Genomic DNA, 56,292 nt, shown 5'->3' with positions numbered 1-56,292 from the left:
TTTTGTATTTTATTATATTTTTTATATATATATATATATATATATATATATATATATATATATATATATATATTGTGATTATAGTTTTTTTTAAGGGTGAATAGGGTGATTATAGTTATTATTAGAGTATCTTGATTAATACTATTGATAAATCGACTATTATTATTTTCTCATAATCACATTGAAGAATGAGCATTACAACGAAAATATTCCATTTATATATCAATCATCATTGTCAATAATCGATTAATAAAATGGTATTAAATTTAAAATTCAAATAAAGCTTATTTATTCATGGAGCATATTTATAATAAATACACTATATTTATATTTTTTTGGGGTACATTGACAGCTTTCTTCAAGATTTTAAATTTTATGAGGTGTTTACCTTGTCCTAGCTATACGAATGAGTGTTAACTCAACACACATGGAAGCCAAAGACAAAATTGAATATAAGATTTTTTATAATCTTTACTAAATTTTATATAAAAAATTATTTTTTAGACACTTTAGAATATATGATTTATTAAACTAATATATTCCATTTCTTATAATATTATTTTTTCAATTAATAATAAAGTTAATTGATTTAATATTTTTTTAAACAATATTACTTTTATATAATATTTTATTAGTTTTAGTTTTGAGAGTATAAAAATATGAGGCATTTTAACCCATTAAGTAATTTTTTGAGGTTTTTTTTTATTAAATAATCTTTTTGAATGGCCTAAAGTGATTGTTTTGGTGGTATTATCCTTGGGTAAGTCCTACCTAGTATGAACCTAAGAGGTTGATCACCAGAGTTGGTTATGTGAACTCTAAATTTGATGTTTGAATCTTTTCTCCATAGTTGAGACTCATCATTTCTCCTAATGTGTTTCTTCTTTAATTAGGGGTGTAGCTACAAAGACACTTTGATGCCCCAAAGTAAGGTTGCATACAAACACATAATAAGTGAGTGATTTTATGAATGAACATATATGGGGGATAACTCATATTTATAGTGCTTTACCATGTGTCCGATTTGTTGCTATTTCTCCTCGTGTGATTGTTGAGGAAACTCAAATTGTTGGTTGTGTGCCCGTGTATCTGAAGGTCGAGATAAGTGGGATTGCATGCTAGATTCAAATGAGTTTCCTAGAATTCACAATGGTAGAAAATCATTGGCCCTATAGAATCTTTATTTATAAGTACAATTTTCCATTCATATGACGTCAACCTAGCCCTAAGGCCACACTATCCACTTTGACCGATGTATGAACATCGGGTTAATACTTTATTGGACATGTCTTGTATTTTTAATGTGGACTTTTGTGGTGTTCTTTTTTATAGTAATTAGGGTTGGGCCATTTGGGCCCATGCTAATATAGAAGCCCCCTATTTTAAGAAGTAATAGGTCTAAGATTCTTGAAATCTGAATATCTGGAAGAAAAAAATTTGAAAAAAGAAAATTGTCAATTTCCCGAAACAGTGATTCGTACCAAAATGGTATGAAATGATATTTCTTGCCCATTAGACTGATAGCTCAGGTTTGAGGTGGAAATCTAGAAGTCTTCTTGAAAAAGTTAATTGTTTTTGCATGTTCTCGTGATTTGCACGTTGAAACGTGTCTTTGTTGCTTTGTATACATAACGTTGGTGATGTGATAGTTTATTTTCTGCATTCCATCAAGACCATTTGATTAATTAATTATACACGATGTTGTTTGATAGTAATAATATATGTTTGTACGTTCTCAATCGTTGATCTTATCATTTGTAATCTTACTAACTTTTGTCATTTATGTCTTTGTTTCGCTTGTTTCCTCCTTTGCATTGAGTTTAAACCTATTTGGGTTTTGTATTCTTGTTCCTCCATTTTGATTCTTCTTCGTGTTTGTTCTAATATATTCTTTGTGTTGTATTTTCCAAGTTAAAATGGTAGGTTCAAACATTGTTGAGATCAACGATTCTGAAGAGACCCTTAGTGTTATAAATGTGTCTATTAACTCATTATTTAAGGATGATTGGCCATAGGTCTCTATGCCTTCTAATATTTATGATACCGATTTGGGACTATGTGCCATTTTCTACATGCCACATAGAAAATTAAAAAAATAAAGACCTTTTAGGATATGATTGTTTTGAAGAAAGTATTAGGGATTCACATTCTATTTTATTGATTGACCCAAGTCAAAACCATTGTTTCTTGTACGCATGTGCTAAATAATTATCTCCATTACTCCAACTTTCACTTTTTTTGCGTGTAGAAGTAAATAAAGTGTGTTTTGCAAAAGGTAAAAATAACTGGCTAAATTTATTTTATGTCCACTAGTATTTTTTCACTAGAATTCGTCTTCATATTCGATATAGTGATTTTGAATGTAAGGTGATGCAATGATTTAATGTTGCTCATTCTAAACTTCACCCAAATAGCAGGAACGTGTTTCAAGTTGTGATGCACTCATTGGAAAGTTCATTTTGATGTTATAATCTTATTTTGTTTTTACACTTTTAGAGTGATAGGGCAGGTCCATATGTTTTTGTTGAGTGGACACTAGAACCAATGTATTTTTTTTATAACTTTTTTGAATATATTTTTCAAAACTTTCAAATTATTTTCTCCCCCTAATGTTTCAAGTATCCATAGTGAACCCTTTATTACTTACAATGATGAGGGTGAACCCAAATTCCTTTTCAATAGAAACCCGAACCTCGCGGTCATAGAAGATGGTGATGAAAGTCCATTTATGTGCACAGTTTGATGTGTCGTCGAGTTCTAAATTTTCTTACTTTCATAAGCTCCAATTAGTTCTTGATTCTAATCCTCAAGAATTGAAGAAATATTTTAGTAAGTGTTGGTTTAAATTCTATACATTATTAAGTATTGTTTTGGTGCATTTTCTAACATTAAGTATTGTTTTGGTGCATTTTCTAATATTTGCTGTTTTTTTGAAGACAAAATGGATCCTAGGGTGTTGAGGAAGATATTGACTAACTAGTTAATAGGGGCTAAGGCGTTAGAGGAGATACTTACTAACACCAGACAGTGGGTGAATGATCAGCCTTTGCAACTCCCACTCACGAGGAGAAGAAAAGGAAAAAGATGTTGAATAGTCATCTCAACGAGCGGATGCGACCATTGACACTAAGACACGTCACATTACTTCCACCATCACAATCACTACAATTCTTCCCGATCTTTTTATCGTGGAACCAACCGTTGACACCGATTTCACCAAGACATGGTGTTTTTACCAAGTTGGGGGTGTAAGTGAATTTACCTTATTTAGATTGGTGGTACAAGTTTCTTTCAGAATTCTCTTCAATGAGTGGAGCTATGTCAAAGTCATAATGGAACATGTCCAATGAATGGTTTTTCAAAGTTGGCCAACAATTTAAATTAGAGAAAAGATGAGTAGAATATGATGGCAACTGAGGATCGTGGTTTATGTGTCATTGTCATGTCATATAATATTTTAAGTTGCAATTGTGGCTCTAAAGCTGCCAAGGAACATATACACTAAAGAGTATGAAATATTGAGAGCCATTAAGCAAAAAAGATAATTTGAAGATAAGGCTTGAGGGTTTGGATGGTGCATAAAAAAATGAAGGGCTTGTCTTATAAGGTTGAAAGCTTGAAAAGGAAAATATTATTGTTGTTAATGCGAACATAAGTCTAAAGCAGCAGGTGAAGGATGTTAACAAGACAATGAAGGACTAAGTTGAAAAAAAAATGAAGGATTTGAATTCCAAAGTTGAAGAGTCTAAGGTTGGTAGACGAAGGTTAAAAAAAGACATTGAGATCATTTTCCTTAAACATAAGGTTAAAAAATTGTTGATTGATAACCTCAAATTGGAAATAAGCTTAATGATGAACCGATCGCTCAAGTGAAGCTAGTTGCGTTAATGCTAATATATATATAAGGTCACCTACTTGAAGGTGATCCAAGATGGTGTGCTCATTGAAGAGGAAGACGAAAAAGTCAAACATTTTTAGGACATTGAGGTTGTGGAAGAGAATGAAGAGAAGGACACTTGATATTGGAAGTTTATGTGGTCCCCCTCTTTTGCATCTGTAATTTATAATTTGTGTTGACTTACTTTGGTTGGTGCCTTTGACCACTTGGATGGTACACCTTACTCGGTAACTTGCAATAATTAATCTTTCGTTATAACCTATGTTTTTCATTGCACTATAAATATGTTTAATCTTATATTTGTTAAGTTGTTCATCTTGTTTCTTCTTTTCACATACTTGTGACATTCCAAGTAAGTTTCACCATTTCTTAAATTGAGTTTTTGTGTTCAAGGTACATATGACTTTGGCTTTTTCTGTTGTTGGTTAGTCATATTGTTCTTAACATAATTTGATGATGTGAATCTAAAAATAACATGTTAATCAACAACAAATGCTTGTGTTGAAATAAGATCAATATTATTGACCAAAAGTGAATTTATTTGGTGTAGTTTTTATGAAGAAATTAGAAGTTGGGTTGGTGTTGTGTTGGAAATTCTTACCTAAATTGCTGAATTTTCCACACATTTACCATCGTAAAGAATCCTCTCCTTTACATTAATCATATTCCATTGTACCTCTAGAAGGACCTATGACTTTTGGTGTTGTTTATGTTTGATGTAACATCCATGTGTGATAGGAATAGTAATGTACTAATTGTATACTTTAAATTTTACTTTATCTCTTGATGTAAATATCTCAAGTTGTAATGTTATTGAAGTGAATAGAAGAATCAATTGGATATTGATTATTTAATTTTTTAACTTACATTGTTGAATAATGAATCGACCCTATGATTGATTGTCATTCTAGGGTGTCGACTAATGGCATCAGGCTAATGTAATCCCGCTAATGGAATGTCAAACCAGGGTGCTTGATGCAAGACATGAAGGTTGTGTAGTTTCATTGATGGATTGCTACGTTTGGATGTTAACGTGGAACATTGAACTTATCTAATCATGCTGACGAATTGTCATGTCAAGATGCCGATGTGACAAATCAAGCTTAGGCAATGGACTTTTGAGATAAACGTATTATGTTGGTAGGGGATAAGGTCCAGTGATGCCTAAATTCCAAGTGTTGATAGGTCATGATGTCCCATTTGATATAACATCTTTAGGGACTTGGGTGGCTAGTTGGCAAACTTTTGGAACTTGACATATTTTTGCACGATTGTTGTACAATTTGCTTTCATTGTGGGCATGTAAAATCATGATCTCAATATTTTTGAAGTTAGTGTTCTGGATACACAATGGTTCCCAAGTATACCTTCATGGATTTACTGCATCACATACATAGTAAGAGAAGTCGAGAAAACCTCTAATAAAGCTTATTTGCAATATAATATATAGTGAATGACATCCTTTTTTTTTTCCGCACTTCTTCTCTTGGTCTGGAAATTTCTCATTTAAAAGATAGTATTTAGTATCCTTCATTCATGTTTGATTGGTAGTGATGACATACACATCTAATTTAGAGATGTTGGTGTTTGTAAGGTCTGAAAAACCGTCGTTTTGTGATGAATGGATACTTACATGATGACAAGCTTTGTGAGTTTGTCAACCTATGTGTTCTCAACTCGGGGTATCTTGCTGACTTGAACCTATTTGAAATTCTCCATGAATGTCTTGACTTTATTCAAGTACCTAATCAAAGTCTATATATTGGTATGATATTCTCTTTTGACTTGGTTCATAACTAGCTAAGAATCATTGTAACTCGGGAATCTGACACTACCATTTCCCAAGCCAGATGTAGACCTACTATGAAGGCTTTGTAATATGCTTGATTGTTACTGTTGTTAAAGTTAAATTTCAACGATTGATGTGAATTAAGGTATCCACGTCATTCAAGGATAACTCATACTCCAATTCCACCAAAATTGGATGATCCATCCACAAACAAAGTCCACACATTACTTTGTGGTGAATGTGTCGTTTTTTCAACAAAATCTGTCAAGACTTGTGATTTGAAAGCTTCAATTGGTTCCAAATGAACTTGAAATTTTGATAGTTCAACAGACCACATTATCATCCTACCAAAGCATTATGATTTTTGAAGGATCTTTCTGATAGGAAAAATATCCTTTAGTTTATGATACATCACTTATACTCCTTCTAATACTTTGTTGCCAAATAGAATTGAGTATTGAATATCTTTCTTTTCTAACACTAATGTCGAGCTAATTACATCATTTACTGCTGCTAAATAAAGGGTCAATTTTGCTTCAAGTGTGGGTCGAGTTAGACCTAAAGGTGACAATAAACACTTTTTTTATATCGTTGAAGGCTTGTTTGCATTGAGGGGTCCATTGTAACCACTCTGGTGTTTTCAAAACTTGATAGAATGGTAATGAGTGATCTGTCTAGTTAGATAAAATCGTGATATATATATTATCTAGCCTATTGGGAGTTGTACTTCCTTGATTAACGTCGGACTATGTGTCTCCAATATCACTTTGCATTTGTTAGGATTTGCTTTGATTCCCCTTAGAGTAATCATATATCCAATGAAATTTCTTCCTTGTGCATCAAAAGTACATTTCTCGGGGTTTAGTTGTTTATCATACCACGTAACTTGCTCAAATATTGCATTTAAATCTTCAAATTAAGACTATGTGCTTCATGTCTTTTATTTAAATCCTTTGTCCACACGCCTTTGATAGATATCTCTTACGTTCTTCAATATGAAGGGCATGATTTGGTAGTAATAATTAGCTCTATCATCCTTGGATATGTAGTATTCATTTGTTTCATCAACATTTGATTGTGCCACGAGTAGGCGTCCAAAAAAACTTAAAGTTTTGCAGTCTGACGTTCCATCTACCAACATGCCTATGTTGGACAATTGTTAGGTCTTCGGGGCACACTTTGTTTAAGTTTATGTAATTTGTATACACCTGCCACTTTTTGTCACTCTTCTTCACCATCACGATGTTGAATAGCCACGTTGGATATGTTATTTCCTCAATGAAACCTACCTTAACCGACTTATGCATTTCTTCTCTAACCGCAATCTTCTTTTCCCCTACTAACCTTCACTTCTTCTAAACTATTGGTCGAATAATGTGCTAAATTACTAATTGATGTGAAACTACCATTGTGAAGGGGAGGTATGAGGATTTCTCATTACACTTAAAATAAATTTTGAAATTCAATTGTGGCAAAGTCATTTTTGAAGTCGATACTAAAAAAATTTGTGGATAATATTTTCCAATCAAAAGAGAATGTTTATTATTTAGAGACATAATTATTGAGTATATGAGTATACTCCACTCTAAAGATACCTTTAGTTTATTTATTTGATGACAAACTAATATAAATGTTCAGTTGTTGGCAAAGACAACCATAATTTTTGACTAGTTGTGATGTTTTGAATTATATTCTTTTTCATGCATTGAGTTTTTACTAATAAAAAAATAGTTATAACCATTCACACTCCCTCTCCCATTAAAACACAAGACATATTCACTCAAAATAAAAGAAGTAATTGGTTCAACTTTACGTACCTTATAAACTATTAATATGGTGACAACAAACTATTCAAACAACTTTTTAAACTCAAAGCCCATGAATTATTTTTGTCAAAATGATGTGAAAATGGAAACTATTGTAGCAGAAAAAAAACAAAAAAAAAAATTATAAAATAAAATAACTAGATTTACATGTATTTTTAGTCCTCCTATTTTGTTTAAATTGAATTTTTTGTCCACTCATTTTTAAAATCGGTTTTTTGGTTCCACTATTACATATTCTTGAAATTTTTTAGTCTTCCACTATTTTTTATGATGTGACACTCTCATTAACTTATTTTTATTATTAATTTCATTTATATATTAAAAACAATTATATATATATTATATCAAAATTATTAGAATTAATTTTTTAAACATGTTTAAAGTTTATTTATCTTATTTAACTTTTTTTAGTAACTGAAAATTTTAAAATATTTATATATAATAGTTAAATTTTATTTAAAATATTTTAATATTATATTTCGTATTTAAATTTATGAAAATTTTAATATTATTTAATATTTATTTTATTTATATACTAAAAATAATTTTTTTTATAAAATTAAAATTAAAATATTTAGAAATAATTTATTTATCCAACAATAATTTAAAATATTTAAATAAATATTTAAAATTTTATTTATTTTAAAATTTATTATTTATTTTACTTTTAATATTCAAGTATCATAAAAAAATATTAAATAATATTAAAATTTTAATAAATTTAAATATAAAATTTAATATGAATTTATTTAAAATAAAATTTTAATTACTTTATATAAAGATTTTAACATCTTAAATTATTAAAAAAAGTTGAACAAAATAAAAAAATTTAAAAAAATTTCATTTATATTTTAAATATTTTAATATACATAAAGAATATAAATTGATTTTTAATCTAGAAGTAGTTAATAACAAAATTAAGTTAATAAGAGTTCGACATAATAAAAAAAAAGTGGGGGACCAAAAAATTCTAACAATTAGGTAATAGAGAACCAAAAAACTAATTTTAAAAATAAGGGGACTAAAAGTTCGTTTTATGCAAATTAAAAGACTACAAATATATTTAAACTAAATAATTAAAAGAAGAAGAACTTAAAAAAAAAGTATTTTGTAACTATATTATCAAAATAGAGGTGTTATTTTTTTTTGTTATACGAGAAAAGGAAATAAAAAATAAGGAAAAAGAAAGTAATAAAAAAACAAGAACAAGAAAATTAAGTTCTTATAAATGATACATCCATAGTATCAGGTAACAAAGCTAAAGACAAATTAGAAGGAGATATATGACCCATAACGAAATAGGTTCAGCCACTAGATTTTATTTTTTCAGAGTATTTACACTAACATTCCCTTCCTTAGAGAAAGTGATGGAGAGATATAATAAGCCAATCATCATTCAAGAAATATGTGTTGATTCCTAGCTAATTTGCAAACTGGTGATAATGTCACGTCCCAGATGTGACTGATTAGACCACATGTAATGAATTAGAGAAGAAAATGAGAGAAAAACAATTATAAAATACAAAATTATGTTCAAATACGATGTTGATTGTCTAATTTTATGTCCGAGTGCTTTTCTATTATCAAAATGATTTTCATATTAAAGAGACCAAGCTTATGCTCTTATCAAAATTATCAACCACAATTAGGGTTGGACAAACGAGATGGGCCCGTCCTATACCGCCTAGCCCACAACGGGTGAAGTGTAATGGGTCGGTTGGATCGGACCCAACGAGTCACACGGGTAGAATTGAAGGGTTTAATAGGGTAGACTCGGGCGGGTTCGGGTCATAGATTTTGGACCGGCGGTGACCGATCCGCCCGATAACAGTTTATAATATTTATTATTAAGTGTTGGATTGGGTCTACCAAGCCCAATTTAATTTGGCCCACTAATATAACTCAACCCTAATTTCAATCAGAGTCTCACAATCTTACCCACAACCTAATTTCACTCTCTCATCATCATCATCATCCTCTCACAAACCCTAGTTCTTCACACCAACAAACCCTTATTCCTTCAAGCCTCAACGGCGGCCAACGACGGTCTCTGGCGGCCACGTCCACTCCAGGTTACCACTTTATCTCTTATTTCTCAACTCTCTAACTTTTCGTTCTAAACTTTTTAATCTCGTTTTTAAAAACTGTCTTTTTTCGTCTTTGTTGTTTTAAATATGTTAGTTTCGTCTTTGCTAGTTTCGTTTATGTTAGTTTCGTCGTAGTTTCGTTTTTGATTGTTAGTTTCGTCTTTGTTGTTCTAAACATTTTCCTCTTTGTTGTTCTATACATTTTTCTCTTTGTTAGCATTTTCAATCTCGTGTTTAAAAATAGTATTATTCATCTCTATTGTTTTAAACATGTTAATATTTTTCTAATCTATTTTGCATTGTGTTAGGGTTTTTATTTCTTTTTATTATGATTAGGTTTTTGATTTAACTATTGTTTCTGTTTTTGGATTTTCTGGAGTTTGATTTTGTTTTCTTTTGTTTTTGCATATTGTTTTATATATTAGAATTTTGATTTAGTTTTTTATTTTTCCATGATTAGGGTTAGATTTTCAACTTTTTTTTTTCATCTTTGTTATAAATCTTTTTATTCAGTTTGATGGTTTAGTTTTTTTGTTAAACAATTTATATTTATTTACTTTTTTTATCTACTGATTTTTTTATATGTAATGATGATTTTTATTGTATTGACGATTTCTATAATTTAGGCTAAATTACATCCGCGGTCCCTTAACTTTATTTCAAGTAACGTTTTAGTCCTTTATATTTTTTTTCTCGAGTTGGTCTTTTATTTTAATTTTAAGTGACAATTTAATATTTTATGTTTTAAAATTTCAATAATGTTGTCCTTTTTTTTTTACAAAAATTCAAAAAAATCATCAAATTTTTCAAACAAAACCCATAAAATTCATTATCATCTTCAATAAAATACAAATTTAATCAAATTCATAATTTAAATCTTGAAATAAACTCATATTTTCATTCTTTATTTGATGTTGTTGGAGATGAAAATATGAGTGTATTGAATATTTGAGTTATGGATTTGATAAATTTTGCATTATATTGAAGATAATTATTAATTTTATGGGTTTTGGTTGAAAATTTTGATGATTTTTATGAATTTTTGTATAAAAAATGATAACATTGTTGAAATTTTAAAACATAAAATATCAAATTATCACTTAAAATTGAAATAAAGGACCAACTCGGAAAAAAAAAGGACTAAAACGTTACCTGAAATTAAGTTAAGGGACCACGAATGTAATTTAACCTATAATTTATTGACTTCTTCTCAATTGTATGTATCTTTATTTTTTGTTACTGCCGATCACGATGATGATGTATTTATTTTTATTTTTATTGTATTTTTATTTTTATTTTATTCTTCATTTGTTTTGTTGTTTTATTAGCTTCTGGTTCGCTATTAGTTTTGACACTGCTGTGTTTTTCTCTGTATTGAAGAATAAAATTTGAGTTTTTTTTTATTTGTTGGATTTGTTGGGTTTCTTAGGAAAAAAAAACATTAATGAAATGTGGTCCAAGAATGTCAGGGGAGCATCGTGAGAGTTGAAAATCTTTGGTCACTATTCTTCTTTTTATGCTGGTGTTAGTGATGTTGCAGTTGATCAAATGTGGTCCAAGAATGATATGTTTTTATTTGGTCCCACACCATTATCTATACAACTTTCATTCTTTATTGAAACAATTATTTGCATCATCATGTGATTGATTTTCTGTTTTTGCATAGCAACTTATGATTATTTTACATTCTGTCAAAATGTTTGAACACCCCTGTGAATCATTATCAAACAGGAATGTTCTTGTATTATTGGAGTTTGGTTGAAATTTCCTATAGCTAATTAAATATTGTTTTCAACTATTAGTTCTTGTCTACTCGTGATGTTTTTTCTCCTTTCGTTTCATTATAATTCAATTTTTTTTAACTATAATATGTTATTATGTAGTAATCCGCCTCACCTTAACATGCAATTTGTCATGTTCTTAACTCTTATTTGCCCTACTAATTGTTTGTCCTTATCTTAAATTGTTTGTCCTCATCTTAAATTGTTTGTTTTTGTTGTTATGAATATGTTAGGTGAGTTGGTTGTGGTTTGTCCAATTTTCCACATTAATCCTTACTTTTTAACTTTCTATTATGTTCTTAATATTGTTGCTGTCTTCAATCTTCATCATGATAACAAATTTTTTAAGTATACTATTTTGTTTTACATCTTGTTGAGTGGTTCCTTTCTTTCTTCTTCTTTCTCGGACTCGAGTTGGAGGAGTCTTCATTTGGACTCGGGATGAAGGAGCCTTAAGTAGTTTATTGTATTGCATTAAGACTCACTTTGTTATATGGAGGAGGCAGATACATGTTGATATAAGACACAAGTTTACATCCAATCACATATATTTTCTTTAAACTGTTACGAGTGTTTATCTATTAGTATCGTGGTTGTTTTTGCTTCGTAGCACATTATATGACAGGGTTAGGTTTTGAAAATGACATTACTTTTTGCATTGTTAGCAAATAGATTAATCAATTAAGAAAAATCTATTTTCCTTTAAGATTCTAAGCTCTAAATGGGTGTTGTTAAATTGTATCAGACTATTTGTATTCTTTTTTTGAATTGAAGAATGTGTCATGTGCATTTTCTTAGCTATTTTATTGTATGCTAACCGTGATTAGAAAGTAAACATTTTCTGTTAGTGGAAACTTTCTGTTTCGATCACTACCTTTAGACATATCTTATTTTTAGTATCACTACCTTTAGACATACTCTAGAAAACTCTAATAAATATTCATATCTAGAAAACTCTAATATGCATATTTTGATATTTGAATATTCTGATATGAATTCAAACTCTGATGTTTAGATATGAATATTATGATTTTTTCCCAAATACTTTCTAGAGTTTGATTTTTTGTTTTTTTGCATATTCTAGAAAAAAACATACTTGATGTTCTTGGCTTGTGGCCGGAAAAGATGGATCAACGAGCCAATAACAGTAGCAAACAAGGGGTGATTGTAGAGCAAGAGCACTGTAAGTTTGTGCTTCTATTTTTTTCGTCTTCAGTTTGATGCTTATATTTTTTCTATTTCGTGTTTATAAGTTTTTCAAATGTATACTATATTTTGATGCTTATAAATGAATCCTATATATTTAACTTGTATATTTCTTTTTAAGATGTGTTTAATTAATATGTGTTTAAAGTTTTTGATTCTTTTTATGATTTAATTAACATGTTAAAAATATGCTTCTTTTTTTCCTAAGTGTAACTAGTGCTTCTTTTTTACTAAATATAATTAGTGTTTCAGTTTTTTTTTAATGCGTGCTTCTATTTAATTGTAATGCTTCAGTGTTTCTAATGTATGCGTAATTTTTTTTTTTCTTATACACCTTTTTAAATTTATTTGATTTCTTTATTTATAACTTGTAATGTATTTTAATTTTTTTTTCTTATACATACTTTTTAATGTATTATATGCATGCTTAAGTTTTTGTTGATGCATGTTTCTCTAATATATACTTATGTTTATTATATGCTTTTTCTTTTTCTTAATGGATATTTATTTGAATATTATTCTAATATTGTTTAATGAGTACAGTATGCTAGTTACACACTAGACACTGTATTATAGTTACCTTCAATGGGTTGAATAAGTCTAGTGTGTGTGAAACACACTGAACTCTTGAATTATAGTCACTTACATAAGAATTAAACTTCCTTATAGGTTAAATTAAAGTCTCTTAAATATTCCTAACTCCCCTTAAAATATTCAATTACAACCACTTAAATAATAGAGTAATACAATCTTTGAATGTTAAATTACATTCATTTAAAATTGAATACACCCCCTTAAAATTTTATTACAACCCTTTAAAAGTCAATGAACTTAAAATAAATAATCCCATGTGGTTGGTATTTGGTTATTAAGTCTCCTTCATGATTTCAGTGATGAACCAACCTAGTCAAAATTTACCAACTCCAAATATCAACACTATTGAAGCTAGGACATCAGCAACAACTATAGTTGCTGGACCTGAATTGGCTAACAATCAAGATAAAAAGAAGAGAAAAGCTAATGCAAGTGGTCATAAGCAATCCTCTAAATGTTGGGAACATTTTATCAAAATTATTCCTAGTGAAGAGGAGGTACAATATGCCGCATGTAAATATTGCCACGAAATATACTTGTGTGATTCTCTAACTCATGGCACCTATAACCTCACCTACCACCTTACTAGATGTGCCAAAAAACCTTTGGTTGTATCTGATGACTCCACCCAAACTATTCTTACATTTCCTAATGTAGAAGGATTTTGTTTGGTTTCAACACGTAGTAAATTTAACCTTCAAGCTTGTCGTAGGGCATTGTCTATTTTTGTGATTTTGGATGAACAACCATTCAAAGCTATGGAAGGTGAAGGATTTAAATATATGTTGAGAACATTGTTGCCACAATTTACAATACCGTCTAGACGAACTGTAGCTAGGGATAGTTTTCAATTGTTTGTCGAGGAAAAAGTAAGGTTGAAAGCTTTTTTTAAGTCTGATTGCAATAGGGTAGCTCTTACAACAGATTGTTGGACTTCAATTCAAAACCTTAACTACTTAACATTTATGACACACTTTGTTGATAATGATTGGAATTATCAAAAAAGGATTATTAGTTTCACAGTAATTCCAAATCATAGGGTGACACAATTAGTAAGAAGATTGAAGAGAATTTAAAGGATTGGGGGATTTGAAATGTGTCAACTATAACAGTTGATAATGCATCATCCAATGATGTAGCTGTTGCTTTTTTGAAAAAAAAAAGATAAATAATATGGATGGTTTGATGGGGAATGGGGAACACTCCCACATGAGGTGTGCTGCTCATATTCTGAATTTAGTTGTAATTGATGGCTTGAAAGAATTTTTTTTGGCAATCTCTAGCATTAGAAATGCTATTTGATTTGTAAAATCTTTGCCTCATAGGGCTGCCAAGTTTAGGGAATGTGTTCAATTAGCTGGAATATCTTGTAAAAAATTGTTATCTCTTGATGTTTCAACTTGTTGGAATTCAACCTACTTGATGCTTGAGGCTGCGGAGAAGTTTCAAGTAGCTTTTGGGAAGCTTGAGGTTGAGGAGTCAAGTTATAAGGATTTCTTTGGAGAAGTTGGTCCCCCAACTAGTTGTGATTGGGATACAGCTAGAGCGTTTGCAACTTTTTTGAAGTTATTTTATGAGGCAATTAGAGTGTTTTCCTCCTCACAACATAAGAGTATACATACAACTTTTCACCAATTGTCTGCAATCTATTGTGAGCTGCAAAATGCCTCTTTGAATTTGAACACCATTTTTGCAAGTGTGACTGATGATATGTTAGCAAAATATGATAAGTATTGGGGTAATATTACAAACATTAATAAGTTGCTATATTTTGGGGTAATTTTTGATCCACGGTATAAGTTGAAATATGTTGAGTGGTGTTTTCAAAATATGTATGCAACTAAATCAGAGGTGGCTATTGAATTGATCACATTAATTAAAGAAGATCTAACTAAAATGTACAAATGGTATAAAAAAATCCATGACAAAAAATAATAATTCACCACAACCAACTCCCATGGTTGTTGACAGTGCTTTCCATGATGAAACCTCTGTTGCTGCTGCCCATAATTCACATATGGCCAGAGCACAAGCTTTTGAAGACCATTTGAAAGATAAAGACTCCATTGACCAAAAAAATGAGCTTGAGGGATATTATTCTAGTAAGTGTTTGAAGATGAGTGAAAAGTTTGATATTCTTGCTTGGTGGAAATGTAATGCAACTCAGTACCCAATCTTATCTCTTATAGCCAAAGATATTTTGGTCATACCGGTATCTAAAGTTGCTTCTGAAAGTGTTTTTAGTACTGGTGAGAGAGTCATTGAAACCTTTAGAAGCTCTTTAAAGCTAGAAATGGCTGAAGCATTAATTTGCACTCAGAATTGGCTAAAATCTTCACTCACTTGTTTCGAAGACTTAAATCTTAGTAAAGATGTTGATCTTTCTGAAGAAATTATTAAAGGTAAAATTATTTATGTAACTTTTAACTGTTTGAACATTCTAATATATTTATATGTTCATAATATAGTCTAATGTTTATTATTTTGTTAATTATTTCAGAGTTTCAAGGAATGTCAGTGGGAAATGCAACTACGGCAGGTGGTTCATCATCACAACCACCTACTTGTGGTTGAATAAAATTATTGTATGTAATATTCCTTTTTATTGTTACTAATTTGAAATGATTTTGTCAATCTTGTGTTATTACTAACTAATTCTGCCAAACTTTTCAGATGTGGACTTTTTTGAATTTTTGAAGTCATACAAACTTAAGTTAAATACTGACTTGGCTCTATGACAATATCAACACAAGGTTTTTGAGATTTGTATAAATTGTTGTAATGCCTGGTAAGTTATTATTGTTATATCTTATTATTATTTTAATTGCCAAAAATTGTTAGTAACCAAAATTGTAAGTAACCACAACTACAACTGTTACTCTGTTAGTAATCTAAACTACATATTATAGATATATGTTAGCATATATTAGCATTTCTGTTATAAGCAAGAACATAAGTTTAATTTGTTATTCTTATATAATTACCCTTCTATTTCCCAACAGCTGGTGCATGATATTCTGAGACTGGTTTTGCTGCAAGTCATAGAAAAACAAGTGTTTTATCATATGTATGTTACCTTTTATCCTAAGTCAATTGTGAACTATTAAAATTTTATTTTTAATAAAGTTAAAGTACTGAGTATGCATATTGATTCTCTAGGTTGCTGAAGTTCTTGCAAATTGCTTGGTGTTGAATCTTTATTTAACATTAGCTAAGCTAGTGGCAGCAATTTATCTTTTATTCAAACTAGTGGCAGCAATTTATCTTGCAATTTATGTCAACTTGATTTCTTAGTTTGATCTTATTGTTGATTCAAAATGAATGATCTAATCATGTTGATTGCATTATTTTTTATTCAAACTAGGCTGCTATACATGAAACTAAGCTAAAGTAAATTTGACATTATCAAGTATGGAATTTTTTAATGTTGATTGCAAACAAGGTATTGAATTATTTTTTCTATGGTACACATCAACAACATATTTTTACAATGATTATTGAATACTAATTTTTGCTCTAATTTTTTAGGTTGGCAATGGGAACAAGTTGGAAATATATATTGATATTTGTATTGTCATAGAGTCAATTGAAACTATCAATATTTTCTAAGAAGTGTGTATTAATATTAGACTTTATGTATAATTTGAATTTAAAAGTGTGTACTAATATTATACTTTATCTATAACTTGAATTTGGTTGAGTTATTGAAAAAAAACCAAGTTGTTATAATCTGTTGGACTTGAAAAACAAAGATTGTGTTAAACTTTTAGCTGTAATCTATTGGACTTAAAAACAAGAATTGTGGAAAACTTTTAGTTGTAAGCTGATGTATTTGTATGTTATTGTATCTTATGTGAATGTAGTTGTAAGCTGAGTTGTTGTAGTTGTAAGGTGTTGCATTATGAGAATATTATTGTATGTTATGTGAATGTTAGTAGCCCAATTTTAAAAGAAAAAAATGATTGGATAGCCCAATTTTAGTAGCCCAATGTTAAATGGCTCAAAAATGGTCTTAGATTGGATAATAAACTACTACTTTCCTGAGAAATAACATAAAAATAGTTGGTTATTTTGATAAACATGTTATTGGGTCAAAAAATTTGAGAGGCCCAAACAATGATTCAACTCGACTGTAACCACCTGTTTAAACTGTGAACCCGATTTTTGTATTGGGCGAAATTGGGCTTGTAATTTCCAACCGCGGATTGGACCGGTTGGTGTTTTTAGGCCCGAACCCGCCCTACCCGAACCGATGTCCAACCCTAACCACAATAGACATAATGACCTTGTTGCAAGTTGGTGATGGTGAGGACTGATAAATTGGTTTGGTTCAACATGTGGTGTTGAAGAAGAGATCAAAACCTGAAATTTACAATTTTGTATGTTTCAGGTCAATCACTTTATGTACTTCATCTAAAATTGTGAGACAAACACACATTTTTATGCAATTGTTAATTTCGAGAGTTGATTTTAGATAAGACGATTTAGATCACATAATTAGTTTTAATATATTAAATCATTTTAATTGTTGATTTAAATTAAATAACTGAAAGATTTAGATGCATCACCTAATTAAAGTACAAAATTGTTTGAGTAAACTGGACTATGAAAAACCTGTGTTGCAGTGAGTCTTTTACACATAAAGTAGTCGAATTTTCTTTTTAATTTAATGTAGTTCGATAAAATATTAAGGAAAAGGAAGGGAATCACGATTAAAACAAAAATAATAATTTTTTTAATAATTATATTATGAGTTTCATATATAACATATAATTTTTTTCTTCATATTTTACTACTAAATCTTCTTACATTATTTTCGACAAATATCCACGTCACATTTCTTAACATGTGAATAAGTATTTTTTTTTTAAATATGTATTATTTGTAGAAAAAAATAACAAATAATTAGTAAAAAATATATATATACTTTATAATTGAGGTAATAGTAAAAGAGTAATAACCGGAAAAAAAACAGTAGTATGCTAGAGGGTTAAATACCTGCCTTTAATAATTGCAATAAGTTTTTTAATATTTAATTTACATCTTAATTATTATTTTTATTTTATATATATATATATATATATATATATATATATATATATATATAAAGAACTTAATTGTTTTAATTAAAATCTCTGTTATAGCTATATAAATCTTGCTGGATATTCTAAAATTCTTCTGCTATCGATTTCAAATGTAAAAAGTATGAAGTAATATTCCTTTTTAAATAAAAATCATTATAATTTAATAAAATATCAATAATATTTAAATTTAAGTAATAATATGATAACACCTTTTTTTTATACATTTTTTCTGGATCATGTTAACAAGTGCATTAAGGACATTTGTTAAGGAATTGAAAAAACAAAAAAAAGTAAAAAATATATCAAAATTTCAAATTTCAAAACGTTGAATACATCATTTTAAAATAAATAATACTTATAGAAACGATGGAGTAATATAGGCTAGACCTTGCTAGTTTTTGTAAGGTATCAGACTTATATTTAAGGATATTGTAAAAAAAAGTGTCTAATTTGTGCATGCATAGAGTTTTTCAGATTTTGACTCAATTTTATATGAATATTTGATATGTTTAACTCAATTTTATGAATATTTGATATATTTGCCAACCTTATTAAAAGTCTAGATTTTTTTTTTCTTCCAATAACCTTTATTTGAATTTCTTTTACTAAAATACTCGATTTTCAAAACAATACATCAAAATACCATTTTGTTTTGTTCTTAGTCATAAGTTGTCTTTGCAAATGACGACTTCCTTAAAGAAGCTCGAGTTTGCAAAGACGACTTGCTTAAAAAAAATTTCAAAATTTTTTTTCTTCAATTTTTGTTTCAAATTAACAAAGAAATTGTCAATTTTGTTTTTTTTTTTTTATAATTTTTTTTAAAAAATTTCTTTAAGGAAGTCGTCTTTGCAAACCCGTGATTTCTTAAGAAACACCATTTACAAAGGCGACTTATAAGTAAAAAAAAAAGAAATATTTTAGTATAAAATTTTAAAAAGAGAGTAATTTGATATTTTTCTTTTCAAATAAAAGATATTGAAAAAAATAAAATCAAAAGTCTAATCATATTATAATATTTAAATATGTTAGGTCGATAAAATTAAGTATATTTTTAAATAAGATTAATTTACATATATTGACAATGTAAAAAGTTATATGCAATTAATAAATCATGATCAATTATGTAAGTGATTTTATATTTTAGAATAATACACTTAAATATATCAAAAATTAATATAGACTAATATGATTAAATTACTAAAAGATTAACAAATTTTTTTAACAAAAAAAAATTAACAAATTTATAATTTAACATAAAATTAATAATCTAATATATAATAATAATTAAAATATATTATTTATATTTATTTAAGCAGATCAACCTATTAAATCTAAAAAGTTTTTTCTTGTAATTCTTTGACCTGATTTTTTTAATTAAATAAATTTCTAAAAATATTTAACCTTATCTATTTGAAAAAACTCGCATGACCTAAGACTGATGTAACCTAAACCGTAAACACTTCTCACAGATTCCACTCCTTGTAGACGAAAACAAAAATATTCCAACCTGCATTTCAATTGAAAAAAGAACAAGTGCAAAAAGCACAAACTCGAAATCAGTAATATTCCATAACTTAATTTTGTATTCTTTCTCTATACTAAACAGTTTAAAAATTTAAATAAATAAATTTTCTCAAAAAAGAATAAAATGATTTTCACAATAAAAGTTAAAACCAATTTTAGAAGTTTTATTTTTCAAAAATTAAAAACTGTTGACAGCAATGATATTTGTAGTGTTAAAACAATGTTTGCGTGTTGGGCTTATAAAATTCACAATTTGATTGTAACGATTCAGATTATTATGGATGTATTTCGCTATAATTTTAAAATTCCAGAATTGAGCCAGAGAAAATGTTTTCCTAAAATAAAATATTAATACCATATTAAAATCTAATAAATATTTTACATGGTGAATAATATTCGGGAAAAAAATCTGCTGAAATATTATAAAACATTAATATTATAAATCATAGCAATTAAAATTTTAATTGCCGCATAGAAAAAATCCAATATATTTAATTAATTTCATTTTCGAAATCCTCAAGATTCCATCTTTTCACCAATATATATCAATTCAAAATAATCAGAAAGTCGGATACAACTATACAAAATAATACTAATTAGTAATAAATATTATTTTGTCCTTTTTTATCTCAAAATTCAAACTTGGTAAAGGGGTCTTCACGCATCACTCATCATCCCCAATTTCATCTATTACTACTTATTTATATTTAATATTTATATTTATTTATCATTATTATATATAAATATGCATATTAGAAAAAGAAGATACAACAAGTGAAGTTATTTTCACCGTTTCTGAAAAAGAATTCAGAAAATCCAAAATTCTTACACATAGAAAGAGAGAGAAAACAAAGAACAGAGAGAACAGTTTCTGCTCTTAAAAACAGAGTAAAAGAAAGAAGTTTTTTTTTTTTTTTTATAATTTTTTTTTCTTTACTCTATTTTTTTAATTTCGTGTATTGAAAAACCACCACCTTCATTCTCTTCACAACCCAGAAAAAAAGCTTGAAACTTTTTTGCGGATTCAGCTTCAGAATCTCAAAGGGTATCTGATTCATGGAGGATCAAAACCTGAACTTACCGGTGGCTTTATCACCGTGTTCCACCCAAAACGGGTCAGAAACAACCAACAACGCCGCCGTGACGGAAGCTGCCGGAGTTGACGCCGGTTCGGACACCGGAGCGAAGTCCGAAGGTGGTGGTTCGGGATTACAAGGTGTTAAAAGGGGGAGAGGGAGACCTCGGAAGTACGAGGTTGATGTCAACCAGATTTCTCCGGCGCCGTTGTCACCGTCGCCGGTGGGAATTGCTATGCAGCCTTTTGGTAGTGATTCGAAACGTGGAAGAGGACGTCCTCGTGGTTCTGGAAAACTTCAGATTTTGGCTTCTATTGGTATGAGTTTGCGTTTCATTGCTTTCTTTGTTTGCTTTTTGTTTTTATTTTTTTTTATGTTTGTTTTTTGTTGATGAGAAGGTGCATTTTTAACGTTTGTGATTCTTGGAATGATTCTGTGTCGTGTCTTTTTTTTGTTTGTCTGAGTTGTACACAACACTTTCCTTTTCATCGTACGGATTGTTGTCAAATCCCAATGAAGGAATGGAATTTGGGTTTTTGGATGGATTGAGGATACCTATGTTTTTTTATTAAAAAAAAAATTGTCTCTACTTATTCATTTGTGATTTGTCTATTATTATTTTGATTTGAAAGGTTTTAGTGGAAGTTAGATAATTTTGATATTACTATTTACTCTTTAATTTGTGTGTTTTTTTTATTTTTTATGCTATTGTTTTCTCTCATTTTGGAAAATTGGTATAGTTTTGTTTGAAATCGAAAGTTGTGATTGTTGAATGTTTGTTATTTCATAATCTGATTATGATTATTAATAGTATGCCATAAAAGTCAAGGGGAAGATACTAAGTGGTAATTCATGTTGAAGACTAAACACTTATTATGAAATCTTTCCCATAGTTAAAGGATCAATAAAATTAGTATTTAGTTTTTCATAGATGAAAAATATGAAAGGATTTCTTTGTTTAATCTTTGCTTAAGGTTTAAGAGTTGTTCAGACAAGATTTTGTTAAATAGGAAAATGTTTTATTTTTATTTACTTATTTTTAACATGAAATGTATGAGACAATAGACTTTATTATTGGTAATTGATATTTGTACGGAAATTTGACCACTTTTAGTGAGGTAACATGATGTTGATTTTTCATTTGATTTCGGTTTCTCGGGACAATAAATTTTTATGACTTTATTATAAATTAATATTTTTCTTTTATTTGTTAAATAAAAAATTATAATATTTTTTTAATAATATTATAAATAATTTTGTTAAAATAATTAATATCAAAATATGAATTTTAAAATAAAAAGATAATATTTTAAAGTTCAAAGATTTTCTTTCCTTTGTGCTTTTAGTGTCTTAAAATAGTAAATTTTCCGAACATTATTAGATAATTAATATACTTTTTAGAATATTAAAGAAAATAAAATCAAGTCATTTTAATTTTTACTAAAAAAGCATAAATCCAAAAAATTGATACGACAAAAGAAAGATAAAAATATGTATATGTATAATATTTAAAATATAAATCTGAAATAATATATTATTGTTTATTTAGTTATTGTTAAGTTTTTGAAACAAATAGGTGTGAAGTGTCAATGTTTCCTTATCTTCAGAGATACTTCTTAACATCTGTTTTTCTTCTCTATATTATTTATTTTTGTATCACTCATATTACATAATTTGTTCTAAGATTTAATTACTATACATCGATAATATAAAATAATTTTATATAAATATATATTTATGTTTCATAATATAAGTATTTGTTTAGATATTTTAAAAATATCATTATAAGACAGTACAATAATAAAACATGATTAGATATATGTCTGAAACTTATTTAACCATGTTTATTTTGTTAATACTATTTTTTCTCTTATATCTCTTTGTACACTCGATCTATGTTTTTATGTCAATAAATATGTAGGGCATACATAAATTCATATAGTTATAGAAATTTGCAGTACTCTTGAAGTAATAAAACAATGCTAATCCAATTACAACATATAAAACAAATAAGTCAACAATGTCTATATATTATATGTAAAGCATAAGAGGTTATTTGTTTTGCAAACTTGTATTAAATTTCTTTAGCTGAAAAATAAAATAAAAATACTAATGAAACATTCTAGCATAAACAATGTCTATTAAATGAATACATAATCTTTGTGCCTTGAAGTTACAACTGCATATATACTTATATTGTAAACTACTTGAGAAAAGGATTTGGGGTAGTCATGTATTTTTATCTTTTTTTTCATGCTTGAAAATGAAATTCATATTTGCTACATTATAGGTGGATGTGTTGCAGAAACGGCTGGTGGAAGCATCACTCCTCATGTGGTGACTGTGAACCCTGGAGAGGTAATTTGAGGCATGTCATTTTTTTTCTTTCAAATTTCACTTGAAACATAAAACTTTTAAAAAATAGTTCAAAGTGGACTCTTAAAGTTAATTTAGTATATCAAGGTAATTAATTCATTTTTGGATTACTATTTTAAAATCTTTATTTTATTGTAATTATTATATATATTTGTGGTATAGATTGCATGTAGTGAAAACTACACGCAGTTTTATAGTCGGTGTAATTCTAGATATCTAATTTAGATCATATAATTTAGATTTTAAAGTTAAATTTTATATTAAATAAAATTAATTTTAAAATCTAGACCGTCCAAAATACTTTGAAGTCTACTGTTGAAATAGGACCGGAGGCTCTCAATATCAAAATAATATTGGTTTTGAAACTTAGAGAGCTAATTCTATATATATATATATATATATATATATATATATATGCTATTAACTAAAAAAATTTATTCTTTGTAATTTTCAGGATGTGGTTGGAAAGATATTTTCATTTTTTCAGAAAGGTCCTAGAGCAGCTGTGTGCATACTATCTGCTACTGGAACTGTATCAAGTGTCATCCTTCGTCAACCTGGTGCTTCTGATGGTTGTTTAAGATATGAGGTATACAATTTTAGAAACAATATTATCTTATATGTATTAATATTATTCACGTGAATCTTTCACTATCACTTTATATTTCAACTCATAGGATAGGATGTAATGTTTTACTATTATTAAACCTATGAATTTTTTTACTTTCACTCTCATTTTTTGTACTTAATTTCTACATCTAGGAAGGGAAAGAAAGAGAAGTGAGAGAAAAAAAAGAGTGATATTATAGAAAAATATAAGTGTGAGAGAGGGAATATAAATGAAGATGTCAAAGGAAGATGTGGAAATTTGTGTCTTGTTATTTCAATTTTCATTAATGAATGTCATAATTTGAAGGCATCTAAATTTGGCATGTTTGAATAAGTCTCTCATTCTCTTTTATTTATTTATTTATCAAATATTTCCTCTGTTATTCAAACAGGGTCGGTTTGAGATTTTAACTTTAAGTGGATCATGCACTTATACCAGTGGTGCTGGTGGTGCACAAAGAAAAGTTGCTATGTTGAGTGTTTCATTGGCTAAACCTGATGGAAGAGTTTTTGGAGGTGGTGTTGAGAACTCATTGATAGCTGCTACCCCTATTCAAGTAAGAAATTTTTTCAACACCTATGAAATGAATTAGATTGATTTATTTATGTTCAACTCTTAGTAGACATTTATCTTTTGGTTTTATCAAATCAATATGGTTTAAATTGTGATTGTATTTACTCTGCAAATCTTGATATTCCAACAAAATATGGACAAATGAGTTCGATGCTATCGTAATTGCAGTTGTGTTGTCATTGTGGAGATCTCTAAAAAATTTATGTTGCATTGTCAATTGCAATTTAAAACTTGTTAGAATTTAGATTCAGTCTAACTCAGTCTCTAAAAAACTGACTTGTAAGATGAAAACTGTTGCCATATATAAATACATTGTTAGACTTTATCGTATCCAATATTTGACTCTTAACACACCCCTCTCACGTCTAGGACTTGTCATATAAAGTGCGACCCGAGTGACCTGATAGTAAATATCCCAAAGAATATTGGATAAACTCTGATATCATTTTAGAATTTGAGTTAGGCCTAATTCAATCTCTATAAAATCAGCTTGTAAAGTAAAGATAACTCCCACTTATAAACATATTGTCACACCTTATCTCATGTAATCTAATCCGATGTAAAAATCTTAACAAAACTATTAAACTATTGAACCTTGAAGCACTAGTAGGTTTTAATAAAATATGAAAAATGATTCAAATCAACTGCTCAAAAGTTAGATATCAGAATAGTTATACTGTATCTATATTTGCACTTATAAAGCATATGAAAGATGTCTTTATTTTCTAAAAAAATAGTATCCAAATTATTGATTACTATAATCACATTCTTTTTTTATAATCCGTAAGAAACATACTCTTAGTATTATCTGAACATATTAATTATTAATTCCTTGTATTTCCTTACTATATATTTTGCACATTATTGATCATAGTGTTACATTGTTTGAATTTGAAATAACAATTGTGACACTTACTCCAAATTCTCTCCTTTTTTCACCAGCTTGTTTTGGCCACATTCAAGCAAAACATAAGTAATCAAATCAAGAGAAAGTACTCATCATCTCAAACTCCAACTACTCCAGATTCAACAAGAGATAACTTGAAAGTTCCCAAGTTAACTATAGAAGGAGATATAGAAGGAGATAATAATGTGACAAATACTAATGATGTAACAGTAGCGGATAATAATGTGAAAGTTGAAACAACAATTGATAATGTCACTACTATTGTTGTTGGTGATGAAAATGTGCAATCTGATTATGTTGGTGGAGGAATTGACTTGGACAACAAGGCATTGGAGTTTGTTACTACAGATCATAAAACATGTTCAGATGTCGATGCTAACAGTGTTCCTCAAATATGAAGGAAGCACCTTTCAACCTTTTAAGTTATGCAGCACAAAGTTTTTGTTTTTGTTAGTTGCAGGTTGTTTTCTAATTAGTGTTTGACTTTGGAAGTGAAAGTTGTGGGTCTAGTTTTGTTAGGTGGAGCTAGTAGAGAATTTATTAGGGATCACATTGCCAGAAAAGGAGTATTTGCAGACTCATTAATTGGATTTATTTTAATTTCTTCTATTTTTGGAATGTTGTCATGCTTTTACTGATTTATTTATTTATTTATTTATTTTATATCCTATGATTTTCACCTTATTATTCTATTTGCAGTAATTTATAATAAAAAATTACAGAAAAATATATTTTGTATTTATTATATCTTGATGACTCATTTTAAAGGCAAATTTTACTCTATATCGTTTTGATCGATGGTTTACGATGGACTAATTATTAAAAATCACTTGAAAACTACAGTATCGATTCATAGTACTTGTTAAAGTTGAAGTTAACTAATCTATTAAAAAATTTCAAAATTGTTTATGTGCAGCCGGTTTTATGGTGCAACTGTCAACATATGTATAACTAAGAGACAACATTATTAATAGTGGTATAAAATAGATAATACTATAGAAAAAAATGTGATATATATATATATGAAATGTATATATAAATATATAGAATAATCTAAACTAATTAGGATGTGATTATACATTAGCAAATAGTTGATAATTTTTGGCATCAAGGGCAATCTGTCTTACAGCTGCAATTGCTGCAATAGCTCCCAATGTTGAAAAAACCACAGCAATAGTTACATTAAGCCAGAAAATGGGGCTTCTTTTAGATGGCTTAAATGTCAAATTGAAGAAAATTACTGGCAAAACAAAGTCAAGTGGCATGAATCCAAAAGCTCCAATAAGTGAGTTTATGTCTCCAAAAAATGGAAGCATGGCTGCTATAATTGTGGAAATAGTTATAGCCAATGATCTAGAAATTAGTCTTGGGATTACATTGCGGTTGGAGAATTGAGGACTTTTTGGGTCCCCAAATGTTTGTTCCAACACTTCATTTGTAGGTTGCAAGTACACCTGCATTAAAATTCAATAGTTACTTAGTTTAAGATTATTGATAGATATGAATATGAAACATCTAAATACAATTTTGGTCATTCTACTTTGTTGCATTTACAATTTTGGTCTCCTAATTTTTAAATGTCTTAGTTTTTCTCTATCTAAACAATATGCATTTGTGGCTGGATTTTGATAATCTGACAAACAAGATATTTATATGACAAGGAAGTTGATGATGTAATTTTGTTTAGTTGTATGCTGACTTAACAACTCATTTCCACAATATAAAAATTTACATTAATCTATATCACAAACACAAACTGTCTAGATAAATTATCATTTAACAAATAGTTTTCATATCAACACCTAACTTGTCATATATGCATCTCAGTTGTGTCATCAATTAAATTTAGCTCCAAATGTCTATGTGAGAAAAAAGTTTTGCATTTTACAAACTAGAGGATCAAAAACTTGTGAATTTATAAAAATGAGGAAACGAAAACCTTGAATGAACTAAAATTGGATGAACAAAAGTGTATTTTAGTAACCAACAATAAAATGCACAGTTCTCTTATCCATCTTGTATCACATAGTAACATATGCTAGTTGGATGTTAAATGATGGTTAAGGAAAAGTTAACTATCTCAACCGTAACAGTCTGACTCCTCTCTCTGATACTATAATCACGAATTTCTCGTCCGTATTTTTCTGTTGCAAGTCAGCCCGAGATCTAAGTCAACAGTTCATTCACTCCCACTATCAATTAAACTATTAACCGGGTCACTCTAAAGGAGTGGACTATTACAACAGCTGTTATAGGGAATTTAAATTTATTAGTTGCGTGTGGATTTTCTCTTTTTAAATTTAACATGCAGCTAATATAGGGAATCCAAGTCGTGTTAGTTACTTACCACACCAACCGCCGATAACTGTACTATAGTGAAAATGTTGGTCATATAAATAAACCATTTGGGCACTAATGGGTTTCCATTGTCCACAAAGTTGCTTAAGATAAGGCCTTCAGATTGGTTGCCAAATGCCCAATAACCAGATATAGCTACGCTGAAGAAAGTGACAGTAACAACAGCATAACAAACACTTAGTCCCTTGAACATCTTCCCTTTTACTGGTGGTGCTAATGTAGCCTGTAAAAATATATGAATAAATTATACAGAGTAATTAAATTCAAACTTTATTATATTTGGTTCAGTTTCATTTCTTTCAACATCCAATAGATATTCAAATAATTAAATTGAACTTATCCAAACCTGAATTTCAGGAATAATTCCATTTCCATAAGTGGTGGCAATGATGCTAAGAGCATTGAAGATTCCAAATAATTTATTCTCTGTATCACCTTTAAGAGAATAATCCTTTTCTGGTCCTTTTGATGAGTTTCCTATAATAATAATAATTCAATATTTAATCAACAAGCTAACATAAAAATGCAAATTGGTGAGTAAATAAGAAGATATAAACGATAATTTTGAAGAAAAATAAATACCAATATATATGGAACCAACAACAGCACAAGCACTATAGAGTAAGCACAAAACCAAAGACACAAGATTAATGTGTCTCAATGAGTGGAAAGATGGGATTTGAGCTAAAATCAACATGAAGCAACCAAATATGATGACAAATTCGTAAAGCTTCATGGACCCATTTGGATTTGATAGGAGATAAATTGCCTGCAGTTAATTGATTCCATTGGAAAATTCAAGAAGATATAAGCATATAAAAGGGTAACATGATTTGAGGTAAAATTAATGTTTTATAAATTGGACTGTCATTTAATTAGTTCAATTCTGATCGATTCTAAATTTGTCAAAACCATTGAATTGATTACACCGGTTTAATATATTGACCCTTTAATTCAATTCATTATAAAATAATTGAACTGTGATTCAAATGTCTTCCTTTTTTTTTTTTAAATAAAAAAGATTGTGTAAAATGTGTAACAAAGAGTTCAAATTTACCTTCATGCATTGACCTCCCAAAAGATTACAAGCCACTACAGCCCCATAGCATACTGCAAATTGAATTGGGCCCACAAAATAACGACCCCATCTAGGACCTGAAAATGTTGTTAGTTTCACATTAGCTATTAATTGGTGCCAGAACTTCCCTTAATAACCAATTAACCATGCACAAGTTTGAAGCTAGTTCTATCCTATATAAGTGAAGTGTCTTTTATAGTACATAAATTTGTTTTTACTGTTCGATCAATAATTTTCACAATTGACTCAAGTGAAATATATGGCTCAACTTATTCATCCAATTGTAAAGAAAAACTTTTGTATAGTACCACACTATTTTCTTGGGCACGATAAAAAAAAGTAATAATAAATATTTTTTTTAACACATCCTGAATAATTTATTCAATTAGAAATATTATCTTAAAAATTATATATTCAATTAGTTTAAAATTCAAAATTATATTTTAACACCAAAATTTATATTTTTTATGTTCCTTAACAATTATCTTAAATACGCATGTTAACAAAACCTATAAACTATTAAAAACTATATAAGTTAAAAATAATAGTTATTTCTATCATTTGAAAATAATAGTCATTTTGTCCAACAGATGGTGAATTTTTTTATATGAAGGAATTAATGGTGGATTTAATGTAGGATCTTTATTAATAAAAAAAAAATGTATTTGCTCTTAAATATGCTCTCATTAATATTATGTACATCACTTTTAAATTATTATCCTATATTTTATATTTATGATAAATATAATACATGAATAATTAATAAAAAAAAATTAATAAAATTATTATTTTTTTCTATCATTTATCATATTTTTGTAATTATTCTGAGATTATGTACAAATGGATTAATTATTTTGTCCAAGCAACAGTGGCTTGAATGCAAGATCTTTTGTATACCGATAATAGGGGTAGGAATAAACTAGCATGATGACTTGTTTAATAAAAATGTTATGCTCAATTTTTTATTTAAAGTTTATTAATTTAAATAGATTAGATTTAGACTTACAAAAAATAAAACTATTAGATCTGATAGATATATATTATTAACATTGTTATTGTTATTTTTATTATTATTTATTAATATTAATATTTTTTATTTTAAATTTGCTAATTATGAGTTCATTTTGCCTCTTTATTTTTTTGGAAGGGTGTTGCATACTTGCTAGTTATAATTTTATTAAATTTGGTTATATATAAAGGTCTAGTTTAGCCTATTTAAAAAATATAAAATATGTTATATAAATATTTTAATGTGAAATAGGCTTTCAGATCAGGCAAATTTTTTTAAAAAGATCAGCTGATGTCAGAAAAAAAGCATTTGATAAGCCGTAGGCCAGGTTCAAGCCAAAAAAATTAATCGTAAATCAGATTCAAATCTTTCAAAACTAGATCTGGTCTATTCCCATCCTTAACCATTAAAAAATCAAAACTAAAAAACCAAAACAAACACTCGCATAAATGAAACAACAAAAATATAAATAAAAAATTCTGTTGTTTAATTAAAAATAGATGTGTGTAGGTGATTTTTTGACCAATAATTTCTTTAATTTATTTACAAATATATTATTATAATATTTATTAAAATAGATTAAATTAAAAATTTAGTATATAAATTGCATGTCATTTAATTATTTATGATTTAATTTTTAATTATTTGTGATTTAAAATTTATCTACATAATTGTGTTAATTTTTGAATGTAACATAAAAGTGAACAAAATATAAAAATGATTGTGTTTTAGTGTATGGTTACCTAAAATGTCGCGAGCCATGTCTCTAAATCGTAGCTGACGATTACCCAACTTAGCTTGTCGTTCAAGAACAAGAGACAATAAGTTGTAGGAATAGAAAGTGACAAGAGCTCCAATAACTAAGCAAAAGATCCCAGCCGTCCATCCTAATAATGTGAAAGCATATGGAAGGCTTAGGAGTGGTGGAGCTACAATTGATGTTGTCAAGTGGTAACCACAGTGCTTCCATGAACCTACAAAAATATAAATAATAATTTTCCTGTTAACTTAAGAAATATCTACTCGGTGTATAAATTGAACTTTAACATGAAGTCTAGAATGCGTTTTTTTATAAATTTTAACATGAAATTACTAAGTGAATATAATTGATGTAATTTAATTTTTTTAATTGATTTAATATTATATTGTTGAAACAATATTAATTTTAAATTTTTTTTTATATATTTTAATTTTAAAAATATTAAAATATAAGATCTTTTTATTAAACAAAATCATTTCTTTTAGATTTTAAAAAAATACAATTTTATTTTTTTTATAGAAGTATGTAACGATTGTTTAGTGGTCTTACCCTCAGTTAGACCTTGTATCTACCATTCTTAACCTCTTTCTCATAATGATTTACTCACTTACTAAATTCATATATATTAAAAATAATTATAAATAAAAAAGACAATAATATAATTTTATCAAATTGATTTTCGAATATTAATATATTTATCTTTATCATAAATATTAAATATTTAGTTTGTATTAATATATATATTATTAATTAGATGATACAATTAATAAAAAATAATTTTTTAGAAAATAAAAAATAATGAACATTAAAATCAAACTGACACTTCTTTTGAAACACTTATAAAAAAAGGTTATAGATAAGCTTTTATTAGAGCTGAACAAAACCCTAAGTTTTAAACTCTAAATTCTAAACTTCAATTCATGGGACCAAATACGAGCCACTCAAATAAGTCAATTTATTGCACGAATGGATTATAATGTGTTGCATGAATTTGTAAATGTAAATTTATATAGTTTAGACGATCAAGTGCACCGGTTAATTTAATTCAACTACTTCACTTAAAATTATAAGTATAAAAATTTAAATTTCTTAGAACCAATTTCTTTGTTTCATTTAGTCCTCGGACAACCACTAAAATAGATAGACTCTTTGATAAAAACTTATTCAAACATTGACAAAATATTAAAAGTCAAATATATATATATATATCTATATATATATATATATATATATATATATATATAAATGAATTTGAAAATAAAATAAATAAAAAGTTAAAAAATAAACATCCCAATAAAAATTAAAAAATTTGTCACTCAAACCAACCTATCCGAATATTCTACAAATCTACCCTACTTAAAATTCGTCTAAACAAATGCAAAAATCAGTCAAAATTAAATTTCTGAACTACAAAATTAAATTTCTGAACTACAAGCTCAATTTTAAATGGTTTAATAAAATTAAACTTGAATATAAAAATAATATTTAATTAATTTTTGAAATTAAACTAGAATTTATTAATATAATTTAATTAATTATTTAAATATTTTTCTTATACGTAAGAATCTTTGTTCAAAATTCTGATCATGTTTTTGCGAACAACAAAAATCTCGATCACGTGCTTAAATTCTCTGAATCTCATACTAAAAATCAATCACAGCAAGCCAATTTAATATGTATTAATAGCCATTTTTTAATATTCACAGTCATACATTTTATAATTTCTAGGCTGAAACTGATTGCTTGCTACCTAACCCATGTGCACTATTATTCAAACAAGGCAGGTAGCAAGAAAGACAAAATTGTATAATATCTAAAAATTTGATGTAGAAAGTTGCGTTAGATATCTAACAATTTCTTCTTTTTTCTACTTTTATAAACATTTTATTTAAATTTAATTGTAGTTATTCATTTATAAAATTGGTTTGCTTGTTTTAAGATCCGATAAATTTAAATTTTTATTAAATTTTTAATAAAAATAATAACGTGATATATATAAAATAATATAAAAATTATTTAAATATATTAATTATTTATATATTATTAATTAAATTAAAAAATAAATAATTATGTAATTTGAAACTAATATTTTTAAAGAATATTATTGTAATTTCTTAAATATTAATTATTTAACACATACCAAATCATTATTTGTTAGTCAAAATATTATAAGAAGAGATTAAAATTGTATAATTTTAAAATAGAAAAATCAATTTCATATATTCATAAAAATAAATAGATCAAAAACTGTAATTAAAATTTTTATTTATAAAAATAAATAAATAAAAATTTAGGCGAACTTAGACAAAACTCAAAGACTCCGAAATCTGAATTTATTTCATTATAAAATATGAGTTCCTATCATTGTTTAATCATAATGATTATATGGGGAATGAATATCTCTAGCTATTTCCATTCCTGGAGTATAGCTTTTCAAAGAGCTTTTAAACATCCACAAATTTCAGGTTGTTTTTGAATTAATAAGTTGATGATAGCTAAACCTTACACTTATAAAACCAAACCATGAAATATATTCCAAAGTAGACAAGGACAAGAATCATAGGATTATAATGTTTCCAAAAGGACTAAACAGAGAAGTTTGACAAGGGTAAAGGAACAGTACCTTTTGATTTAAGGACAAAGAGAGCACCTGCATCAACATCTTTTTGTTGTTGATCAATTTGTAGCGAATTATTTGCCTTCTCTAAATTTTCACGTACTTCAGAAGTTGAGGTTGGAAGAAGGGTACCCATCCCTTCTTAATTTCTTATTTCAATCTCTATCAAATTGTCAACTGAGTGATCCAAGGCATATTAATACTATATACTATACTACATCATATAAAGAAGAGTCGTGGACTACTTTAATATATAGCAAGTCAATTAATTTGACTCCTCTAGTATTTTTCATTGGCGATGTTATTTATTTTCATGGACCCCTCTTTGAAAATGATTATCTTGCACGGTTGAATTGTAGTATACAAAACCAATTTTACAACAAGTAGGCATAGGTATAAAAAAATGTCTAAAAATATCTAGAATTTTTTTTTAGTGGTGGAGAAAAATTTATCGGTGTATATGAATAACTGAAGCTTATATTATGTGTATGTCAACCCAATATAGTTTCAGTGTACTCTAAAATTAGTTAGTCGGTTGACCCAGTTTGTTTGCTAGTTGTCAAACAATTACAACTGTATCAACTATATAGTATTGAATCAAAGAATTCTCGTTATCTAGCTTATGAATCTTTACACGGTATCAGAAAAGCTATTTGATTAACACATTCTTTTGCATTGTAATCCCCAACTTTACTTCCATTCTCGTATCTAATTTAAATCATCTCCATTGGATGATAAGAGTTGTGACAAGGGTCAAGGATGTGGTATAAGTCGTTCTTAATGTCATATATGTGAAAAATCTAGTCATGAAGCTTACAAGTTATGATTTTGTTTTGATCATAATATGACTCTACAACATAAATATTCATTTAGATTTTACACTACACCTCATAGTACTTGTTAAAGTTGAAGTTAACTAGTCTATTAAAAAATATCAAAATTGTTCATCTGCAGACGGTTTTATGGTTCCGTTGTCAACATATGTATAATTAAGAGACAACATTATTAATAGTGGTATAAAATAGATAATATTTTAGGAAAAATGTGACATATATTTATATATCTGTAATGTATATATAAATATATAGAATAGTCTAAACTAATTAGGATGTGATTATACATTAGCAAATAGTTGATAATTTTTGGCATCAAGGGCAATCTGTCTAACAGCTGCAATTGTTGCAATAGCTCCCAGTGTTGAAAAAACCACAACAATAGTTACATTAAGCCAGAAAATGGGGCTTCTTTTAGATGGCTTAAATGTCAAATTGAAGAAAATTACTGGCAAAACAAAGTCAAGTGGCATGAATCCAAAAGCTCCAATAAGTGAGTTTATGTCTCCAAAAAATGGAAGCATGGCTGCTATAATTGTGGAAATAGTTATAGCCAATGATCTAGAAATTAGTCTTGGGATTACATTGCGGTTGGAGAATTGAGGACTTTTTGGGTCCCCAAATGTTTGTTCCAACACTTCATTTGTAGGTTGCAAGTACACCTGCATTAAAATTCAATAGTTAATTAGTTTAAAATTATTGATAGATATGAATATGAAATATTTAAATAACAATTTTGGTCAATCTACTTTCTGGTTGGATTTTGATGAAGTGACAAACAAGATGTTTATATGACACGAAAGTTGATGATGTAATTTTGTTTAACTGTATTGTGACTTAACAACTCATTTCCACAATATAATATTTTACATAATCTATATCACAAACACAATCAAATTTGATGTAAGAAACTGTCTAGATAAATTATCATTTAAAAATAATTTTCATATCAACAGTTCAGTTGTCAGATATGCATCTGAGTTGTGTCATAATCTAAATTTAACTATAAATGTCTTTGTGAGAAAAAAGTTTTGCATTTTACAAACTAGAGGATCAAAATTGTGAATTTAAAAAAATGAGGAAACAAAAACCTTGAATGAACTAAAATTGGATGAACAAAAGTGTATTTTAGTAATCAACAATATAATGCATAGTAACGTATGCTAGTTAGATATTAAATGATGGTTAAGAAAAGGTTAACTATCTCAGCTGTAAGAGTTCGACTCTTCTGTTTGATACTGTATTCACGAATTTCTCGTATGTATTTTTTTCGTTGGAAATTAGCGATTTTTTTTCTTTTGTGTGAGTCAACCCGAGATATAAGTTAACAGTTCATTCATTCTCACTATCAATTGAACTATTGACGACAGTGTCATTCCGAAGGATCGGACTATTACCACAACTGTTTTAGGGAATTGAAGTCTATTAGTTGTGTGTGAATTTTCTCTCTTTAAATTTAATAGTCTCTACAATTGTTGCACCATGCAACTATAATAAGGAATCCAAATCGTGTGAGTTACTTACCACACCAACTGCCGATAACTGTACTATAGTGAAAATGTTGGTCATATAAATAAACCATTTAGGCACTAATGGTTTTCCATTGTCCACAAAGTTGCTTAAGATAAGGCCTTCAGATTGGTTGCCAAATGCCCAATAACCAGATATAGCTACGCTAAAGAAAGTGACAGTAACAGCAGCATAACAAACACTTAGTCCCTTGAACATCTTCCCTTTTACTGGTGGTGCTAATGTAGCCTGTAAAAATATATGAATAAATTGTATAGAGTAATTAAATTCAAACTTTATTATATTTTGTTCAGTTTCATTTCTTTCAACATCCAATAGATATTCAAATAATTAAATTGAACTTATCCAAACCTGAATTTCAGGAATAATTCCATTTCCATAAGTGGTGGCAATGATGCTAAGAGCATTGAAGATTCCAAATAATTTATTCTCTGTATCACCTTTAAGAGAATAATCCTTTTCTGGTCCTTTTGATGAGTTTCCTATAATAATAATAATTCAATATTTAATCAACAAGCTAACATAAAAATGCAAATTGGTGAGTAAATAAGAAGATATAAACGAAAATTTTGAAGAAAAATAAATACCAATATATATGGAACCAACAACAGCACAAGCACTATAGAGTAAGCACAAAACCAAAGACACAAGATTAATGTGTCTCAATGAGTGGAAAGATGGGATTTGAGCTAAAATCAACATGAAGCAACCAAATATGATGACAAATTCGTAAAGCTTCATGGACCCATTTGGATTTGATAGGAGATAAATTGCCTGCAGTTAATTGATTCCATTGGAAAATTCAAGAAAATATTAGCATATAAAAGGGTAAGATGATTTAAGGTAAAATTAATGTTTCATAAATTGGACCGTCTTTTAATTGGTTAAATTCTGATCGATTTTAAATTTGTCAAAATCATTGAATTGAATAAACTGGTTTCATATATTGATCCTTTAATTCAATTCATTATAAAATAATTGAACCGTGATTCAAATGTCTAACTTTAAAAATAAAAAAAAAATAAAAATTGTGTAAAATGTGTGTGTTAACAAAGAGTTCAAATTTACCTTAATGCATTGACCTCCCAATAGATTACTAGCCACTACAGCCCCATAGCATACTGCAAATTGAATTGGGCCCACAAAATAACGACCCCATCTAGGACCTGAAAATGTGGTTAGTTTCACATTAGCTATTAATTGGTGCCAGAACTTCCCTTAATAACCAATTAACCGTGCACAAGTTTGAAGCTAGTTCTATCCTATATAAGTGAAGTGTGTCTTTTATAGTACATAAATTTGTTTTTACTGTTCGATCAATAATTTTCACAATTGACTCAAGTGAAATATATGGTTCAACTTATTCATCCAATTGTAAAGAAAAACTTTTGTATAGTACAACACTATTTTCTTGGGCACGATAAAAAAAAAATAAATATTTTTTTGAACACATCCTGAATAATTTATTTTCAGCTAGATACATCATAAATAATTTATGCCAAATGCTTTATAGATACATACATGTTAAGAAATCAAATGTAGAAATGTTATCTTAAAAATTATATATTCAATTCCTTTAAAATTCAAAATTATATTTTAACACCAAAATTTATATTTTTTATGTTCCTTAACAATTATTTTAAATACACATGTTAACAAAACCTATAAACTATTAAAAACTATATATAAGTTAAAAATAATAGTTATTTCTATCATTTAAAAATAATAGTCATTTTGTCCAACAGATGGTGAATTTTTTTTTATATGAAGGAATTAATGGTGGATTTAATGTAGGATCTTTATTAATAAAAAATTATGTATTTGCTCTTAAATATGTTCTCATTAATATTATGTACATCACTTTTAAATTATTATTCTATATTTTATATATATGATAAATATAATACATGAATAATTAATAAAAATAAATTAACAAAATTATTATTTTTTCTATCATTTATCATATTTTTGTAATTATTCTGGGATTATGTACAAAGGGATTAATTATTCTGCCCAAGCAATAGTGGCTTTAATGTAAGATCTTTTGTATACCGATAATAGGGGTAGGAATAAACTAGCATGATTTGTTTAATAAAAATGTTATGCTCAAACTTTTTTTAAAGTTTATTAATTTAAATAGATCAAATTCAGACTTACAAAAAATAAAACTATTAGATCTGATAGACCGACCTACATATTTTTATTATTATTTATTAATATTAATATTTTTTATTTTAAATTTGCTAATTATGAGTTCATTTTGCCTCTTTATTTTTTTGGAAGGGTGTTGCATACTTGCAAGTTATAATTTTATTAAATTTGGTTATATATAAAGGTCTAGTTTAGCCTATTTAAAAAATATAAAATATGTTATATAAATATTTTAATGTGAAATAGGCTTTCAGGCCAAACTTTTTAAAAAGGTCAGGTTCAAGCCAAAAATATTATTTGTAAACCAGATTCAGATCTATCAAAACTTGATCTGGTCTATTCCCATCCTTAACCATTAAATAACCAAAACAAAGACTCGCATAAATGAAACGACAAAAATATAAATAAAAAATTCTGTTGTTTAATTAAAAATAGATGTGTGTAGGTGATTTTTTGACCAATAATTTCTTTAATTTATTTACAAATATATTATTATAATATCTATTAAAATAGATTAAATTAAAAAATTTAATATATAAATTACATGTCATTTAATTATTTATGATCTAATTTTTAATTATTTGTGATTTAAAATTTATCTACATAATTGTGTTAATTTTTTTAATGTAACAAAAAAGTGAACAAAATATAAAAATGATTGTGTTTTAGTGTATGGTTACCTAAAATGTCGCGAGCCATGTCTCTAAATCGTAGCTGACGATTACCCAACTTAGCTTGTCGTTCAAGAACAAGAGACAATAAATTGTAGGAATAGAAAGTGACAAGAGCTCCAATAACTAAGCAAAAGATCCCAGCCGTCCATCCTAGTAATGTGAAAGCATATGGAAGACTTAGGAGTGCTGGAGCCACAATTGATGTTGTCAAGTGGTAACCACAGTGCTGCCATGAACCTGATAAAATTTAAATAATTAAACCACATTTAAAATAATATTTTTCCTGTTAACTTAAGAAATATCTACTCAATTGTCAGGTTATTAGATGTATAAATTGAATTTTAATACGAGATTTATATTGTATTTTTAAAATTTTAACATGAAATTACTAAGTTAATATAATTGATGTAATATAATATTTATTTTTTAATTTATTTAATATTGTTGAGATAATATTAATTTTTTTTTAAAAAAATTATGTTTTAATTTTAAAAATATTAAAATCTGACTTATTTTTATTAAATAAAATTATTTTTTAAACCTTTTGATAGAATACAATTTTTTTCTTTTTTTAGAGGTCTATAACGATCGTTAAGTGGTCTTACCCTCAGATAGGCCTTGCATCTACCATTCATAACCTCTTTCTCATAATGATTTACTCACTTACTAAATTCATATATATTAAAAGTAATTATAAATAAAAAAGACAATATATAATTTTATCAAATTGAAATCAAACTGACACTTCTTTTGAAACACTTATAAGAAAATGTTATAGATAAACTTTTATTAGAGCTGAACTAAACCCTAAGTTTTAAACTCTAAATTCTAAACTCCAATTCATGTGACTACTATACGAGCCACTCAAATAAGTCAATTTATTGCATGAATGAATTATAACGTGTTGCATAAATTTATAAATGTAAATTTATACCAGTTTGGATGATCAAGTACATGTGATATAAAATAGACTCACGATTAATTGCATTCAACCACTTCACTTAAAACTATAAGTATAAAAATTAAAATTTCTTAGAATGAGTTACTTTGTTTCACTTAGTCCTCATGCAACCACTAAAATAAATAGATTATTTGATAAAAACTTATCCAAACATTGACAAAATATTAAAAGTCAAATATATATATATATATATATATATATATATATATATATATATATTTAAATGAATTTTAAAATAAAATAAATAAAAAATAAATATCCCAATAAAAATTAAAAAATTTGTCACCCAAACCAACCTATCCGAATATTCTACAAATCTACGCTAACTAAAATTTATCTAAACAAATACAAAAATCAGTCAAAATTAAATTTTTGAAATACAAACTCAATTTTAAATGGTTTAAATTGAACTCGAATATAAAAATATCATTTAATTAATTTTTGAAATTAAACTAGAATCTATCAATATAATTTAATTAATTATTTAAATATTTTTCTTATATGTAAGAATGCTTGTTCAAAATTCTGATCACGTTTTTGCGAAGAACAAAAATCTCGATCGCGTGCTTAAATTCTCCGAATCTCATACTACAAATCAATCACATGCTGACAACACAAACTAATTTAAAATCTATTTATAAATTATGTCGTTAACACATGTCAAATCATATATTAAAATTATAAAATTTTAAAATAAAAAAAACCAATTTCACGTATTTATAAAAATAAATAGATCAAAATTATAATTAAAATTTGTATTTATAAAAATAAATAAATAAAAGTTTAAGCGAGCTTAGAGAAAACTCAAAGACTCCGAACACTCTTGCAAAATACTACGTGTATTTACAAACTAATAATTATACATCAATTAGATTATCACATCGACAATAAAATCTGAATTTATTTCATTATAAAAATTTGAGTTCCTATCAATGTTTAATCATAATGATTATACGGGGAATGAATATCTCTAGCTATTTTCATTCCTGGAGTATAGCTTTTCAAAGAGCTTTTAAACATCCACAAATTTCAGGTTGTTTTTGAATTAATAAGTTGATGATAGCTAAACCTTACACTTATAAAACCAAACCATGAAATATATTCCAAAGTAGACAAGGACAAGAATCATAGGATTATAATGTTCCCAAAAAGACTAAACAGAGAAGTTTGAGAAGGGTAAAGGAACAGTACCTTTTGATTTAAGGACAAAAAGAGCACCTGCATCAACATCTTTTTGTTGTTGATCAATTTGTAGCGAATTATTTGCCTTCTCTAAATTTTCATGTACTTCAGAAGTTGAGGTTGGAAGAAGGGTACCCATCGTGTTAGTTTTATATTAGTTAGTTTTACTATGCATTTATTTTAGATTGTTATAACTATGTTGTTGATAGGCTATTATAAATACTCATATTGTATTTTTTCTCAATTAATAAAAAATTATGTATATTCAATAAAATATTCGTTATGTATCACAAGTTTCCTTTTCTTTCTTTATTCTACTTTTAAATTCAATTTTGCCAAAATCTCAAATTTCTAAAAACTCTCACTATTCTAAAAAATCTCAAAATTCCAAAGAGAACAACGTATCTTTAATGGCAAGTTCTTAACCCTAAAGCTTCAAATAGAAAGTCGCTTAAATTCGCACCTTCATTCCTCTTCTTTCTCTTCTTGGTTTTTCCCTTCTTTTCATCTCCTTTCCTTCGCCCAACTCTTCAATGGCAGGTTCTGATGATGATTCATCATCTGCCACCTTTGCAACTGTTTCTCAAGATGAATCGTGAAATCCAACATCGCCGTATTACCTTCATCCTGGCGAAAATCCGAGATCTTTGCTTATAAATCAAACTTTACAAGGGCCAAATTATTTGGAGCCGTTTGATGAAATGTACGCTAATCTCCAAGAACAAAGAGAAATTCATCAACGACAAGTTACCGATGCCGACAGAGAACGATGCATTATTTGATACTTGGGAGCGCTGCAATATGATGGTAATTTCTTGGATTACTCGTACTCTTTCTCCTTCTATTGCTCAAAGTACAATACACATTGAGAATTCAAAAAGTTTATGGGATCATCTAAAGAATCGATTTTCTAAAGGAGACCATTTTCGTTTTTCTGATCTGCTTCAAGGTGACAAATTGGTCTCTGATTTCTTCAAGACTTAGAGGTTTTACGACCCATCACTGATTGTTCTTACTCTACTTCATCTGAGTGTAGTATATAAAAATTAGTGTTAGGTTATTGATCCTCTGAAACCCTCACCTGTTTTTTAAAAAGCCTTAGTGACAATTTTAATATGGTAAAAACCTAGATTTTGATGATGGATCCTCTACCTGATATAACCACATCATTTTCTTTAATTTTACAGCGAGAACGACAAATTACTGATCCTTCTATTGATGCTAAGATTTTAATGAACTCTTCCATCAATGGTACTTATAATGCTAATCCGAGAAATGGTTCAGGTCATGGTAAAGGTCGTGGATCTGGTCGGGGCAGAGGTGGAGCTCCTCAACGACAATGTACTTTTTGCAACAGGCTAGGACACACTGTTTACCATTGTTATTTTAAACATGGTTTTCGGCCTGGATATTCTCTTGGATACAAGAACACCAAATCTATTAATTCTTCAATTATTGATGATGATTCTAGGTCTACTCCTAACGATCATAGTTCTCTGAAATCCAATCCATTTGATAGTAATGTCTCTCAATTCACTACTGACCAAATTAATCAACTCAAACATTTACTTCAACAATCTACTTCCTTTTCTAAAAATCAATCTCAACCTACAAATTAAATTTCTCAAATTGCTGGAGTTTCCTCTAATCAACATAATTCTGCTTTAGGTAATATCTCTCCAAACAATTGGATTCTTGACACTGGCGCTACTGACGATGCTACTTGTAATTCCAATTTTTTTTATTACTTTTCATGAAATTAAACCAATTCATGTTACATTGCCAAAAGGAAATACTGTTAAAGCTACTCATTCAGAAACTGTATGTTTCACAAACGAATTTAAACTTTACAATTTTTTTTACATTCTTGATTTTACCTTGAACATTATTTCTGTTCAACAATTAATTACTTCTTTGAATTGTAAATTAACTTTTGTTGACTCTCAATGTGATATTGAGGACCCTACATCCAAGATGATTGGGCATGATAAGCTTTTGAATGGTTTATATCATCTGCAACATCCTATTAATGATGCCAAACATTTTGTATTGTATTCTTTAAATTCTAGATTGTCACATGCTACTTTTAATCTTTGGCATCTTAGACTAAGACACCCTTCTAATAATGTTCTTACTCATATTTATAAACATTTTCCATATGTGAGTTTCAATTCTAATAAAATTTGTGATTCTTGCTATCTTGCCAAACAATCTAGATTACCTTTTCATGCTAGTAATACTATTTCTGATAACGCTTTTGATTTGATTCATATGGATATTTGGAGACCCTTGTCCCATTCTTCTATTCATGGTCATAAATATTTTCTAACTATAGTTGATGATTGTACTAGACACACTTGGATTTATCTTATGAAAGCTAAATTTGAAACTCGAAAGCTAATGCATGATTTTGTTGTTTTAATTAAAAATCAGTTTGATAAAGTTATCAAAGTTATTAGGACTGATAATGGTGTTGAGTTCTTGTATCCTGAATTTTATGCAAAATTTGGAATTCAACATCAAACATCATGTGTTGAAACTCCACAACAAAACTCTGTTGTGGAAAGAAAACATAGACATATTTTAAATGTTACTAAATGCTTGCTTTTTCATGCTAATCTTCCAAAAATATTTTGGCCATTTGCTGTCAAACATGCCATTTATCTCATTAATAGATTACCATCAGCATCCATTGATAATCATAGCCCTTATGAGTTGCTATATAAACACCTCCCTGTTCTTAATGAATTGAAAGTTTTTGGATCTCTTTGTTTTGTTTCTAGAAAATGTCTATTTCTTGGATATAAATTTGGCACTAAAGGCTTTATTTGTTATGATTTACATACTAGGGAAATTCTAGTTTCTAGACATGTTATTTTTCATGAAAATGTTTTTCCATACTTCTCTAGTAATGATTCTTCTAAAAGTGATTTATCCTCTTGAGGTGATTTGGGCACTTTTAATTTTCTTCTTAAACCTATAAAACTAGATTATGTCCATCGTAAATTGAGTAATTCTAATTTGAATGATATTAATGTCATGCCTACTTGTGATGAAAATAATTTTGTACATGAAGAGCCTTTTATACCACCTAGTATTTGAAAATCAACAAAGCCAAAAAATCCTCTTGTTTACCTTAGGGACTTTCATTGCAATATTTTAAACACTTCAGGTACTGCTACTAACTCTACAACTGTTGATGTTTTATATCCTTTATCTTCAGTTTTGTCTTATAAATCTTTTTCTTCTACTCATTTAAAATACTTTCATTCCATGAATAGTGATGTTGTACCCCAAACTTATCATGAAGCAATTAAATATAAGGATTGGTGATATCGTTTCAGCAAGTGTACTGAATCGTTGCAAGTAATAATAAAACGGTAGTACCGAGTGTCGAACTCAAGGATTGCGTTTTACTATTGAATTATATTTGATTACTAGAATTGAACAAAAAGGTTCCCAAGTTGATTGAAATAATGTTTGAAATTAACAACAATAATAAAATTGATCTTTTATAATGAGAAAAATGTCAGGGATGAGTTTCACTTCGAATCCAACCTTGGTGTCTAATTTGATCCTAGTTATTGAATTCCTTTATTGAATTATTACCGAATTCTCTTTATTATTCTTGCCCTAATGTCTTAGTGACAGAACCTTTAATTCCAAAGTAACCCCTAATTCCTTAGTAGATTTAAGATTAGAATTAAGCATTACCGTATAGAAATTCTCCTATAAATTATTGCTTTGCAACTAATTTAATTGGTTTCATGACCTGCACCTATGTCTAGACTACAAATTCATGAATTTCTCATCTCAAGCATTCGTAAAGTCCACTTCCGTTTCAAAATACAAATCGTAGAACATTTTAATGTTGATCAAACAATAAAAAGCATTAAGCACGTAGATGAGAAAAATAATTCAATAAACTCATTCATATAACTAGAAATCAAATCATAAAAATAAGGGTTTCATCTTGTTACACTCATCCCTAACAAATAGGGTGTAGTTACTCATGACAGAGATAAAAGAGATAAAGATTATAGAAGAATTACAAGAAGGATTCATGAATGATTCTTGATAAAACTGCTCCAATGATGTTAGAAACGACCGTCTTTGAGTTTCTATGCTAGGGCGCAAGTCTCCCAACTTCCCAAGAGTCCAAAAGATCCATAAAACAGTGAAAATTTGTGTTTTTATGGTTGCTGATGCGCGTCGCGCCCCCAGGCGCAGGAAACGCGCTCCAGGCGCGCCTGGACAGTGTTAGTCGTCTGGAAATGCGCCCCAGACACAGAAAACGTGCTTCAGGCGCTCCTGGACAGTGTTGAATGGCTGGAAACGCGCCTCAGGCGCAGCTGGCGCGCTTCAGCCGCACAACATCTATTGTCTGACGTATATTGCATGTTTCTCCTCTTTCGAGTTTGAATTTGGTTTCGGTATCTTCATGAAAGTTGTAGCTATGGATATTAGCTTTCATTTGCACTTGGGTTGACTCCAATTGGATATTTAAAACTCCAGATATGGCCAAACTACTCTACACAGGTCATGTTGGTTTCTCACCAAAATTCAGCATTGAACTAAAACAAAGTAACAACACAAAACTCCGAAAAATCCCTACTTAATCAAGGAAATAATAATATAAATATTTCATTAAATCAAAGAGTTAAAATCAACAAAATATATCAAATAAATCCTTAAATTAATTATTGATTAATGATAAATAAGACTAAAAACAATGAAAAATATGCATATGATGAATAGTCATCACAACCCTAAACTTAATTTATTGCTTGTCCCCAAGCAACAATTAATTTCAGATTTGGTACAGTTAAAAGCAAAATTAAACTCAATTTCTCAAATCAAATCAAACTCAATTTTCAAAGTTCCAGCTACTACAAAATATTCATTATGCTCCATGGTTGCTTACAAAAAAAATAACACAATTTGTACAATTTAGCGTTCATTCGTCAAGTTCAACTCTCTCTTCACACAATATCACCCAAATTTCCCTCAAATGTTTAGAAAGGGTTATGAATTTATCACTCAAATCCTAGAACATGCATCAGGCTACCATATGCTTGAAAAATTTCTAGTTAGCAATCACAATGCAGTAAACACATACATTTTTAATTTGTACACTTTAGCATTCATTCATCAAGTTCAACTCTCTCTTCACACAATCTCACCAAAATTTCTCTCAGGTGTTTAGAAAGGGTTATGAATTTATCACTCAAATCCTAGAACATGCATCACGCTACCATAGACTTGAAAAAATTCTAGTTAGCAATCACAATGCAGTAAACACATACATTTTTGGAGGACTTTCAGGTTGTAATGAGGCTTAGGTAAGGGTAGAACATTTTGGGATAATAGGCTTTACTACTTGGAGTTAGGCATACATTTCCAGATTATTCTACCATTTTTTTTTTAATTTTTCTTCACATTTTCATTGTGGAGATTCTCAAACAATGACAAAAGAACCAAGAAGATATCATTTACCAAAGTACACAAATTAAATTTTTTTTCTTCTTTCTTTTTCTTTTTATTTTTTTTATTTTTTATTTTTTTTATGTGAATCACCACCCCAAACTTAAAAGGTTGCTATCCCATGAGCAACCCCAAACTTAGAATTTTACCAAGACAAGACAAAAATTTCCAACCTAACTCCATGTAAGGTGATGTAATTAAAGTCAGGTTTTTGGTTTGTAATATGGCTAGTGACCGAAAGAAAAGGGCAAAGCTCAAAGGGGCTAGCAAATGATAAAATTTTCATAGGGTAGTTAGAAATGCTCAAACAACCAAATAAAATTGCCTCAATGTATGCATAAATTACAAGTGATGCAAGTCTGAATTAGTGCAAGTTCTGAAAGGATAACACATGTTTGGATAATCACACAACAAAGAATTAAAGTGTTTAGGCCCAAGAACTCACAGCTTGGATAATAAGAAAGAGTATGAACTATCTAAATGATGCCAAACATGCCACTATAAAATTTATTTAGTTTTTTTTATTTTTTTATTTTTAAAAATGGCAAGTGAGACTTCGACAACCAAGAAGTAATCAACAATGCATGCATTAGTGAAAATTATCGAATTGAGCAAAGAAATAGAATTTAAATTTTTAAATCCCAAACAGAAAACTTAAGACCAAATGCAAGTTGTTAATAATTCTTCATCATAGTGCACGTTTACACAAAATTAGAAATAAACAAATTCAAATAACAAAAATAAGATTGCAAAAAATAAAAGTTACCTCTACCCGTGGGTTGCCTCCCACGAAGCGCTTCTTTAAAGTCATTAGCTTGACGTCTCAACTATTGTCAAGGAGGCATATATGACAAGGAGAACACATCATCCTTCTCACCAAGAGATACATATTTCAAGTGAGGTGACAATTGCTTGAGTTCAGCCAATGACGTATCTTTCTTTTTCTCTACATATTCATCTTCATTCCTTTTCAACCCCTCCCATATAGTGGGGAAACGGGGGGAGTAAGATGGTTATGCTTCTAACATGGCTAAAACCTCTTTCATCTTTGGATCTTCACTTTCTTTAACAACATCTTGGGGTAGGCATAACACTCTTTCTAATGGCAAACTGGGTGTTTGATGCTCCATTTCTTCGTCGACTATCTCATCTAAGATCTCGATTCGATTGCACCCTTCTCTTTCTTTTGAGTGTTTCATGGCTTTCAAAATGTTAAAAAGTGACGGTTTCCTCATTTACTTTTAAGGTTAAAGTGTCATCTTCTACATCAATCATAGCTCGCCCTATTGCTAAGAACGATCTCCCCAAAATCAAAGGAATGTCATTGTCTTCCTCCATGTCGAGTACCACGAAATCCACTGGAAAAATGAACTTGTCCATTTTAACCAACACATCTTCCACCACTCCATAAGGGTGTTTCATTGAGCGATCCGCAAATTGTAGCATCAAATGTGTGTCTTTGACCTTGCCAATGCCTAGTTTTTTGTATATGGAAAGGGGCATAAGACTCACACTAGCCCCAAGATCACACAATGCCTTCCCAAAAGTTCTATTTCCAATGACGCACAAGATTGAGAAGCTTCCAGGATCCTTGAGCTTCGGCGGCAGTTTTCTCTGTAGTATAGCACTACATTCTTCAGTAAGCATCACTGTTTCACCGCCAATTTTTTTTTTCTCGATAGAATCTCATTCATGAACTTGGCGTATGTTTGCATCTGTTCTAGTGCCTTTGCAAAAGAAATGTTAATCTGTAATTTTTTAAAAACATCAAGGAACTTACCGAATTGTTTTTCTGTTTTTTCCTTTTTTATTCTTTGAGGAAACGGAAGTCGAATTTCTGGTTTTGGCAGTGATTCCCTTTTGTGTACCACATGTTCTTCCTCCTTTTCAAGAGTGGTGTGCTCCTCCACTGAGGTCGGTGTGACTGTTTCCTCTGAGTGGGTTGAGCTTGAAGTACTTACACTTTGTTTGGCTTTAAGCGGTACTTGTTCACTTACCTTGCCGCTCCTTGTTGTCACAGCATTAACATTATTTCGCAGATTCAGAACCGTGTCACTAGGCAAATTTCCAATCGTTCTTTGTGCCATTTGTTGAGCAAGTTGACCCATTTGAGTCTCTAGATTCTTTATGGAAGCAGAGTGATTTTTCTGGATGACTCTTGACTCTTTAATGAAAGAACTTGTGCTTGTCACTAATTTCTCTATAGCACTCTCCCAAGCAGCCTTTTGAGGGGGGAATTGGTTCGTTTGAGCTCCTTGTTGACCCTGAGATCCACCTCGCTGATCTCTCCAAGAAAAATTTGGATGATTTCTCTAACCAGGGTTGTACGTACTAGAGTAGGGATTATTCTGCTTCCCATTATTACTAAAAAATTCACCTCTTCTAGTTTTTCTATCTCATTGTCATCCAGTGCTTCACAAGCTCCATTTTTATGTGCTCTCCCACAAAAGTTACAACTAGTATGCTTTAGTAATTTGACAGGGGTCAATTGGGGTTGTATATTTAGCGCTACCATCCCCTTCTTTATCTCAGCGGCGATAACATCTTTTATCTGTTTTGAGAGAAACATCCCTTGAACAAACCCAACCTCATAAACATTCAATTCCAGCATACCACTTTTTGATTTGCTTTCACAGGTTTTTTTTGTTTTTTTTTTTTTTTGTTTTTCTGGATCAAAGAAAAGTTCAGCTGAGGACTGGCCTCGCATACAAGGGTAGACAAATTTTGAGTATTGAATAGTTAAAGAAAGATAAATAACTAAGTAAAAATTAAAGAGTTTTAAGCCGGAATTTGTTTTTTAAATTACAAATAAAATAAAAGAAGAAATTTTATTGCAAAGCAAAAAATTTCAATTCAGTAAATAAATTAAATTCAATAGTGATATGGCAATCCCCGACAACGACGCCAAAAACATGATATCGTTTCAGCAAGTGTACAGAATCGTTGCAAGTAATAATCAAAACGGTAGTACCGAGTGTCGAACTCAAGGATTGCGTTTTACTATTGAATCATATTTAGTTACTAAAATTGAACAAAAAGTTTCCAAGTTGATTGAAATAATATTTAAAATTGACAACAGTAGTAAAATTGATCCTTTATAAATTGAGAAAAATGTCAGGGATGAGTTTCACTTCGAATCCAACCTTGGTGTCAAATTTGATCCTAGTTATTGAATTCCTTTATTAAATTATTACTGAATTCTCTTTATTATTCTTGCCCTAATGTCTTAGTGACAGAACCTTTAATTCCAAAGTAACCCATAATTCCTTAGTAGATTTAAGATTAGAATTAAGCATTACCGTACAGAAATTCTCTTGTAAATTATTGTTTTGCAACTAATTTAATTGGTTTCATGACCTGCACCTATGTCTAGACTACAAATTCATGAATTTCTCATCTAAAGCATTCGTAAAGTCCACTTCCGTTTCAAAATACAAATCGTAGAACATTTTAATGTTGATCAAACAATAAAAAGCATTAAGCACGTAGATGAGAAAAATAATTCAATAAACTCATTCATATAACTAGAAATCAAATCATAAAAATAAGGGTTTCATCTTGTTACACTCATCCCTAACAAATAGGGTGTAGTTACTCATGACAGAGATAAAAGAGATAAAGATTATAGAAGAATTACAAGAAGGATTCATGAATGATTCTTGATAAAACTGCTCCAATGATGTTAGAAACGACCGTCTTTGAGTTTCTATGCTAGGGCGCAAGTCTCCCAACTTCCCAAGAGTCCAAAAGATCCATAAAACAGTGAAAATTTGTGTTTTTATGGTTGCTGATGCGCGTCGCGCCCCCAGGCGCAGGAAACGCGCTCCAGGCGCGCCTGGACAGTGTTAGTCGTCTGGAAATGCGCCCCAGACACAGAAAACGTGCTCCAAAGGTTTCACTCAATTAGAAGGTGTTGATTTTCTAGACACTTTTCTCCTGTGGCCAAATTAATTATTGTTAGATTACTTCTTGCTTTGACTGCCACTAATAATTGATTGTTAAAACAGTTAGATGTTAGTAATGCTTTTCTTGATGGTGACCTTCATGGGGAAGTTTATATGAAACTTCCTCCTAGTTATTTGAGTCATAATAATATAAAATTTGTCGTTTAAAAAAATCATTGTATGGTTTAAAATAAGTGAGTCAATAATGGTTTGCCAAACTGTCTTTTGCTTTGATATCATTTGGTTTTCAACATTCAAAAAATGATCATTCCTTATTCATTTTCAAGACATTAAAATCTTTTACTGTTTTGTTGGTTTACGTGGATGATATTATTATTGCAGGTAATTCTGAATTAGAGATCAATATGATTAAAACTTTTTTAAATTGTTCTTTTCAGATTAGAGACCTTGGAGACTTAAAGTTCTTTCTTGGATTGGAGATCTCTCGTTCAAGGGAGGGTATTCATATATGTCAACGTAAATATGCTCTCGATATCTTGTCAGACGCTGGATTATTATGCGTTAAACCTTGCAATACACCTATGATCAAGGACAACAAATTTCTATACAACTCAAAGGCACAACCTCATGACCCAACCTCTTTTAGAAGAATTATTTGACGTCTTATCTACTTGACCAACACACAACCTGATATCACCTTCGTCGTGCAACAGCATAGCCAATTTATGCAATCACCAACTGAAGACCATTACATGGCAGCCATGAGGATCCTCAAATACATAAAACTGCACCAGCTAGCCCAAAGATTGTTTTACTCATCAGCGTCTAGACTTCAACTGCGAGCATTTAGTGATAACAAGGTATGTTACAGGATTTTGTATATTTCTTGGATCATCATTTATTTCGTGGAGGTCTAAGAAACAAAGCACTATATCTCATTCATCTTCAGAAGTAGAATATAGAGCATTAGCGTCAACAACTTGTGAAATTCAATGGATAGCATTTCTTTTGCAAGAATTAAACATGAATTGTTCTTCCCCTACAACTCTTTATTGTGATAATCAATCAGCCAGGAAAATTGCATCAAAGCCAACATTGCATGAGAGAACAAAACATATAGAAATTGATTGTCACATTGATCGGGACAAACTTCAAGCTGGATTGTTTGAACTCTTGCCCATATCTTCATCAAATATGTTGGCAGATTTCTTTACTAAATCCCTTGAACCTGCAACATTCAATTCAATTCTTAACAAGCTGGGAATTCTTAACCTACATTCTCCATCTTGAGGGGGGATGTTAGTTTTATATTAGTTAGTTTTATTATGCATTTATTTTAGGTTGTTATAACTATTTTGTTGATGGGCTATTATAAATACTTATATTATATTTCTTTCTCAATTAATAAAAAATTATGTATATTTAGTAAAATATTCATTACATTCCTTCTAAATTTCTTGTTTCAGCCTCTAAAAAATTGCCAGGTGAGTGATCCAAGGCATATTAATACTATATACTATATTACATCATATAAAGAAGAGTCGTTGACTACTTTTAATATATAGCAAGTCAATTAATTTGACCCCTCTAGTATTCTTCATCGGCGATGTTATTTATTTTCATGGACCCCTCTTTGAAAATGATTATCTTGCACAGTTGAATAGTAGTATACAAAACCAATTTTAAAACAAGTAGGCATAGGTACAAGAAAAAGATGTGAATAAGTAGTCCAACAGTTTTAAGTGAAGTTTATATTATGTGTATGTCAACCCAATATAGTTTCAATGTACTTTATAGTTAGTTAGTTTGGTTGACCAAAAGTTTGTTTGCTAGTTGCCAAACAGTTACAACCATATCAACTATATAGTGTTGAGTTAAATAACTCTCTTAATCTAGCTTATAAAGCTTAACATGGTATTAGAAAAACTATTTGATGCTCACGTGTTCATCTACATTGGAATTCTTAACTTGGGAAATCTAGTTATGAAGCTTACAAGTTATTGTTTTGTTTTGATCAAAATCTGACTCTACAACATAAATATTCATTTGGATTTCACACTACACCTCATAACAATTGTCCTTCTACTTATAACCCTCACCTTCCTCTCACAACAAAAATGGCAATATCTCATCATGCCCATTCTCCATCTAAATACTCAACTCCTTTCATTTACTCAAGTGCATCGTGATATCCCGATTCGGGTGCCACTCATCACCTCGCTCACAATCAACACAACCTTACTCAATGCAATCCTTATAATGGTCAAGTTAAAGTGCTAATGGGAAGCAACCAAGGTATGTTATTCACTTTCTTTGGACAGTCAACTTTTCTTTCTCATTCCAATCCTAATGTTTCCCTATCACTAAATAGCATATTACATATCCCAACTATTTCTAAAATTTGTTATTTCTTAGCAAATATGCTCAAGATAATCATGTTATATTTGAGTTTCGTACTTTCAAATGTTTTGAAGAATCTCTGGCTTTTAATCAAGTACTTCTTGAAGGCTAGTAGGATCTAATGGCCTTTACAAGTTCATCGCGGCCTAAAATTTCGAGTTTTCATCGAATTCAATGGAGTCGCCACCAAAATTTATTTTAAAATAGGGAAAATATTGGAAAACCCTTAAAAATTAAAAAATGGTATTTGAAACCAGATTTTGAGTTCGGGAGTCGATTATGCGTAGGGAAGGTATTAGCACCCTACGACATCCGTTAAAATACGGTTACCTTTAATTAATTGTGCAAAATTATATCAACTTAAATATATTTATTTTTCTTTATTATTTAATATAAATATAAATTGTTTTTTATAAATGTGATTTTTATAAATATAAATTGTTTTTTATTAGTGTGTTTGACAAGAGTGTGATCTTGCTCCTACGTATCTCCCGGTGCGATGGAGAAATCAAATCTACGTAGTTTTTAGTAGAAAATGTGAATGCGTTGATTGTTTTTAAATAAATTGTATTTTGTTATTAAAAAAAGTTAAATTTGACGAACTTAAAAAAGGGCTTGCTTGATTTGAATAATTATTTTAAAATATGAGTTTTAAGACGATCGAATTGTACAACTCGTGTCTCAAAACTCAAGGAGTAAAAAAATAGATGTCACATCTAATTTTAATCCTCTTAAGAATATTTTTTATTTTTAAATTGAGTTTTTAAATCAACAAAATATTTAACTTGTATCTTAACAACTCCAAGATTAAAATAAACACATCTAATTAATTAAATTTTAAAAAGTTGATTTTAGATCTATTTATTTATAAAAATAAATTTTAGAGCTATCAAAATATATTATTTGTATTATGTAACTCCGGGATTAAAATATGTCATTTTTTGTTATCTTTTAATAATTTTTATGATTAATTTGTTTATGATTTTTTACTTATTAATTTATTTGTGAAAATGAGATTTAGAACTACCAAGTTGTCACAATTTGTGTTCTAAAAACTTAAAGATTAAAAAGATGTCACATCTAGTTAATTTTTAATGAAATATTTGTTATAATTTTATTTTTATTTTATTTTTAAGAAAAAAAACTAAATATTAAATAAATTTAAATGATTCTTCAAAATAAAATTTGTTATAAACACTATATGGACTTGTAACTTAATCTATTAAATAGAAAAAAAAAATATTTTAATACTAATTACAAATGTAATTCTCTTTTAATCTATTTTATAATAAAAAAAATATTAACATAACATAAAATAAATGATATTTATTGCTAGCATATTATGTTCATAATTATTTATAATAAACATGATAATTTATGTTAAATGTAATAAATGTAGTAAGTAATAGTGTAATAGAATGAAGTACTAATAATGTGTCGAATGAGTACGAGCTAAGCATTTAACACGTGCAGTTGAATATAGACCAGTTGGAAGCCTTCCAGTCAAGCCAAACTAGTGTCTAAACAAATGAGTTGTACTGGAAACAAATATAAGTTTCTAACCCACAACACTAAAAAAAAAATCCTCTCAAACTTTACCCATACAGAATTTTAGCCAAACCAACATTTATATAGAACAAAATTTCATCTTTTAACATATTTGTTTCTAAATTTTATATCTTCTAATCATCTTATATTGTTTGAAACAAAAGAATGAGAAAACAACATTTACGATGCGAAGATCAAAGCGGTACAGGTTCACGGGTCTCTTTTCGTGGGTGAAAATGGGTTTGAATATCCTTATAGGTATGGATCTGGTTTGTTGTGAGTAAAATTTATTTATCTAAAAACAACTCTCTCTTCTACCCTTTTCCTCTTTTGCTGATCTTTCTTAAAAAAAATTTCCTTTTTTTTTCCTCAGTTCTGTTTATCTCAATTTATAGGAGAAACCGCTAATGTTTTTTTGTTCACTAGATAAATAGGGTTCTGGATTTTGTATTGCTATTCAACAAAATTTAATTGGATTATACATTGTTTTTGTAACACTGCAAACAAAGTATGATATTAGGAAATAACTAAGTTACAAAACAAATCAACTTAGTCAACTAAACAGTTTATAACATGATCTTATTAAAGCAAACAAGATAAAAGAATAACATAGACACAGAAAAAGAAAAAAAGTTGTTTTGGAGGCGTGTTGTTGTGGCTTGTGACTGACGTAATTGGCTGCTTTCATGTGTGTTGGCTGGCAAAGTAAAATTAAGTTGAAGAAAGCGTGTTGTATTATTGTAATTCTAACTTCTTCTTTTATAATTTATTTTATAAAATAATGATTATGGTAAAATAATTATTAAATATATTATTATTATTATTATTATTATTATTATTATTATTAAAATAATTTTTAATTATTTGGACAAAATTGAGGTATTACAGCTGCCCCTATTTAATTATATGGTAAAAAATAATTAAATATAAGACCTAAATTTTGTACAATTGTGAAAGTAAATTAATTTTGAATGCAGGAGAAAACAGAAAATAATTTGACATGTAAAAAAAAGTAATGATTTAAATTTAAAAAAAAAAAAACAAAAGCATGTAAAAAAAAGTTGGTGATTGCCAAAATTAAAAAAAAAAATAAAATAAATGATCATATTCGAAATGATGATAGCGACGTAAATAAGAAGCATGATCGTCTTCGGGTTAGTAACCGATGCGTAAATCGATATATAAATAAAATAATCGTCTTCGGAATGGAGGACCGCTTTTCCAAGTTTTCAATCCCTCGGGATGCTCTAATTTTTGCCTAGGTCGCCTTTTCAGGTTTTCAACCTAACGAGCCCAATTTTCTATTTTTTTTAAGCATAATATTTCTTGACTGCATCTGAGTTTATTGGAAGTGGAAGCTCATCTCCATCCATTTCTGCGAGTATTATAGCTCCCCCAGAGAAAGCTTTTTTCACAATATATGGTCCTTCGTAGTTCGGAGTCCACTTTCCCCAAGAATCCTTTTTTATGGGCAATATTTTCTTTAACACTAATTCTCTTTCTCGAAATTCTCGAGGACATACTTTTTTCTCATAGGCTTTTTTGAGTCTTTTCTGATAAAGCTGACCATGACACAAAGTTATCATTCTTTTTTCTTTTATGAGATTCAATTGGTCATATCGTGATTGAACTCACTCTGCCTCTTCTAGTTTTGTTTCCATCAGGACTTTGATCGAGGGAATTTCAACTTTGATGGGAAGTACCGCTTCCATTCCATACACCAATGAGAAAGGAGTTGCCCCTGTTGAGGTACGAACAGAGGTTCTGTAGCCATGTAATGCAAAGGGAAGCATTTCATGCCAATCCTTATGTGTCTCCACCATCTTCTGTATGATCTTCTTGATATTCTTATTTGCTGCTTCTACAACCCCATTCATTTTCGGACAATATGGAGAAGAATTATAGTGCTGAATTTTGAAATAATCACACAACTCTTTCATCATTTTGTTATTCAGATTAGTCGTGTTCTCAGTGATTATCTTATTTGGCAATCCATATCGACAAATCAATTCTCTTTTGATGAATCTGACAACCACACTTCTCATCACATTGGCATAAGAAGCAACTTCAAACCATTTTGTGAAATAATCAATAGCTACTAGGATAAATCGTTGTCCATTTGAAGCCTTAGGCTCGATGAGTCCAATAACATCCATTCCCCACATTGAAAATGGCCATGGTGATGTTAAAACATTCAAAGAAGTGGGTGGTACATGTATTTTATCAGCATAGATTTGACATTTGTGACATTTCTTTACGTGACTAAAGCAATCAGATTCCATGGTCAACTAATGCTATGCCATTGTGTGCCCATTTGTGTGCCATTGTGTCCCCAGATTTCTTGCCATCGTGTGCCCATTTGCATGAGTTTCAAAAGAACATTCGTGAACCTCTTGGATGATTTTCTCCACTTCTACTTTATCGATACATATGAGGAGAACCATATCATGATTTCTCTTATAAAGCACATC

At 28.9% G+C, this 56,292-nt stretch overlaps 3 protein-coding genes and 1 pseudogene across 4 annotated transcripts; 2 read left to right on the top strand and 2 right to left on the bottom strand.

The window, feature by feature from the left end:
* The first annotated feature begins 12,506 nt into the window (after window positions 1-12,506).
* Window positions 12,507-15,755, top strand: LOC140920827 (zinc finger BED domain-containing protein RICESLEEPER 2-like; annotated as a pseudogene).
* A 4,787-nt stretch (window positions 15,756-20,542) lies between these two features.
* Window positions 20,543-25,996, top strand: LOC101500363 (AT-hook motif nuclear-localized protein 11-like). 2 transcript variants are annotated; one of them, XM_073369713.1, is made up of 5 exons: window positions 20,543-21,182; window positions 23,171-23,223; window positions 23,696-23,830; window positions 24,243-24,407; window positions 25,367-25,996. In XM_073369713.1, exons 1-5 carry the CDS (start codon window positions 20,846-20,848, stop codon window positions 25,727-25,729), a joined length of 1,053 nt encoding a protein of 350 aa, XP_073225814.1. In that variant the 5' UTR covers window positions 20,543-20,845; the 3' UTR covers window positions 25,730-25,996. The 2 variants fall into 2 exon arrangements, with proteins under 2 accessions (XP_073225814.1, XP_004506124.1); XM_004506067.4 differs by having other exon boundaries at window positions 20,547-21,182; window positions 23,156-23,223.
* A 326-nt stretch (window positions 25,997-26,322) lies between these two features.
* LOC101500675 (GABA transporter 1-like) lies at window positions 26,323-33,367 on the bottom strand. Its single transcript, XM_004506068.4, has 7 exons — window positions 33,160-33,367; window positions 30,520-30,750; window positions 28,747-28,844; window positions 28,272-28,458; window positions 28,036-28,166; window positions 27,679-27,912; window positions 26,323-26,785 (listed from the first exon to the last, which is right to left on the bottom strand). The coding sequence occupies exons 1-7, from the start codon at window positions 33,287-33,289 to the stop codon at window positions 26,405-26,407; spliced, it is 1,392 nt and encodes a 463-aa protein (XP_004506125.1). The 5' UTR covers window positions 33,290-33,367; the 3' UTR covers window positions 26,323-26,404.
* Window positions 33,368-34,267: 900 nt separating this feature from the next.
* LOC101500989 (GABA transporter 1-like) lies at window positions 34,268-40,623 on the bottom strand. The gene is made up of 7 exons (XM_004506069.4): window positions 40,494-40,623; window positions 38,348-38,578; window positions 36,585-36,682; window positions 36,104-36,290; window positions 35,868-35,998; window positions 35,511-35,744; window positions 34,268-34,648 (listed from the first exon to the last, which is right to left on the bottom strand). The coding sequence occupies exons 1-7, from the start codon at window positions 40,621-40,623 to the stop codon at window positions 34,268-34,270; spliced, it is 1,392 nt and encodes a 463-aa protein (XP_004506126.1).
* Between the last annotated feature and the right edge of the window lie 15,669 nt (window positions 40,624-56,292).

This window comes from Cicer arietinum, chromosome 6 (genome assembly GCF_000331145.2).
Source record: "Cicer arietinum cultivar CDC Frontier isolate Library 1 chromosome 6, Cicar.CDCFrontier_v2.0, whole genome shotgun sequence".
NCBI classification, from domain to species: Eukaryota; Viridiplantae; Streptophyta; class Magnoliopsida; order Fabales; family Fabaceae; genus Cicer; species Cicer arietinum.
Note: the sequence above shows the minus strand (reverse complement) of the source record. Positions and strands in the feature narration are given on the sequence as shown.

What these genes read in the sequence shown, in the direction of transcription:
- LOC101500363 (XM_004506067.4), top strand. Translation starts at nt 20,846, where the DNA reads ATGGAGGATCAAAACCTGAACTTACCGGTGGCTTTATCACCGTGTTCC. An exon ending in TCAGATTTTGGCTTCTATTG is followed by an intron (nt 21,183 to 23,155) that starts GTATGAGTTTGC and finishes GCTACATTATAG; the next exon opens with GTGGATGTGTTGCAGAAACG. An exon ending in TAGCTGCTACCCCTATTCAA is followed by an intron (nt 24,408 to 25,366) that starts GTAAGAAATTTT and finishes TTTTTTCACCAG; the next exon opens with CTTGTTTTGGCCACATTCAA.
- LOC101500675 (XM_004506068.4), bottom strand. Translation starts at nt 33,289, where the DNA reads ATGGGTACCCTTCTTCCAACCTCAACTTCTGAAGTACGTGAAAATTTA. An exon ending in CATGGCTCGCGACATTTTAG is followed by an intron (nt 28,845 to 30,519) that starts GTAACCATACAC and finishes CAACATTTTCAG; the next exon opens with GTCCTAGATGGGGTCGTTAT. An exon ending in TGGGAGGTCAATGCATGAAG is followed by an intron (nt 28,459 to 28,746) that starts GTAAATTTGAAC and finishes AATTAACTGCAG; the next exon opens with GCAATTTATCTCCTATCAAA.
- LOC101500989 (XM_004506069.4), bottom strand. Translation starts at nt 40,623, where the DNA reads ATGGGTACCCTTCTTCCAACCTCAACTTCTGAAGTACATGAAAATTTA. An exon ending in TTTTGTCCTTAAATCAAAAG is followed by an intron (nt 38,579 to 40,493) that starts GTACTGTTCCTT and finishes AAATTTTATCAG; the next exon opens with GTTCATGGCAGCACTGTGGT. An exon ending in TGTTGGTTCCATATATATTG is followed by an intron (nt 35,999 to 36,103) that starts GTATTTATTTTT and finishes TTATTATTATAG; the next exon opens with GAAACTCATCAAAAGGACCA.